At 48.7% G+C, this 71,533-nt stretch overlaps 1 protein-coding gene across 1 annotated transcript; it reads left to right on the forward strand.

The window, feature by feature from the left end:
- Nucleotides 1-16,778: 16,778 nt before the first annotated feature.
- On the forward strand, nucleotides 16,779-23,435 carry MAF (MAF bZIP transcription factor). The gene is given in 3 exon segments (XM_040982330.1): nucleotides 16,779-18,837; nucleotides 23,140-23,186; nucleotides 23,189-23,435. Coding segments are annotated over 3 exon segments (1,221 nt in total). The 5' UTR covers nucleotides 16,779-17,707; the 3' UTR covers nucleotides 23,233-23,435.
- Nucleotides 23,436-71,533: the final 48,098 nt, after the last annotated feature.

Here is a 71,533-nt window from a genome sequence, read left to right on the forward strand (position 1 = left end):
GCGGAGACCCCAGGACATCTTACTAGCGATTATAACCAACAGTACAAGATTCTGTCTCTAAGCACTTTCTGCTTTAAACTGCAGATTGCTGCAGCACAGACTCTGCAGACTGCCCAGCTCCCTTCCCACTGTGGGAGCCGAGAGCAGGTGAACACCATCATGGATTCCTATTAGAAGGTATGAGGTGATCTGCTCTTACAGGCTCTGATGTTTCCCAACCAGATAGTCAACCAACATCATCGCATTGTTACATCAACTGCTCTGATACCTGAAAAATAACCAGGGTCCCCAAGAGCAATAGAACAAAAGTGGCCTCTAGTATCTTGGCGAATTCACAAAATTCCCTGGCTTCCAGACCACCTCCAATGGGTTTTGATTGCAACGTCCTGAAAATGCTTCAGCATTGGGTTTTAATTAACCATTTAATATGCATCATGTAAATTTATCATTCTGCCAGGGGAGACAAGATGAATTTCATATGTGGACATTTGGTGTTGGTGATGCTGGAGGGGCAGAGAGAAGGGTATTCAGGAGTCTCCTGTCTCAACGGCCATCCCTCCCTCACTTCCTGGCCCTTGTCCAAGTGCAAAACACCCAGCAGGACTTGAGTAGCATCTTGATTCTTTAAAGTCACCAGTTGGATTGATAAAATGTTTATAGGATGTTGTCTCACCAGGTTAGACCAAACTTCCAACCTGTGAACCCTTCAGGAACAAATCACATCCAGTTCTAAACCATGGCACCATGGCGACCCTGAACTGGGGTGGGCCAGGGGTTGGGGAAGAGGGGAGAGGAACCAAAAATTTCTTGGAGGCCGTGACTCCTTCAGGACAAGACTTTTCCAACTGCCTGGTCCAGACCAGTCAGAAATTGGGTGAAGTTGATGTTTGCTGACCAGATTCGGGTACAATAAAGAATCCAGTCAAATAAATACTCTTACTTACTGCAATTTGATCATGAAACCCTTTTGAGATCCAAATTTATAATTAAGATTTGTTTTAAATTTGTATCAGTCTCATTTCCTGCCTTATTAAAGGGGAAAGTAAATGAACACACCCCCACCCCCTTTGTGAATAAGGACTGGAAAGTGCCCTTGGCAATTCTCTGCACAAATGTTCTTGAACAGGGCATTGGAGCAGTCCTCAGCTGGACAGTGCTGTCCCCCGGGGGACACATGACAGACTCGGCGCACATTTTTTGCAGCTGGAGTAAGGAATGGTTACTGACATCCAGTGGGTGGAGGCCGGGGCTGCTGTCCAAAGCCCTATAGGGCACATGGGAGGGCCCCCTCTGTGGAGACTGAGTAGTCCCAAATGTCAACAGTGCTAAAGGTAGAAAACCCCAAAGCAGAGGTGAAAGGGGGTCTTTCACCTCTAGCAGATCATCTGCTAGACAGGGAGATTCAAAACAAAGGAAGCTTTCATAGGAGAATCTGGTGGGGACTCTGCCATCAACCAGCTGTGTGGCCTTGAGCAAGTTAATATATTGAATAAATTGAGTTTAATTTATTCACTCATTCACTTGGCCTGCATTGTGAAAAACTGGAATATTCTAACCTAGGCAGAGGAAAGAAAATAAACAATGCATGCAAAGGCTCAGTGTGGGCAACAGGCGGTGTCCGGGGAAGAGCGGATGGCTAGGAAAGTTCTCTAGACTCCAGATCTCAGCAAGCAGCTGCACTCTGTTCTTTCCTTCTCCTCCATACACGTCCTGGAGCAGTCTGTTGGACAAAGAGACTTTGATCCTTTCCGACCAGGAGAAGACAGCATGGCAGCAAAGCAGATGAGGGACCATTGCATAATTCCTAAAGACCAAGAGGGGAAAGATAGCAAGCAGCTTGGCTGTTCCTCAAAAAATGACTGAATGTAGTGTTTTCCTATAATGCAGCAAGTGCAGTCTTAATTCTGTTCATGGCTGAAGGACATGAAGCCAGGTCTATATCAAAGCACGTACAAGAATATTCACAGAAGCATTATCCAAAACAGTCATAGGGTGGAGACAGCCCGAATGCCTCTCATTGGGAATGGGATGTTGTTCATCCATGTAAAAGGCATGGGTTCCTGGTACACACTACATCACAGATACATCTCCAAACAGTAGGCTGAGTGAAGAGGCGAATCACAAAGGACACGCAGTGTATGACTCCATCTGTGTGAAATGTCCAGAGCTGGCACATCCACGGGGGCAGAAAGTAGGCTTATGGTTGCCCCGGGGCCAGCGGGAGGGGGCCAGGGCACAGGCAGCAACGGCCGCTGAGTAGGGGGATTTGGGCGAGGGATGAAAATGCTCGGGGTTTAGGTCATGGTGAAAATGCACAACCTTGAGAATATATTCATAAAGCACCGCATTGTGCACTTTAAATGAGTGAGTTTGTTGTGAGTAAAGCAGTTCCTAAAGAAAAGTGGTGAGTGCACAAGCCGGTCGGGCATGGACTAAGGACAGACCTGGACAGCGAGGGGCGTGGGTGGCGAGGCAGAGAACAGGGGAGACTGCCTGCCTGCTCTCTCAGCCAACGTTGCCATCCCTGCCATTGATGACTCGGCTCTGAACCACCCTCATGCATGGTGCTTCCTCTTTCAGTTGGAGTATGAGGAAGTTGGATTATTGTTGAGAAACTTTTAATACTTTCCTTGGTGGTCTTTTTATGCTTCATTGCCAACACACTGTATGAATTTGGCCCCATGGATGTTGATCTATAAAATGTTGAAAGTTTGTTTTTTTTTTTTTTTCCCATGGAAAGGATGTGGTACATATTCAGGCAAATGGCTTCCCCGGGCCATCCTCAGCGTGTGGAGAGAGAAACGTGGTGTTTCCTTTTCTTAGCAATGTAGCTTTTCATGCACACATATGTGTGACTTCTGATAAAATCAAAAACAAAAAGAGTATGCTGATGAGAAATGTAGATAGAAAACAAAAGGCCCTGGAATATATAATGCACCAGCCGTAGATGTCAAATCTCTCTGTGTCACTTGGGGGTGCGGGAAGAGTCTAGGCTGCCTTAAACAGGGCCAGCCAAGAGTACACCTGCTTTTATCCTCACAAGAATTCTCAAGGCTGAGCCCAAGTTGGCCTTCCTTAGTGGATCTTAAAACAAGGACATCCACCCCACAGCCCCAGGAAACAGACTTTCTGATATTCACAGAAACATCTAGCTTCCAAAGTTATGGACTCCATTTGTTCATCCATTTGTTCACGCAGTAAACTGTTTGGCATCCTACTCGTTTGGGGATGTGAAGATAAAATGGCCAGCCCTTCCCCCGGAGAGCTCACAGAAATGTGGTGAGCAACACATTGCGTTGTCAGTGATTAACTCGGTACACAGGAAATATTTGGTGGCTTCTCTGTAGGCGACATATGAGTTAGAATGCTCCTGGTTGCAAGAGAACAAGCAGGTGACACATGTCGCAGTGTGAAGGCAGCCACCTGCAGGTGAGAGATGCCGCATCTGATGTCCTGGCTGCACTGACCTTACAGATCCATCTGTGACACGCAGGCTGTCATCTTTGTTCTTGGGAGGTTGCTGTGGAACCCCAGCCAGGCTCACTACTAACTGCATTTGTTGAGATGCGAACGGCCTCAGGTGCCTATAGAAAGCGTGTATAGGAGGTGCTGGAAGTCAAAGAAACAACTGGGTCCTTATGCCCTTTGGCGCGTCTTCCAACACCATCTAAAGGCTGCACTAAACTTCAACGACCTGGCGCTGCCCTTTTCAGAGTTTTGCAAGCTTTAGGCTGCCCCCAGTTCTCATCATTCAAAAACCAAATGTTTTTGGTGGCCATGGGCCCTCAACCAGACCCTTGCCCTGGCCCCAGCTTCCTTCCCATCAGGGGGGCACAGGGAAGAGGCGGGTTTTGTTTTCCAAGACTGCGCCACCACCCTCACGCTGCGCAGTCATATTGGCTCCTGGGTGTGGGAGGATGCTCGCCACAAGCTGGTCTCAGCTCCAGGCTGCTCTCCCCACAAACACTCCTCCACAGTCCTCTCAAACCGAGGTGCCTGGGTGGGGGAGGGCATCCTGACTGCCCGTCGCCTTGCACATGCACGCCTGTCCCTGGCCCTCTCATACTCCCCTCCTTGGCAGGTGGACACTGTGATCGCCCAAAGGGGGTGGTCAGTGATTTGTGTCTCTCCACTGGGGCAAAGGCAAAATGGGGGCATCAAAAACAAACTCCAAGCCATGGTCCCTCTGGCCGTGCTGGGGCCTCTCCCAACTTTCTGGCTGCTGGCTGGAGACCACAGCTGCACTTCCAGGCCCAGAAGGAGCTGACTGCCAAACCAGCCCATCTGAAACACCAACTTGTGACCAGTAAACTCCACAAATTTAACGCAGACATCTCCGAGGGGGACTAACTGCAGACCATGCCGTCTTCACAGAGCAACTTTCCCCATTGCTTTCAGACTTCAACCCAATTAGGACCTGGCTAATTAGCTTTGTCCGCTGCACAACAGTGGGGGAAAAAGGTCACTTTGATAGATGATTTTCTTTCTCTCTGAGCCACAGAACTTCCTCCAAGGAGGAAGCACTAACCTCAGGCTCTCAGAAGCAAAGCAGGCAAGTCACACAATTATATGAATCTGCTCAATAAGCCAATGATGAGTAAGAATAACGGTCATTGTATCTGTTTATTGAGTGCAGGTGCCAAAGTCTTTGCAGACCTGACCTGTAATGGAGCTCCCCTGAGATGCCAAGAGCCACTTTCATGAACAGTAAACCACGTCTCGCTGAAGCTGAAGGATGGGAGAGCACGCCATGAATCCTGGAAAGGGCAGAGGCTTGAAGTCTGCCGGGCCGGGGTCGCGTCCAGCTCCCTTCCAGCCCCACTGCAACATGAGTAAGATTTTATTTTTCTTTCCTAGAGCAAATTCCAAAACATTGTTCGAGTTAGCAACTCTGATAATAAGATATTTGATATGTGTTGGTGGATGATTTCATTAAAATTTAGTGTTTCTACAACTCCCACAGGCGTGGCCTCCCAAGATGGAGATAGGAAGAAACCAGGCATCCCAGCATAGCTATCTTGGACAGGAGCTAGGTAAGTTTCCGAGCTGTGGAAAGCTTTAACACAGAATCACGAGGACAAAAGGAATAGGAAGATTGCTGAGGGTTGCACGCACATCTTTCTGAAGGATGTGGGCTGCGTCTTGACTATGAAGATCACAGGAATTCTAAATTCCTGTTGATATGAAGTGGTAAGACCACATGGCAGGAAACATGCTTATACAGGCACACGCACAGACACACCAGCGAAGGTTCCATGTACGGTAGGTGGATCAAAGCAATGCCGATTTCCTGCTTGTGCTATTGTATTGTTATGCAATGAGAGAGGCTGGGTGCAGGGTGTGCAGGAGCTGTCTCTGTTACCCTCTATATGTGCATATGGATGTACAAACTTTGAAAAAACTGGAAGCAGGTTTAATTGCAATGCACGGTCACGGATGCTGTATCATCAGGGGTCCCTCTGAACACAAAATGGAGCCTCACCACCCTCCTGGACTAGCGGGAGGCAGGCAAAGGTAGGGGATTCCAGAGGTAAATAAAGCTCACCAGACCAAAAAAGCGGGGAACACTAAGTGAAAAGGATGGGGCTGCAGCAGCTTAGAGTGCCCTGGAGCCACCGACCACACACCTGGGTGACGGTGTGGCCGTAGGAAGTGCTGTACCCAGATTTTGAGAACCCCAGAAATCACCAGGAGTCTGAAGAAGCTAGAACATTGTTTTAGAGAATGCCTCAAATTCTGGATTGGAACCCTGTTTTGTCATCTGATCTGCATCATTTCCCTCACCCACGTGTTTCCATTCCCTGCAAAATAGTGGCATTACCCCTACCTAGCACTGCCACATCGACACATTACTCTGGACTCATTCCAGTGCTACTGAAATGAGAACGAAGGCAAGCAGATGCGAGCTTCTGCAGGTCTAAGTCCTCCATCACACAACTTCAGACCAAACCTTTTCTCCCTGTGACAGAGGGAGCGGGCAGCAGCATCATGTTGGAGCTTGAGTTGGAAAAGTGATTCCAGTACAAAGGAAGGGACACAGACTTGTGTGGTGGCCAAGAGGCACTGGCACGGTGGCAGCCTCCCGCCTAGGGAGTTCTGGGAAACAGACTATCCCAAGGTAGATTCCAATAAAGCCGGTGGATGTTGTACCAGTGAGTAGACTCTTAGTCACCTCAAGGGAACTGAAATCACACCAAGATTACACCAGGATGGCAGAGGGAGGGAGATGTTAGCAATTCTGATTACTGATGGGAACGTAATTTCAGGGGTGTGGTTTTCTTTCTTTTTTAAAAAAATTTAAACAATTGCTATGCAGTGGTGATTAAATGCTTCCCACAGCCCTGAGCTTCAAGCTGGGAAACGCTAAGGTGTCTTCCTTTGTATCTGTGTCTTGAGAGGCAGAGGTGGGCATGGGCCTCATCATTAAGTAAAAGCCCGAGCCCTTGGTTTCTCAGCTCATCCTGTGCACTGGCAGATGTGCAAACAGCCCAAGGCATACCATGTGCAGCAAACTCCCGGACAAGAGTAGCTGTGAAAATTCCCAAAGACATCCAGCACGCTCTGTAATAGGAGCAGAAGGGCGAGATCAAGTGTAAAGGCTTCTTGTAATTTGCATTTGCCACCTAACTTTATTTCTACCTGTGTGGAACAGATGTCCACAGAGCTGTCTGAGAAGGCTGTCCGAGGAAGGTGTTCTCAGGGTGTACCTCCTGGCGTGCTGAAGTTCCCACTGGCCCTGGCAGCTACATTCACACGCCTACGAAGTGCAGCTCACCTGCCCTTTCCCCAGCTCCCTCCTTGAAGCATCTGCTTTTCTGAGTTAAATGAACACATAACCATGTCACCGTGGCAGGAACAAGACTGCAGGATTCAAGGAGCCACACCGTGCATGTGCAACGGGTCACTCGGTCAGCTGGTCAGCAGGCGCCTTCCTGAGCCACACCTGTGGGAGATGGTGCTGGGATGGAGACGGAGAACGCGAGAACTCGAGAAAACACTTGCCAGCCAGCTGGTTGCAATGTGACGCCGCCCGACACTATGTGTTTTACTGTGATACCATCTCCTAGAACGCACAGTACTTCCAGACACCTGTGCAAAACAGAATTTCAAGTTGAGTTTATCTTGCCTTTGAAGTCCATTGCATGGATTTACATAATACCCGTGATCCATGAACTTTTGAAGGCCTTTGGTGTGCATCTAAAATGTTGATACGTGCGTAAACTCTTGATTCTGATTGCCAATAGCTTTTCAAAGTACCTTCTGTTGTATGAGACACATTATACCTCATGACAGGATATGTTTTGCTTGTCCATTTCTTGACAGATGAGAAAGGAAACGAGCGACGAGCACAGACTTCGGAGCTGGATTTATACCCTGCACACTCACCAGCCATGTGACCCAGGGAAGCCCCCCTAAGGGAAGCTAAGGGGGCGCCTTTGGAGGAAACTTAACAGCTGGAAGTGACCGCAGCACACAGCTGTGACCACCCAGTGAGTTGAGACGGAGCGATCCGTTGACTCCTAGCATAGCATAATTGTGTGACAGCCTCCACAGTGTCACCACAGAGGCAACTCCTGAATAACATCCAAGGATTCCCGACGCCCCTCTCCGGCCTCATTTCTGAGTTCAGATACTCCAGATATTGACTGAGCATCTAATGTAAGCCAAGCTCTGTGGTACCTAGAGGCGACACAGAGATGACAGCTGCCACCTTCCGCGTCAAGATACCCACGGCTGAGTAGGAAGGCAGCACGCTAGCGACTCTGATATGTGTGGAATGGAGGCAAGACAGGAGGCAAGCAGACACAGGTAAGGCTTCTGAGAGGAAACCCAGAACCTGAAAAAGAACCCATGTTAGCCAGGACAGGCAGCTGGAAAGAGTGTGGAATTCTGAGTGAACAAAAGCATACACAGCCTCAGGAGACGGGAAAGAAAGAGGCCAGGTAGAGGGAACTTGAAGGCAGGAGAAAGAAACACGAGAGAGGAGAAACACTGTTGTTGGCACACGCTGACCACATTCTGCAAAGCACCCCACAGCCACGACGGGACAGGCCTGTCATATCTGTACGCTCCATCAGCACAGAAACCAGGGGCCAGTGTTGTGGCTCCATGGACCAGTAGTTCTTCACCTGCATACGTGGGCTTCCCATATGCCTGCTGGTTCAGGTCCCGGCTGTTCTACTTCCCATCCAGCTCTCTACTTGTGGCCTGGGTGGGCAACAGAGAGTGGTCTGGGTCCTTGTGACCCTGCCCCCAGGTGAGAGACCGGGGGTGAGGAGAGTGGCAGGGCGAGGAATGATGATGGGGAGCTGGCTCCTGGCTTCAGATCAGCTCAGCTCCGGCCATTGTGGCCACTTGGGGAGTGAACCAGTGGATGGAGGATCTTTGTCTCTCCTCTCTGGAAATGTGCCTTCCCAATAAAAAGAAATAAATCTTTAAAAAACACAAACATGGGAACTCATTGGCCAAGAAAGAAACTGAGGCCCCGCAAGCTCGAGAAATTTAGAAGCAGTCTCAAATCCGGAACGCAGCAGGGTTCACAGCCTTGTTGGCACCTGCCAGGTACATGTCCCCACCCAAGGCTGTGAGCAGAACCGTGCTCCAACAGCAGTCCTCCAGCCTGACACTCCAACATGAGAGATTCCAGCTTTATTCTCATGACCTGTCATCACCCACAGCGACCCAGAGCTCAGCTGTCACCCGTGTCTGTGGCTGTCTGGTCCCTCCCTGTTCACATGTATTCGGCTTCAAATAGCCGAGACAATCCCTGCGTGCGGCCCAGGAGTGAGTATGTTTGTTTGAATGTCTTCGGGCAGTTCAGGCCATGTGCAGCCTTGACGGGGGCCCGTTTCCTGGCCCTTCCTTCAGTCTGCCACAGCCAAGCACGCATCTCGGTGACACGGCAGAGCTTGCTCCCTGATCAGCAGCTCCTCCCCCAGCTGCTAGTCAACAGTCAGCCATGCCTGTTGGGGGTCCCTGGGGGGGTCCTCATCTCTGTCTGATGGGCTGGAGCTGCTGAACCAGCCAGAGACAAGCCCTCGCTCTCTCTTACTCTCTCTCTGTGTCACACGCACAGGCCATAAATAACTCATAGGCTGCTCCCTGCCCTCGCTCCCAGGTTTGTCTGAAAAGGGGAAAGGAGCCTCACATGGAAGATTGTGCAAAAGCCCGCACATTCAGGCCATCCGGGGTCCAGGCTGCAGCTCAAAGGCACACACTGCAGACTCTGAACTCCTCTGTGCCGGAAAATGCCTCTGAGCCACTGGCTTCAGAACGGGCAGTGGGCATCGGCAGGGGAGTGGGTGATCCAAGTGAGTGAGCAGCCGGAGAGGAACGAGCTGAGCTGACACTCTCAGACACACACAGGCCACTTCTGCTGAGTTTTACCCGGTTTTATCTATTTTTTATGGGCCTCTGCGGTCCCTACTTTGGACAACTGCTATACATTTTGACAGAGCAAAGGTTTACAGAGACAGGTGTGAAATGGGAAACAATGACTCAGTAATCTAGTCTCTTCCAGGGAGACTTTTGCCTAAACCTGAAAAACAAAAAGTAAAGTTATTCGAGAATGGATTTCAAGGAAATGTAAGGGCGTGTTTAAAAGTTTGGGGGAGCGGGGCGGGGAGACTGAAATTTAAGTTTATGTTGGTACAAAAAGTGTTTGAGACCCATGCATAGTTTGGGCAATAAAACACATTTTTCATGAACATTTTTGAGGTTTTAAATACTTAGGAGTTTTCAAAGACTATTCCACCAAAATAAGCTTGTCTTTTGAGTCCATTTTTCAATGATCTTTTTGAATTGCTGTCCTTTATAGAATGTCCAGATGGGGTGAGTTTGTTTAAGATCTCCCCAGTGACCAGACAGGCTAGTTTGAAATGTCCATTAGAGGCACTTCAGTGATGCATAGGTCACTACAAGTTATCGTGGGGATGAGGAGAGACTGTCTCCACCAGGAAGCCACAGGGCTTTGTCCCTCCGGCTGCCTTACTCAGCAGCCCTGGGCATAATGGGAAGAGCAGAGGGGTACGGCGCGTGGCACTCCACTGCGGCCACCACATCTATAGGACACTCCCGAGGCCTAATCCCTGACCTGCCTGCATCTCACTTGGCAGCCGAGCAACCAAAACACATCAAGTTCATCTGGCACGAAGCGATTGAAACAAACAGACAACAGATTGGATGGAAGACGACACAGCACACCGGGGACGGTTGGACACGTCTGTGCTTGGATTCCAACACAGAGGCACACCAATGTAAGAGAAATGCCAGAAGAAAAGGCCCGAGGCTTGAGTCCAGCGCGTGCACACACGGTGAGTCACCGCGGCTGCGTGTCTGCTCATGACATAACGCTCGGGGGGAGGGGACAGAGGGCTGCAGCTCAGAGGGCAGGCCGGGAGCTCGCTTGACGGTGAGAGGCTCCCCCTTGGGCTTTAGGGTGGCTGCTGGGACTTGAACCCTCAAAGGACAGCAGTACCCAGCTCAGTCCACGTTGGAGTGAGCAAGCAGGAGACCGGGGCACTTGGCACCGTGGCACACATGGAACCAGGTTTAGGTCCTTACAAAATCAAAGGGAAAGCAGGCTGTGCATGTGGGCTCTCGGCACCTGCCAAAGCCGCGGTGGCAGAGGCGGGTCTCCTGGGTATGCACAGTCAGGACTGATGTGTGAGAGACGGGAGCGTGCTTAAAAACGGTGGGAAGACAGATGAGCAGGGTGGTAGGTAAAAGTGTTTGATAGTGAGGCACCCGTCGCTGGAGGGGATCAAGTACTTGCTATCAAAACTGAATATGGCCCAGGTGCTTTGGCTTCCGTGAACCCGTTCTTCCGTAAAAACACGTACTTTTACATATGTAATTGGGTTTTATCACGGTTTGATGACAGACACCATCCAGGCTAGCGCATCCTCCTTTCTTTGATACTGAGCTCATGAAATGTGGGCCTTTGGTACCGGTGTGTGCTGGCCCTGATGGAGAGGTTGGCTCCGCGCGCGGCTGGGTCGCCTGCCAGGGAGTGGAAAGCAGAGTCTGATGGCCCACACCGTACAAGGCTGGCAAGATCAGCTCTCTGGCGTTCCCCTAGCCAAAGAGTCCATTAGGTGACCATCCGAGAACATAGAAAGTGCCCAAAAGTATTTTTCTGAGATTGTAGAAGTGAGGTGTCGGGGCGGGGGGCGGGGAGGTGAGGGGGATGTTGCAAAGGGTGTTAAAGAAAAAACTGTGCACCTCGTGTAAGTGCGGTCCGTAACGAGCGTGAGGCGTCCCTGCTGCCGATGGCAAGGGCTGACCCCGAAGCCAGACAGCGGGGGCGAAGACGAGGACGAGGAGTCCCAGTCCTTTTGTTTGACATCATGTTATTTCTTTGCTTACCAGAGTGCAGTTACCTCTGTAAGAAAGTCAATAAATAAAAATAATACCAACAGAAGGTCTATGCCATCCCTTCAGCTTTTTAATTGTGGGTGATAAAGGTGTTATCCCCGTGTTCAGTGCATAGATCAATACACAGGAGGCTTGGCCACGCCCGCAGAGACCCCCACAGGGCCCCTCCTCGGGCCACAGCCGCGGCAGTGGGGAAGCTCCGAGCTGGCCTCTCCTCCCGCTCATCAGAGCTCATCAGACGTTTCAATTTGTTCTCCATCTGCCCCGGGGGCTGCTCGATGCCCAGACAACAGCAGCCGGGGGACCCCGGGCACCGGGGGACACACAGCCTCACAGGAGACCGGGTCCATGAGCCCGTCCTCTTGTTCACATGCATGAAAAGCAGCCTACACTGAAGCCACTCTCTCACCAGGGCCCTTTCTCTAATCTGGGATTGTTTTTTTTTTTTTTTTTCTTAAAAAACAAAAGCATAGTATCAGTTTTGAACTTACCACAAGTAAAAGTCCCTGAAGGGATGAATGCTGTGGAGAGGAACTCCTCAGCAGTCGGGGTTGCAGGGATGGCTGAAAGGGATGCCAATGACGGGGTGCGTGGCGAAGGAACAACCTGGCCAGGCAACTCTGCCCCGAGAAGGAAAAGAGGAAACAAACAAACAAACAACACAGAGATCTGGTGACGTGCGATGGCAAGACAGGGACCCCCGCCCCATTATTACACTTGTGTGTCTGCGGCCTCAACCTCAAACAGATCCTGCCTTTTAACACTCACCAGGCTCCCAGGTGCCTCCCCCCCCGTCTGCCAGATGACTGCGGGAGTCTCTGTGGGATCCAGAAGTGGGAGAGAGTGGACCTAACGTGGCCCACCTTCCCAGGGGTCCTCACTGGTCTGGGAGGCGTGCTAAGAGAGAGGACACTGCAGACACCCAGGCCAACGACACAAGAGCCAGATGAAAAAATCAACAAGACCCCAACCCCCCCGTGTGCCGAGGCTATTGACTGCCCGTCCCTAGGGGAAAGACCACTGATGACAGGTTTTTCCAGAAGCCACGATTCTTGTTGAGATCACCCCAAAACAGAATCCAGGCAGCATGTGGGAGCCCAGAACCTTCTCCTCTCCTGTTCCCCAACCCCGCCCAGGCTCACACCCCCACATGCCCTTAGAAAGAAACCCACAAGCCCTCCGCTGTCTCTGTTTTCCTTTCTTCTCTCCATGCCTCCCAGAGCTTCCCGGGACGCGAATGTTAGCTGTTCTCTTAACTGCACGGGAAAATCAGAATTTATTGTACATATGTTTGTGTTCCACTTAATAAAAAAACCTATATTTTAAGATAAACTTTGTTAGTAATTCATGAGGTAAGTGACTATTTATGCTAATCAGGCAGAAATATATTCTCAAGCATAATGCATTACATAAATTTGAATGCAAAATGTTCAATTATGAAGTAAATACAGGTAATGTAAATAATAAATTACCTCTAATAAAAATTATAAAAGATGTGTCTTCCAAGAGAGAGAGGGAGCGGCTTTAACTTACAACTGTGAATTGCTTAAAGAGAAAAGAATTAATAAATGCTGAATTACTCCGGCGATTATTTAATGCATAATTCCCCCATTCCCGACGAGTGCTGGTAATCAGGCCGCTGTTTGGTGTCCTCCAGCGTGAGGCAGGACTGTTTCCTCAGCAGTTCTGCCCTTATCAGATTATCTCATCTGATTCTATTAATTTTCTTCCATGAATCTGCTAACAGTGATCTGTGATTTACTCGGCCCGCTAACTGAAGATTGTTAAAAGGATTTATCTAACGCTGGGCTGCCTGATCGTTCAGTCCCTCCCAAGAACCCCTTCTCAGATCAATTCAGGTGGCTTCCCAGTGGAAGGTGGCCACTGCCCAGCGCTCCACTGCCCAGATCGTCTCCCAGATAAACAGAGAGTTGGGCCTCCGTGCAGAATGCACACGGCCGGCTTCAGCGTGACACACTCACGGGGGAAACTGGTCCCCTGCCGCTTCTCATCTCGGTAATCTGTGCGCGAGGGTTTTCTTTTCATCTTGCGTGAAGTTGTTGCGTGTGGCCTGACACGGAAACTACGATTGTGTTTGGATTTGACTCTTTCGCAATCTTTGACGTGATGCGACCCATGCACTCCTCCTCCGCAAACATCTTCTATAAATATTCATTGCTTTCAGAGACTTGACAGCCACTGGTTTGAATTGGTCAATGATGACAAACGCATGGTTTCTAAATTACTGTATATTGTTCTGTAGAGACTGCTGGAGTATATATAGCAAGGGGGTATTAAGTTGTAGCAAAACACAGTTCATATTGTATTTGGATTAGATTGGCTTGGAGGGAACTGAAAGTTAGCAAAGAAATCTAAAAAGATTCGGCTTGCTGTAATTGCAGAGAGAGAGAGACCTGAATAGTACTAATTAAAATGAGAGAGCCCGATTGTCACAGAAGACATGCGGCTAAACAGGGAAGTGTAAATGTTTAGACACCCCTGTGAGTCATGAAATCACAAAGCAAAAGGGACGGCAGAGCCTGTGGGCACCGCTGCTCCGCATCTCACAGACAGCCCTGGCCTGGCCCTCGCTCTCCCCTGCCTTCGCTGAGGACCTGGGAGGCCCGAAAAGACGCCTCAGTGAGAGAAGCACAAACAGCGGAGCAGCACAGCAGTGCACGAAAAGAAACCGCTCACAAAGTGCAGAGAATAGCACAGGCAGGCTCCAAGCACGGCCATTTCACTTCTTGCAGAGATGTGCAATTGCAGCCGTGAGGTAGGCGGCCGTCAATCTATAGGGCATGACCTTCCTCCCTAGCCAATTAAAAAAAAAAAAAGTTGTTCAAGTGTAAAAGTTCCAATGTTCCCAGCCAACACTGGGTTGTTTATTTATATAGATATTTTTTGAAAAGCAAGGCTATAACCAAAATGTGGTGCAAAAGGATTTTTTAAAAATTATCTTAAATACCCCCAGAAGAATTATTCCTAATGTATACAACAATTTTATGCTGGAAAAAAAAAAAAACTAAAGACATTTGACATCTAATTTAAAAAAATGGAAACTTAAAAAAACGATAGCTCAGGACAACGCGAAATGACAAGAATGTTTGTGTAATTTAAGCAAAGGACTTTGTGCGCGGATGTACACCATAAGCCCTAACTTCATTGCTAAAGAGGAGATCCTGCTAGGTTGCGAGTTTGTCCAGCCCCAACAGCCCAAGCTCCCCCCTCTAAACCTCCGCGGTGAGAGCTGGGGATGGAAGAGAGAAGAGCGGGGGGCTGCTGGGATCCCCGCGTCCCTGCGAAGCCTGCGGGGACTCTTCCAGGCGGGATTCCCGGGTTCGCCAGGATCCGGGAAGCCAGGGCAGGTCAGACCCGGTGCCTGCAGCCCAGAGCGCTAGGCCTCGTTATAAATAGCAAAGTATGCGGCTGCTTAGGGCCTCGGCGGGAGGATGAGGTGGCTCTCAAGTGCAATGTTCAAGAAGCAGGCTTAATATATGACTAAGTGTCAGAAGTCAGGTTTTCTGAGAATTACTTTTCAGATAAACAACTTTATAGCACTGCACTTCATCTTACTAGAGACATCTAATTTATCACGGAATTACAAGTAACTTTACTTCTATTGATATTGCCATAAAGCGCGCTGAGGATCCACTGCTAACACTTTGTAAGGGGTTTTTTGGGGGGGGGGAAGGGAAGAGGAGTGGATGAAGCTAGACGGAGAAGGGGGGGTGCTGGAACTTGGGGTCCCGCCTGCACAGGGCTAGGCCAGAGCAGGGTTTCTGGCAGGGCTTTCTGGGCCGGCAGCGCAGGGGGCTGCACCTGCCAGGCTCCTGCAGGGCCAGGTCCTCGCTGCGCCTCTGCTGTCCACCCACCCCGGGAAGGCCGCTTCTCTCCCCGACGCGGACCTGGACGCGGATCAATGTCCACTGACCTTTGCCGAAAGGTGGCGCTGTTGAGGCACAAACCAACTCGCTCCAACAATAGTTTTCACTCTTCCATCCTTCTGCGGGCTTTTCAGAATTTTTTTTTTAAATGCACCCTCCTAGCGTCTCTTCTTCTTGCATAAAGTAAAATAAAAACGGTGAGCACCGCACGCACTTCACTAATTGGAGAGATCGGCAGCCTCCCCCACTTCCAAGGAGGCGTCCTGCCCCCCACCAAACCTCGGCTCCCGCCGTCTCCCTCTAACCCTATATAAATCTCGGCTTCTGCGACTTGCGTATCGCTTTAAAATCTTAGAAACAGACTTGTCGGTTTCTCTCTCTTTTTTTTTCTTCATTAAGCTTTAAAAGAATCGATCTAGAAAAACTGAACGGGTTATTAGCATTTGCAAAGGGGAAAGGAGTAAAACTGGGGGGGGGGAAGGACACCCCACCCCCCACACTCTGGATTTCTTGGCTCCTCCAAGAAAAAAAGTGGCTTAAAATTTAACCCTTCGAGGGCAGCCCAGGGAGGACTGGGGTCTGGTGTTCCCCCGTGCCACGGAGGACAAGTCTGGAATCCTTAAGCGAAACGTACCCAGACCCTCTCGGAGGACGGCGGAGTCGGCCGTGGGTCGGGGGCGTGAGGCTCAGGGGCAGCGCCCAGGCCAGAGCGCAGCGCCCTGGGCCCGGCTCCACTTCCCGGGAATGCTCCGGGCCGCGGACACGCCACCTCCCCCCAGGGCGCGCGCCTGCAGCTACAGGACAGACCCCAACGCACCCCTCCTACACACACACACCCCATTTCATCCACCTCCGTGCGAGAGACTGCCCCAGGGCCGCTCCCTCCCGTGCACCCCCAGCTCCCCACACCCCAAGCCCGGCAGGCGCGGCGGAGCTTCGTTCCCCTGCGCAGCCCCGACTCCCGCAGAGCGCGCGTTACCCCGCGCAGTGGCAGCGCCGAGAGAGGGGCAGAGTTGGAGCCAAGTTTCAGCTTGGGGCACAGCCGGGCCCAGGGAGGCAGGATCTTCCCGCCGACACCTGGGTACCAAAGGTGCAGGTAGAAGAGAATAGCTGCGAGCCCAAGGCGGCCGTCTCGGGAGTGGGGGGCGGGGGTGCAGAACGGGCTGGGGGAGCCGAGCCGGTGCCAGCGCCAGGAGCCGAGCTAGGAGAGTGAGCAGGGGCCCCGGTCGCGCTTGAAAGAATGAAAACAATCAGTCCCCACCACCACCACCCCCACCCCCACCCAGAGCCCGCTTAGGCTCTTGTCGCCCCTTCTGGAAACCCCTTTTCCTCTCTGGCACCAAACTTTGCGCGGGGCCACGCTCGCTCCGGGGGAGCGCAGCGCAGGAAGGGTTAAACCAGCCCGTCCCAGCTGACAGTCAGCTGATTGGGCCCTGATTGACAGCTCCAAAAAGTTTCCTTGTTTCTATACTATTATGCTAATCGCGCCGCGCTCACAGCCTGCCATTGGCCCAGAGTGCCAGTCAATTTCCCATTTGGGCCTGACGTCACAAGCGCTATAAAACTCAGCAATTGCTTTAAACTCTTCTTGCTGGATCAGAGGCTTTAAAATCTTTTTTCATCTTCGCGCTGTACCTCGGGCTGCTCGTCCGCTCGGCCTAACCCCCCTTACTCTCCTGCCTTGCCTTTCCCCAGGACTTTGCAATTTTGCTTTTTAGAAGAGAGAGAGAGAGAGGAGGGGGGAAAAGGCAAGAAGGAACTGAACTCCCCACTCCCTTCCCTCCAGCCGGGCTCGCACCTCTGCCTTGCACTTTGCACAGAGGGAACGAGAGCGAGGGAGACAGAGACAGAAACAGAAAGAGGAGAAAGAGAGAGAATTCAAAAGAGCCAGGAGACGCGGAGGCGAGAAGCATGAAGTGTTAACTCCCCCGTGCCAAGGCCCGCGCCGCCCGGACAGCGCCCGCCGCGCCTGCAGCCCCGAGCGGCCGCCGTGCGCGCCCCGCCTGCAGCCGGGCCGGCGAGCCGAGCCCTCCTTATGCAAAGGGCGCAGCGGAGCGGCGAGCGGGGGACGCCACGCACCCGGCCGGGCTCCTCCGGCTTCGCCGCCGCAGCTCGCCGAGGACCTTCTCCAGCCTGAAGCCGGCGGCCCGGCGCGCACAGAGGCGAGCAGGCGAGGAGGGGCCGGGGCGAGCGAGCGAGCGAGCCAGCGAGCGAGCGAGTCCCTTGGCGTGAGCAGGCGGGGAGGGAGGGCGGGCGCGGGGGGCGCGGGCAGGGCGGGAGGGGGGGCGTGTGCGCGCTCGGAGGTTCCGGGCCAGCCGCCGGCGCGCGAGCTAGAAGCGCCCCAGCCCGGCAAGCTGGCTCACCCGCTCGCCGCCCAGCACAGCCCGCTGGCCCCTCTCCTGCAGCCCATCTGGCGGAGCGGCGGCGGCGGCGGCGGCAGGAGGATGGCATCAGAACTGGCGATGAGCAACTCCGACCTGCCCACCAGTCCCCTGGCCATGGAATATGTTAATGACTTCGATCTGATGAAGTTTGAAGTGAAAAAGGAGCCGGTAGAGACCGACCGCATCATCAGCCAGTGCGGCCGTCTCATCGCCGGGGGCTCGCTGTCCTCCACCCCCATGAGCACGCCGTGCAGCTCGGTGCCCCCTTCGCCCAGCTTCTCGGCGCCCAGCCCGGGCTCGGGCAGCGAGCAGAAGGCGCACCTGGAAGACTACTACTGGATGACCGGCTACCCGCAGCAGCTCAACCCCGAGGCGCTGGGCTTCAGCCCCGAGGACGCGGTCGAGGCGCTCATCAGCAACAGCCACCAGCTCCAGGGCGGCTTCGATGGCTACGCGCGCGGGGCGCAGCAGCTGGCCGCGGCCGGCGCCGGCGCCTCGCTGGGTGGCAGCGGCGAGGAGATGGGCCCCGCCGCCGCCGTGGTGTCCGCCGTGATCGCCGCGGCCGCGGCGCAGAGCGGCGCGGGCCCGCACTACCACCACCACCACCACCACGCCGCGGGCCACCACCACCACCCGACGGCCGGCGCGCCCGGCGCCGCGGGCAGCGCGTCCGCCTCGGCCGGGGGCGCGGGCGGCACAGGCGGCGGGGGCCCGGCCAGCGCCGGGGGCGGCGGCGGCGGAGGAGGAGGAGGAGGAGGAGGAGGCAGCGGCGGCGGCGGCGGGGGCGCGGCGGGGGCGGGGGGCGCCCTGCACCCGCACCACGCGGCGGGCGGCCTGCACTTCGACGACCGCTTCTCGGACGAGCAGCTGGTGACCATGTCGGTGCGCGAGCTGAACCGGCAGCTGCGCGGGGTCAGCAAGGAGGAGGTGATCCGGCTCAAGCAGAAGAGGCGGACCCTGAAAAACCGCGGCTATGCCCAGTCCTGCCGCTTCAAGAGGGTGCAGCAGAGGCACGTCCTGGAGTCCGAGAAGAACCAGCTGCTGCAGCAGGTCGACCACCTCAAGCAAGAGATCTCCCGGCTGGTGCGCGAGAGGGACGCGTACAAGGAGAAGTACGAGAAGTTGGTGAGCAGCGGCTTCCGAGAAAACGGCTCGAGCAGCGACAACCCGTCCTCTCCCGAGTTTTTCATGTGAGTGTGACATGCGGCCCCAGCTGTAGCCACCCTGCTAGGCGCTCCGCGGGGACCCGGCCCGGGCCTGTGTGGGCTTCGGCTCGCCCCAACGCCGCGCTCGCCACCACCGCGCCCCCTCCCCAAGCCGAGCCCGGCCCCTGGTGCCCGCGCGCGCGCACACACACATCCATGCACACACACACACACACACACACACACGCACGCACGCACCCCACTCCCCGGTGTTGCTGCTGCTGGTGGTGGTGGTGGCGGCGGTGGCGACAGCTGCGGCGGAGGCTGTTTTAAGTTGGGGAGGGAAGGGGTTTCCGGCCCCGTGGATTGCCGATCTCAAAGTCTCCATAACCTGCTAGCTTGTTGGGTTTTTCTTTTTCTTTTCTTTTTTTTTTACAACACGTCCCCCCCGCCCCGTCCCCCCAAGACTTGCACAATGTTCAAAGATCTCCACAGAACTCTTCAAGCGAAACATTGCTCACCCTTGAAGCCTGTATCATTCACCACTCCACCTTCAGTTCATGAGCTGGTGTTCATCTTTCTCTGTGTGTGTTTTACTTTTGTTGTTGTTGTTGTTTGAATTTTATTTTTAATTTTACTTTTTTGGAGCTTGCTGTGTTGGCCAACTTCCACCCTCACTCCCTCTCCACTCATCTCCGAGATAAAAGAAAAAAAAAGTGAAGTTTTTTTTTTTTCTCTTCCTCCTGAGTTCTTCAAGTGAGATTGAGCTTGCAAAGGAAAAAAAAAATGTGAAATGCTATAGACTTGCTCCGTGCTGAGTTCCACCGGGTTTTTTCTTTGAGCATTGTTATGCTAAACTAGAGAAAAAACTCCTCCTGAACCTGCCACAATCAAGCTTGCATCCACCTCCTGGGTCTGACCTGTGAGTCTGGGCCCTGGGATGCCAAACCTGAGAGTTCAGTCTGCCATTTAAAAAAAAAAAAAAAAGAAACTCATTCTCATCTCGTGCATTATTATGCTTGCTACTTTGTCTTAGCAACAATGAACTTTAACTGTTTCAAAGACTTTATGGAAAAGAGACATTATATTAATAAAAAAAAATAAAAGCCTGCATGCTGGACATGTACGGTATAATTATTTTTTTCTTTTTTCTTTTTTTTTTCCTTCTGGCTTGGAAATGGACGTTCGAAGAGCATGGCATTTGTACTTTTGTTTTATTGCCTCATGACTTTTTAGAGTTGAGAACAAAAAAAAAGTGCAACCCTAGAACCTTCTTCCCATGAAAGTTTGCAAACTGCTTTGAGTTACCCAGGACGGAGTCGCACTGTAAATGCACTGAAGGTATTCCTTGTCAAAGATGCCAGAAGGGGTTACACATTTAACATGGCAAATACGAAAGAACTCCACATGTTTTCTTTTTCATGATGCCCCACTTTGGGGACTAAAATCCAGCTGTTGCCAGAGAGCAGGCTAAAATTTATTTTAAAAAAGAAAAGAAACCTGCCCCATTATTTTTTTGGTTTGTTTTATTTTATTTTATTATATATATATATTTTTTTTCTTTTGGATTTTGGTCATTGTCAAATGTGGAATGCTCTGGGTTTCTAGTATATAATTTAATTCTAGTTTTTATAATCTGTTAGCCCAGTTAAAATGTATGCTACAGATAAAGGAATGTTATAGATAAATTTGGAGGAGTTAGGTCTGTTTAGCTGTAGATTTTTTAAAAGATTGATGCACTAAATTGTTTACTGTTGTGATGTTAAGGGGGGTAGCGTTTGCAAGGGGACTGTTTAAAACAAAAGTAGCGTATCAGCATGTGCTTGCAACTTCCAGCTAAGTTGGGTATGTGTAGTCTTTGCTATACCACACTGACTGTATGGAAAACCAAAGTATTACAAGGGGAAACGCCCCCGTTTATATCTGTAGGGGTATTATTTTACATTCAAAATGTATGGTTTTTTTTTTCAAAAATTAAAGTATTTGGGACTGAATTGCACTAAGATATAACCTGCAAGCATATAATACAACAAAATTTGCAAAACTGTTTAGAACGCTAATAAAATTTATGCAGTTAAAAAAAATGGCATTACTGCACAGTTTTAAGATGATGCAGATTTTTTTACAGTTGTATTATGGTGCAGAACTGGATTTTCTGTAACTTAAAAAAAAATCCACAGTTTTGAAGGCAATAATCAGTAAATGTTATTTTCAGGGACTGACATCCTATCTTTAAAACAATGAAAAGTAAATCTTAAAACAATAAATATAAAAAAATCTTGTCAGTTACTTTTCTTTTACATATTTTGCTGTGCAAAATTGTTTTATATCTTGAGTTACTAACTAACCATGCGTGCGGTTCCTATGTGCTTTCCTTTCATTTTCAATTCTGGTTATATCAAGAGAAAGAATAATCTACAATAATAAACTGCATTTTTTTTTTGATTCTGTACTCCATTTCTTAGTGTACAGTTTAACTGGGCCCAACATCTGCATGAGAGTTGTGCTGCCGTGCATTCTTGTTCTGCTGTGGAAGCGTTCCTGGAGGCGCAGGGAGGCGGACTGTCCTAGCAGTGGCTCACGCTGGCCCCCTGTGGGAATGAGTGATTTTCAGTACAGATGTGTATTCTGTTCTCTTGCTTTTTTCTGCTTCCCGAAGTTTTCAGTTTTCAGATAAGTTGAGTTATCGTTATTCCCTTTTCGTGAAGAATAAACAACAACAACAACAACAAAAATTGTCCATGGAGCTGGGCTTTCCGAACAGGGCCCTGAACTTGGGAGCCAGGCACAAACTTGTCCCGGACAGGGAGGCAGCGAGTGCGGCCCTGGGAGGCGGCTTGGGCCCGTATGCATTGCACGGCACACATGGACAGTTCTTGGCCTTTTGGCTAAAGCTGGTTATTTTTGCTTCTTCTCTTACACACAGTGGTTTTCTTGTTAGGAAGGCCTGACAAGAAGGAATATAAACACTTGGGGATAAATCAAAGCTGTTTGTTTTGCTTTTGCTTTTTTTTTTTTCTTCTATAACTTTGAAGGTCATTTGTCTTAAATAGGAAAAAGAAAGTCCACCCCTTACTTACATAACTGCCAGTACATATCAGATATAAACTGTGGTTATCAAATCATATTTCGCTGGGAATATTGGTGGAGTGCTTCTCCCCTAAGACAGGCTGGTAATGATTTCAGATCACATTAGCCCGAGGAATATAAGCAGAAAATAATGCCTTTGCGAAATCAAGGTTGTGCTGTGATTGATACTCAGTGCCGTGCAGACTGCGTGGGGAAGGAGTGGGGCCATCCCTGCTAGGAGCTGGACTCCCAGCACTGACCCATTCTAATGGGCACACGTTGGTGCGACTGATGTTACAAATTCTTGCAGTTTGCACTCTTACCCCAACTTCCCTTAGGATCTTGGAAGAATGTCAGACAAAGCCCAGCGCTCTTTTGAAAACACAGCCAGACACTTTTGTTTTCTATTCTTAAAATTTTTAAAAGAGATAATATTGCAACTCTGAACGAAGCCCTGGTTTGAGAGAACGCAGGTTGCACGTGGTGCTGAGTTCTGACCTCCCTGCCTCTTTGGCACAGAACAGGAGGACAGTGTTTACCGGTGCATTTGACCTTGGCTCGCGTGCCCGTTCTGATACGGCTCCCGATTCACACTCCATTTTGCTGAACCAAAGTCTTAATAGTAAAGCTTCTCCCATTTGCTGGAAGTTAGCTGGTCTCATTTGCAAAGAATTTTTTCTCCTCCGCTCACAGCGAGCTGACACACAGTGGCAAGTCCTCCATCCTCCCTCCTTTGGAGTTAGAACTGCAGAGACTGGTTTTACAGACCACTTAGCATGGCATGAAACATTTTAGGCAAACATTCCCCCAAATAAGGCTGACACTGGAGTGCAGTTGCTGCGTGTGGTACCTCACAGCGACGGGGACCTAGATTGGGTAAAAATATATTTATGCAACAGTTAGGCACTCGGATAGGAAACTGCAAGGCGGTTCAAGATCATCAGCCAGTTTTTGCCTCAGAACATCAGAAAAGGAAGTGGAAGGCACTGGTCGGAATGGGGCGTGGGTGGTTGGTTTCACCAAGAGCTGAACTGGGCGGCAAGGGCCCGGTTTTAGCAATAACAATTACTACAAATTTCAGAATACAGCAAGAGTGGTACACACGCATCCATACTTCTTTTTTATAGACAGCTGCTAAATCCTCACGTAGGTGCCGTTCATGCCTCCAGTCTCCAAATTTAAAAAAAGAAAAGAAAAAAAAATATCTAACTTTCCCCTTGACACTGCATTGGAGTCTTTGTCTAAATAGTGTTAAAATTCCGTTCATTCCAGTTACAGAAGGGACCCCACTCGGAAGTTGGCGCCCTCAGTGAAATATGCCACGTTTAGAAGCCCCAGCAAAGTGGACTTTCCTGGGTGTTCACAAGGTGAAATTTGTGGAATGTGTTGTGTATTAATATATATATATGTATGTATTCTTCGGAATTACTATTATTTGCAATCTTGAACGAACCCTACCTTACTTCTGCTTAGTTTCCCTTTTTTTTTTTTAAAGTCATGATAATTGTGTGGGAGAAGAGCTACTGAATGCATAACCCCCATGCTAATTGGCTACTTCCACGCAGTCCCGGAGTCTTCAATTTCATCCCAAGGATGCCACATGCCAGCTTCTCCCCCTCTCCCACGCACACAGCCACTGAGGTGCCTTTGTTGCCAACTTGTGCTAACAGTGTATAAAATGCACTGAAACCGCAGACACCTCGCACTGCCGTTCAGAAGGAGGCGAGGTTTGCTAGAAGGGGACATTGGGAACGGCCAGCATTGCAAACAATGCGCCGGCCTAGCTACCACTTTGTCACACTTCATCCTTTTCTCCGGCAAATCATTGCACCAAGAAGGGCAAATGATCTGTTCCCCCACTGCAAACAGACCTCACTGGCAGAAGCACTGAGCAGAACCAAGCTCCCCCCACTTTGCTGCCAGGCCCCGGACAGTGTTGTGTGTGTGTGTGCACGGTCGTCACCATGTTCCTTTGTCAGCCACAACTGTGGACAAAAGCAACGTGTGGCGAAATGCAAAGGTAGACAAATGTCCCCCACCTCGCCATGTGCTTCCCCGCTCCCTTCAACATTCCCTGGAAAACACAGAAATTAGCCTTCAGTGTCCCAGCTTTCTGCATGTTTCTTTTCTCAAAAAGCCATGCCATAATTTTTTTCCAGTGTATCTGACACATTCATATATTGACATCTACTGCTCATCTGTCCTACCCTTGCCCCACAGACAAATCTGCTCTAAACGTCATTTCCTCCCCGTGTCGGCGCCATCACCACCTGGGCCCCCTCTCCAGGCAGGCCGCCCAGTGGGGAATAACTCTATTCATCACCCATCGCAGTGTGTTCACGCTCTGCTCGTCCCTCCCGCACACCTTCACCCCAGTCGTTTTTATTTAGTAACATCCATTCTAGATACTTCTTCAGTTGGACTTGCCTTTGCCAAACCACAAACTGGACCTCACAGAGCAGCCAGCACGCGACACATGGTGGCCGCCCTCACCAACGCGGCACGCGGCTCTCTTGGTAGCAGCATTCCCAGCAATGCCCAGTCTTGATGACTGAAGTTGCCAGTGGCACACCCTGAGGACAGTGCCCTTGGAAGCTGCCACGTGGTGCCATGGCTTCAGCTTAAGACATTCCACTTCCATCTTGGCATACACTAGGAAACCTAGGCCAGTCCTCTTTAAATTTTTGACTTTCACATCAATCCACCTTTCTTTTCTTCCTTCCTTCCTTTCTTTATTTCTTTTCTTTCTTTTTTCTTTTTTTCCTGCCTGCCTAAAGTTAAAAACTGTAAGCGTGGGAGAGTAAATGAATGCATGAGTGACAGCAAACACACAACCAGCAAACATACAGAAGTGGTCCTGGTGCCATGGCCATCCCGCGACACCACAGTGACGGGCCACCCTTCCTGGGTGTGCAGGCTTCCCCGGTGACCCACTTTCATCTGAGTTTTTAATAATGATGCCCCTTCCCTTTGAACACATGTCTTAGCTGTTTTTGTGTATTTATTTTCATTTTGGTGGGTTTTTCTTAATTTTTTTTTTTTTGGAAGGAGGCTTTGTCTGCATGGAGAGGCCATACTTTTGACCATTTCTGATCGCTCATCAAGATGCTCAACTAACAATTTCATGCCTTCCTTGCCATTTGGAGGAAAACGAGAACATTTCTGGTTCCTGTTCACTCTGAACCTGTTGGAAAATACGAGCTGTCTCCAGGTCCCAGCCAGGGCAGGGAGTAGCCACCATAAGGGAGGTGACCAAGGCCCAGTCTCATGGATCAGGATTTGTTTGTTTTTGCATTTGTTTAGAAAATAGTGTAAAAGTCTTACCCCTACCTCCCTGTAACACTGCTTTTGAGATAATCTTCAAAATCCAGACAGCGAACAAACACCAGAAAAAGGGAATTTCTCTCCGGGCTTTGCTCTGCCCCAGCTCCCAGAACAAACCCAGCTCTGTGTTGGGTTTTCCCGGGAGCGGGGGCAGAGGACAGGGTGAGAGAATTTCAGTCCCCCTGCCTGTCTCATGATTGTCGGGGCATAAAGAAGTACAGTCCTGCCACAAAGTGGGACATCGTTACCCTGTAGAGAGGAACAAAACAAAACAAACCCAATGGCTCTGGCCAAGGCCGAGCCAGCCCCCAGGCTTCCTGCTCCCGGGACCATCTGTAGGAGGTGAGAAATGAGAGCCAGGAGGACTTGGAAAGAAGAGTGCAGGTCATTGAGTGGCCAGTTAATCAGGTGCAAGGAAGGTTGGCTGGGCGAGCCGTTTCCTTCAGAATCCTCCCTGAAACAGTCTTAGGCAGCAAATCCAAAGGGGAGGCATCCATGTCTCCGTTGGGGGGGCGTTTTTACATAAATGCATCAATCTGTGGTTGAGTGGTGGTCACTTTTTGCATCGGGCAGTTGTGCCAGTATTTATAGTCACTGCCCCGGGTTGTGGATGGTCCAGGCGTTTCTGAGAGCTTACTGGGAGGCCCTTTGTGTGTCTTCTGTAAATCTGTCCCCCATAGAACAAGGCTGAGGGAGAAAGCACCTCAACAAAACACGGAAATCAAATCTTGGAATCCATATGAGAGCTGGATAGTTTTGAGAAAGTCATGGAACACAGTTTTGGACAGGGAGGCTCTGACTGGAGTGCAGGGTCGCCTCCCGTGGCACAGGCACATCTCACTCCCTTCCTTTCCCTTAAATCGCCATTTTCCCTTTAATGAGGACTGGATTGCAACACCACATTCCTCCCTTCTGCATGGATTCCTCTCCGATCTTGCATTATGATTAGAAAGGGGCGCCGATTCCAAAAGAAAGCACTGGCGGGGGTGGGTGGGTGGGGGTGTCTGCAAGGTTTCCAAAGAGAGGTAGAGCAGAGGCAAGCAGTCCTGCTGCCTTGGCCCCCGCCCGGCCATCCCTGCCCCCTGCTCACTGCCAGCCCAGCCTGGGCCAGGGCTGTAAAGCAGGGTTTGGAGCTCAGACTTTCCCTAGCCAAAGCAACCTCATTAGCACCCTTGCCTATTTCCAGCATAAGATTCGTTTTGTTGTTTTGTTTCTGGTTCTCTGGGTTAGGGGCAGGAGATGGCTGGAAGTCTTGTGGTCAAGTGGGGAGCAGTGAGGACCCCATCAGGGCTGCCTGAAAAGGGAGCCTGACCTGAAGCACTGGGTCAGTGGCCGAGGTCCCTGCCTGCAGTCAATATTTGCTCTGATTCTATGTGACCTTGTGCACTTCAGGAGGGCCGTGGAAGTGGGTGTCTGACCTCCTCCGGGACATTCTCCAGTGGGAAACAGGCCGGCTCACCCCATGCCCACAGAAGCACTGGAAAGGAAGGGGCCAACCTTGGCTCATGACCTTCAGTCGTCAGGGGTCAGCTTCAGGTCCCCAGCTCCCACCAGGGAGGATCTGTTTGTAGAGGGAGCTACAGGCCTCTGACATGCCCTGAGCCCTGCACAGATTCCTAACGCAATCATGAGGTTCTTGTTCCAGACTTGCAGGCCCCATACCACACCTCCTGGCCCCTTCTGGCCAGAGCCTCAGAGGGCAGTGCTGGGGCCAAGGAACAGTCGACCCCGTGTGTCTTCCCCAGCCCCGGTTGAAGTGCCTCAACCGATCAAAGCAAGGATAGAGAAAAGGGCTGGAGTGTTCCTGAATCTGGCACTTTCTCATCTCCAAGCCCCATGAAGGAGATGAAGGCAGGGAGGTCAGAGTTTGCCTCCCAGTCTGTATACGCCCCCTACACACACCCCTACTGGCCCCAGTCCTTTCGGATACCTGCTCATTGTGGCACAACCGTCCCTAGCGTCGCTGCTGCCCTGGACTCGGTTAGCTGGAACTGAGTGGGACCCCGCGGCGCTTCTTACCGCTGGGGTCCACTCGCGCGGAAGGTGCGCAGAGTGGAGACCGGTGACTGGAGCCAGGAGGCAGGGACAGGTCCCAGCTACTGCGTGAAGCCAGATCGCATCCCGAGGCCCGCAGCCCAGCCTGGGGAAGCCGGTGCGCTCCTGGACCATCACTACTCAGAGTCCCTCCTTTATGTCCAAAACGCGGCAGGCGGCGGCTACCGCCAGTGACACTTGGCACCTCCCGGGTCCCGTGTCCACCCAGGCACCCTCGCTGTAGCCAGGGGCTCGGGTTTGTATTGGAGTTTAGTGTTGGTTTTCCAGGAGAAGTGCGAAGGCGGCGGGAGATGGGGTCTGGTTGGGAAGGGGTCCTGAGTTTGGGAAGGGGTATTCCAGGGGCGGAGAGCCTGGGCAGGCGCACCGAGGGAGGGAGCCGAAGCCCGCAGTCCAAGGCTCCGCCCTTCACCTTGGCGCCCCAGCCCACCGCCGAGCGCCAAGATTATTCCCCGGCGGAAACTCAGCCGCGACTCCAGATTGCCTGATTTTGCTGTCTTTCACCCTCCTCCCCACCTTAAAAAAAAAAAAAAAAAAAAAAAAAAAAAAAACAACTTTCCTGCTTTGGTTAGCAACAGAAAGCAAAAGAGCAAAGAAGGAAATCCAGAGAGCATGTTTCACAATCTTTATTGGAGCTCGGTTCTGGTTGGGGTTTCCGCGGCGAAGTTGGATGCACCTTGCAAACCAAAGCCCCAAAGCCGGGCCGCACACTTGATCCGAATTCTCCCACATGGCGCTGGTGACTCCAGACAGACCCCAGGCACTGTCTCCCGGTGACAGACTTTAAAATGAATTTTACACAGGATCCCTTGCTTGCAAGATCCCTCTGTCTGGGAGAAGAGTTAAATTAGGAAATGAATTACGTCTCAGCTTTTCTCTTTCCCTTTGCTCCAGGGAAGAATTTATTAGGGTGCAGTTAAATACCTTGAAACTGAAAAATGGCCAGAGCGTTGTCACGTTGTCAGATTCTGAAGAATCTGTTTTGATAGAAAAGGGATCAGAAGGGGATCAAGAACCCTGGAGTGCCACACTAAGACTCAATCTACTACAAGATGCTGTTTACCTCTTTCCTATTTTCAGACAATGACTTCGACGTAGTTTTTTATTTGCCATTTATTTTGATTTTACTTTGTCTTTTTATTTACTTATTTTTGGAGGGAACCTTTTTGTAGCCATCACGCGGGGAAGGCTGCTGATAGAGTGTAGTTACCGTTCTACGGAATAAAATGGATTGCAGGTGCACAGTTAGCCAGGCCCCTGGTGGGTATGGGCAGAGCCTGGCCTGCGGAACCTGCCGTACAAGGGCAGTTCCTGTAAAGGCGGGCTAACTCCCTTTACCAGACTTCCCGTGAGCCATGGCAGTGTGAGGACACAGGCTCCCTGCCTGTGTCATGCTCACAGGTGCACTGGCCATGCTCGTGGTCCTGTACAGGTACTGAGTCCTTTTTCCGTCTTTCTCGGGGTACTGGTGGGTGGCTCTTCCTGTGTTGCTCCAGAACACTCTTAAGTGGTCAGGTAGACAAATACAAGTTCAGACTTGCTATCCACTTAAAAATCTCTCTCCCATGTAGCCCCAGTGTGTCTCCCATCCCCCCGTTGCTCCCCTCCCATCCCCAATGACCGGTCTTCACACTAGGCAATGTGGACATAGAATTCACACCGGCTTTTGGGCTTCTGTTCGGGTGTGCAAGCATCCTCCCTCCCAACCACCCTCTGACAGTCACCGCACTGATAACAGGATGGGTGCCCCCAGGTAGACAGGACGTAGAGCTGGTCCAGAGAAGGACACCAAGGGGCTACAAAGGACATGGACTTTTGAGATTTCAGGCAAGGCGCCAAATATCGCATTTATCGAGGCCTGATTCCTTTTCTCCAAAAATAACATAGACTCTCAAGGATGCAGTTAGGACGGCAAAGGAGACATTTTGCAAAGCCTAGCTCCAATTATTGCTTTGTAATATTTTTCTAAAATTGAAAAATGCCTCCCAAGTATATGATCTCATATTAATACTCCTGTCTGAAGTTAGACTTGTTTGCAACAGCCCAAAGGAATTCCAAAAATATTCTCTCCCAATGTCTTAAGCTTATATACTCTGTTTGCACTTCTAGAAGAATCTGTTGTTTGTAAGCATCGTAAAAAATCTTAAATGGGAAGTTTTTTTATGATTATTATTCTGGGGAGATTGACCACCTGAACCTCAACAATGGAGAATGACGTATTATTGATCTAGTTCCTGCTTTTCTTGTTTCCATCTAGTTCTTGTTTCTTGTGTATGTCTTTTTTCTCTGGCATACACATGATGTATTTATTTGACATGTAACAACACATGAAGAAGCACAGTTTGTCTCTTTGGCTTCCAAAGCATTTGTGACACGAAAGAGGAAGGCATGTGAGATGTATTGGGGCGGCTCCGACAACCACAGAGTCCTCCTTCGCCCCCACTATTCAAAGTCAAGTCTTGCTATTTAGATAAAGGGTATTGGAAAAAAAATGGCAGTTACAGTGGATACAAAATTAAGTCAGATGTTTGTGTTTACTTACAGGCTCAGTGTAGGTATAGTCTGTGTGGAGCATAATCCAGAGAAAACACCAAGGGACTAAAGAGAAGCAACTGAATATTCATGTTGGGAAAAAAAAATTAGATTGATTTCCTGGTTTATTGCAGTCATTGTACACAGATTTGCTATGGCCGTGTTGAAGTTTTTAAATTAGATTTTAAATATATTTTGACAGTCTGAACTGGTATAGTGTGACTAACTATAGAAGGAAATGACAAATCTGCTTTGTTATTAAACTGCTGTCGAGAAAATATTGGACTCTGTACAGTAAATGATAATTATTTTGCCACTTACATTAGTACAGCTAATAGCAGTAAGGGTTTTTTGAACCATAGAAAGCTAACTACTTTGAATTACTCTGCTTTGTTCTTCACTGTGAAGCAAAAAGACTTAAAAACAACCTCATTTTCATATCATCATTCTAAGTACTCCTTGCTACTAATTTAGACAGAGAAGAAGTTAATAAATAAAGTGGTGGTATCTAAATGGTTCTATTTGTTAAAACGACTTTTGCAGTTAAGGTCCCAGTGCTGGCTTGAATAGATCAGAGTAACAGGGGAGGAAGTGGAGGCTGGAAGAGAACTGCCTGCAAAGCCAGGCCGGGCCGCTGGCTGCTCTGAGCAAGATTTCATGAAAAGAGCCTTAGAAATGATTTGGGTCTGCCCCCAATATTAACCAGAAATCCCTTGCAGTCCAGGGCAGCTTCAAAGCTGATCCAGTGCAACAGGCTCCGGGGGAACAACAGCTAGAAGGGACAACCTTTCCTTGCCGGCCGTCCCTTCCACGCCACCCTCTCCCCTGGCCTTCGAGGCTAAAGCCACCACGCCAAAGCTAGCAGAATGAAATCGCTTCTCTCTCAGGCCAACTCTGCCCTTTGCGTAGCTAGGTAGGCTGCCTTTAACATACTGTCTGCAAAATGTTTTTCATGGTTATTAATTACCCTTTGTTTATTTTAATATATTTATTGAATCAGGTACCCAAGGGAATCCTCCACATCAGTGATGTGAAACGCCCAGTCGCCTGGAGTCAAAGAGGTACATCTTGCTGTTTGATCTGCATGTGCCTGTTGAGTGAGTTTTCTGAGAAGGGGAAGTAAGCAGAGAGGAACACTGCTGCTACGGCTTTCCGGGGACAAAATCGCTGTGTCCGTAGTTTGAGTAGCGGGGAAGGGACACCAGCCCAGCCTGTGCGAGCAGTGTGCATGTCGTTGCGTAGACGTGGCCCCGGGAGTGGCTGACCTGGTTTTGAGTAGATCTCCCTTCTTTAGCACTTATCCTACCAGCATCTCCCGCCATGCCAAGAGTCAGTCCCTTGCAATCCAGTCCATCCTCGTGTTTGGAAAAGTTAGCAGAAATTCAAAGCCCACGCTGTTCAGCTTTCTGTGCCCACAGGACTGTCGCCTACTGCCATTGTGCACGGAGGGAGGAAGGAGGGGCCGGGTGGGACAGCAATGGGAGGTTTATCTACCGAGGATGAAATTGAACAGCTGAAATGGGCTTTCAATGACAAGTGTCCCCGTGTGAATTTAATTGCGAACCCGCTTCTTTTGAAGAGCCAAGCCAATATTCTCACATGAATAATTATTTTTGTGTCGTAGTTCTATGTGTCTTTATTACCTCTTATTGGCTAGTAGAACAATGTAGGTCTTTTTTATTTATTATTATTAAAAGTTTGCTTGCTGAGAAATTTGCATGAAATACAATTTTGGTTTTCTAAAGCAACTGAGGGGCAAAAGTCACACTGTCAAATTGCTACTCTGCAGAAGAGGCATTTTAAGGACTCAGTGAATTGAGAGCATGGGGGGAGGGGAGTCAGCTTACTTACCTGTCTACACGGCTATGGAGAGAGCCTTACTCTGGATAACCGGATTGTGAATATCTCGTATGACTTCTTTGCTAACATTATGCAAAATTAACATTTTCTTTACTAGTTCCTCTGCATAGACTTTAACTCGGTTGATGGTTGAATTGTGTGTGCATGCCGTTTCTCGCCTGTATAATTACAACATGAAAGCCACGTATTAAATAGAATGATCTAGGTCCTTTGGCAGGACTTGTGACACTGGAGCCATGCGTTTTGAGCAAGGAGGTCACAGACTTTAAAGGCCAGTTCCACATTCGTTGATTCCCCTGCTGCCACCTGGCAGTCTTTCCTGTAAGGTTTACTGGTGGGAGAGAAATCAAATTTCACCCGTGAACATGACTGACAGGCGAGAGCCAGGGAGAAAAAGGTACTTGGTCAGATGGTGAGTTTGGGGAGGCAGCTGATTCCTTGACGTCACTCTGTGATGTTAGGTGTTATGAGGTGGTACATGGACAGTTCCGTATTTGGTACTCTGTAGAGAGTTACTTTGTTTATTTTCAGGAGTCTCTTCGGCTGAGGGATTCCAGCCAAAAACGGTGAACCACTAGTTTTTCTGCTCTCTTGCTAATTTCAACCATGTATGACCTCGTGGCTTATTTTTGGCAATTTTCTAGGCCAGGGCATGAAAATTACATCACGAGCCATTTGGGGAGTCATTTCCTTTCATGTATTCCCAGAGTCACAGTCTGTGTTATATCAGGGTTCTCAAGTATATTAGAAAGTATTCATCCCACGTGGTAGCACAGAAAGATTAAATTCTCTGTTGCAACAGCACCGCTCTCTCTCAACTAACCTTTTCCGCTAGCACATGGGCTAGCCTAACATATGCAAATCAGCTGAAATGCATGGTTTTTCAAGACTGTGCTTTCTCAAGAAAGATCTTCCGGTGTGAAGATGGACGTAGACTACGTCCACTCTGCCTGCTGGCCCCTCACCCACTGACTGTGTGATGTGAATTGTTCCATGATAGCACAGTTGACAGCGGAGTGGCCATTGCCGTGGAAACACATCTTGATGCTACTTGACCCTCAAAGGAAGGGGGGCTTTTGCTTGAGCCTCTGAGGCTGAAATCCACACGAGGACACTATCCTGCAGCTCACCGTTCGCACCAAGGTGGAAAGCAAGACCTTCATAACACCCTCTTAGATCCCATGCCTGGGAAACACAGACTGTATGGGCGGCCACCTCTCCCAGCCCGCATGCGTCTGTGCTTTGCCCAGTTCACATGTTCCTGAGACTGGTTAAGGCCCAACTGGGTGCACCCAGGCCTTATGGAGCTGCCTGGGGCCAGGGCAGGTGGGAGGTGCAGAGGAGAGGCCCATTGGCAGCTTCCCCGTCACCCATGGGAACCACTGTGGGGATTGACGAGCAGTGCTTCCCAATTCCAAGGACCCCGTACTCTTTTTTTTTTTCCTGCTGATTTTACAACTGGCAAAGTAAGTAAGGTTTGCTTCCCTGCGGTACTTATGCTGATGTTATGAATTCAAAAAGTTTGCAAATGTATATATATATATATTTTAAAACCCCTTAGTTTACAAAACAAAACAAAAAGGACTCAGAAATCTTGTTTCTGTGTGGCATACCCGTCCTGCCATGTTGTGCAGACTTTCCCCTCGCCCGGTGTCAGGGTGGGCACGAGTGGCACAGGTGTGTACAGCTGTTTAGTTCGGGCGTAAACGTAAAGATACCATCTCCTGGTTTCCTTTGCACAGTTGAACCAAGCGCTTCCACTGTGCTGGTGAGCCCCACATCCTCGCAGTGAGAACAAACAGAAGCACAGACCCCGAGTTCTGGTTTCTGGGTGGGAGGCCCCGGTGGCCACTCCGGACCCTGTCTTCAGTGCAAGCCCCTGCGGGCTTCACTGCCCCCCCCACGGGCCAAGGAGGAGGTTGCCGTGTTGCTTGTGAATTTGGAGCAGAGGGGCTTGGAGTTGGGAGAGCCCAACCCTCCCAAGTTCCAGAAATCTGTCTCAAGTCAACTGTGTTGATGTAGCTGCTGGCATTGAGAGAATCTGGAAAAGCAAGTCCATGCCAAGGGTTGGATTCTTCACTGCCCAAAGTGTTGTTTCTGTCATTAGTTTATTTGGATTCTGGGTCTCCCCCACTCCCTGTCTGGAGGGGTGGGATGTCTGTCTGTCTGTCTGTGGGCATTGGCTGAACTGATTGACCCCATTAATTAGAACAGAGCCGGTGTGCAGCTATAAACCTAATGATGCCACAGAAGCAGGAATTATCTGGTCAACACTGGGGGACTGTGGAAGGGTTTGACTTCCAGGAAGAAACTGACACAATTAGAAAAGAAAAAAAAAAAAACAAAAAAACGTAGAAGGCAGCATTGTTGAGAGCAGAAAGCTGCTTCTGTAAGAGCCATCCTAGGAGCACACTTCCAGGCACCTGCCGACAGCTCAGAGGTACTGCTGCCCTCCCAGATGCCAACGCTTAAGCTCCCTTCACCTGTCTCTCGCTGAGTCTTTCATTTCCTCACTTGAAAAATTACTGTCAAGTTGATGCCTTGTGTCTGCACATTTTGCTTTTCCTGGCACCTCGTGAAATTATCAGCAATAAATGAGTTAAGCACCTGGATCACAGACTCTCATTTGTTTGTTTTCAGTCTCTCTCTCTCTCAGGGAAATGCACCTCTCTCTGAGCATCCACAGCACCTTAGCACTGGCATCCTTGCAGACGAGGACAAATACCAGAGGACCCAATTTCAGGTGCTCGGGCGGGGGAGCCCATGCCGCCGGGGTGGCCGTGGCGATCGTTGTGCAGGAGCCTCGGTGCAAGGTGCTGGACAACACTAGCACCTGTCTAACAGTCTGGGGCGTATCCTACAACTTCGTCACTGGGGAACAAAGAATTCAGTGTCTGAAAAGGGAGGTTAAGCGAGATTTTGTTGTTGAGGTTTTCTCACTCTTCCCAGAGCAAGCATCGTCAAACTACGCCAGTCTCCTATAGTCAGTGTCATTTCCGGCTAGCGAAAGACAGTTTATTTGCTAGCAGGTGGGCAGTGGAGGTGAGAACGGAATTGATCTCAAATGCTCCGAGAAACTGACCCTTAGGTCACTCTTCCTTGATATCAGGTTCTGTGGGCAACCTTACTTCTTTCCTGGCTCCTGCCTGCTGGCAAGAGCAGAGCTGGTTTAGGGTCTGTAATTATTTAAAGGGATTCTCACATCGGGGTCGACTCCTCCTCCACCAAGTTAATCAAAATAGAGACCTTTTGCGGCTGGTAATAGTTAATTAAAGGGCTCGAGCCTAGGCTGCTGTTGCAGTGTCTCCAGCTTGTTTATTTTGTAAAATAAAGTTCATTCCTGATGTGCAGGAAACGGAGGAGAAAGCTAACTGGGCTGAACAGTTTGAATAGGAAGAGAGTTGTTAGGTTGTTTACTTTACTTCTTTGCCTTCTCCCACTGGCTTTAATGGAGCAAAGGGAATCCTCTCCACAGATCTCCACGTGCACACATGACAGTCGGAGCATCGAGTCCACCGGGTAGGGGGCTCGCTTCTCTCCTCTGAGCAGTGAGGCAGCCCACAGATCAGAATTCCAAGCCCCCTATGTTGACCCAAGCTAAGAACGGCTTCCTCTTTCCTCACTCCAGTGGCTAGCGCATACTTAAGGTTCTAACCCCATGCTCATATTTTGTTTATTTGTTAGTGGCTTTTCCCAGATATTTTCCTTTTGAGTTTCTTCCGCTGACCCATCTCAGAAGAGGTTCTCGCCAATGCCTGGAGGAATCCGAGTGTGAAGTCTGCAGACCAGTGCAGTATTTACCCTGTGTGTACCGAGGGAGAAGGCGTTGGTGATGGGATGGGATTTCTTTAAGCTCGGGTTCTCTTTGGTTGCCTAGCTCTGAGGGCGCCTCGCTCCTTTGTGTATCCGCTGTCTGATTCCACGCGCTTGCTGCTCTTCTGACACAGAGGGCCTGCAGAATCAGAACTGTGCTGCATGCACACTCCTTGTAGTGCGGGGCCCCAGCTTGCCAGGCGGCAGTAGAGTCGCTGGCCACTCCCTACACTGATGTCTCCCTGGGCAGTTTGGGGAACCTAGCTGTGCAGAAGGTTGCACCTGTTTGCTCTGATCTTTGCTTGATATCACCCTGGTAAAAAGGCTACAAGCCCGAAGTAGCACTTGAATCGTGCTGTAAACTGCCCCCTCCAGATGTGTGCACAAATAAGAGGCCCAGCTCTCGCATGGAGCTGGTGGGATTGGAATTGAAGAGTTTGAACTTTGGCCTTAGAAGAAATAGCACGAGGCTCCACTTGGGTCCAGCTGAGCAAGTGTGGGAGGTTTTACAGAGGCGGGGTGAAATGTCACCCTGTTCTCCAGAGGAAAAAAAAATAAGGAAGGATTTGTTTGTGTTTTTTCTTTCCCCTTCCTATTTTATGTGAGCCAGCAGATATGGGTAAGGGAAACCTCGCCAGTGCCTTTATGGAGATGGTTGTATTTTCCAAGGCTTTGGTGGGGAGATAGGATGGGGGGTGGGATTCCTGCCGTGCGTTTCTGCCTGTCTTCACTCAACACATCGCAGGACTCTCCCCTGCTGCCTACTCCAGCGCCCTGGCCTTCGCCCTGAGAAGGCAGCATCTTGTGTCTGCCATGGATTAACCCGTGAGATGAGATGGTTGGGTGTGATTTTCACTGGACATCCATCAAACGTGCACCTGCTCTAAGATGGTCCCCTTTGACTATTTCTCTTAAAGTGTAATTGGGAAAGGGGGGCTATGTGGTTTTGACTCCAAGGTTGCTTGATTTTTTTTTTTTCTTACTCTCCCCCAAAGCCCTCCTCTTTTTTCTTTTGCTATTGCAACCTGCAGTGAAGTGACTTGAAATTTATAATCAAGGTTTGATATCGTTAAACAAAACTATAAAAAAAAAACTTTGGGGTTTTGCTCATAAAATAAATATTTAGAAAATTATGGCAGTGCAGCCGACGTGGTGGAAACGAAGGCAGTTCATACAGACATGTCTGCCGCTGTGTATGCGTACATGTGTGTGCATGTTCTTGGTTCCAGAGACTGGCACAGCCGGTCCTGAAAAAGCAGCTTCCAAAACCTGTGACTTAAAAGAGACGTGCAAGAATGAGGAGTCATTGAAGAGGGTGTGAACACATTCTCCTTACCGTACTTCTAATCTGTTATTTAAACTCCATTCACAGTTCACATTCTTCCCCCCCCCATATTACTGTGGCACTAACGAGTCTGAGAGCGTGTGCTAGAATTCCCTGCCTGAGCCGGGGCGCCCCTTAGCTCGCAAGGCTTTTTTTTTTCCTTCCCCCTAACAAGGAAGCTCATTTAGAAAGAAATGTTTATGTGAAGTGCTTGTCAGCTGGCATTTTTACTGGTTTGCTAACCCAAAGGTAAAATATAAAATCCATGTCTTTTTCTCACTGGCTTGTTGTTACTGGAAGGGTCCTTCCCTTGTTAGCTTGATAAATAATTTTACTAGGGGGACTCTGCTGTATTTTTATGCTTGCTGTCTGTTTTCTGCTTGCCGCAAATAAATTTCTGTACTCAGAGGGCACTAAAACTCCAAACACATGGTTTTTTTCCCCCCATTTTGCTGCTGGTCGCCTGAAATTTTTATTCCATCTAGTCTTTTGTAAATTAATTTTAAAGAGCAAAATAACGTATGATTAATATCAAACAAAAATCATTCCTATATATTTTGGGTTGAGAATCACTGGGCTCGAACCTGGTCAGACAGTTTTATGAAAAGCCTTGCATGTCAAATCTTATGTAATATTTGTCAAACTGAAGACAAATGTCATTTATTGGGGGAATCCTGAAGTTTTCTCATTACGCGTATCTAAGGCAGCCTTTTCAACGTTAAGTATTAAGCTGTTAATCTGAGAAATGAAGAAGCCTATGGATTTCTACCTAGAGACAAGGCACTGCACAATAAAATCTTTACGTTTGAAAAATGATACATGGTGTGAAAGTGGAGCTGAAATGGACCGGCGGTCTCCGTATAAACATGAGCGTCGGGGCGCTCAGCCTGGGGATTCATTAAGAAGGAAGAGAACGCGGTGCGGTGCCGGGGTGCGACCGGGCCTCGGTGTTACCCTGCACAAACAGAGCTCAAAACAGTTCATTAAAATAAACTGTAAATCAATATACTCTACCCCTAGTAGGCACCATGAGCATAAGCCCGTTACAAGCACGTAATAAAACATTTCATGGAAGAATGAAATTTACACATGTCGGTAAAACATGCCGCCGTTTAAAAATGATGCCAGATCATCTCATTAATGAAAACATGATGTTCTTCAAAGCAGACATCCCGCTTCTGATTGACTCCATGCCTCGTGTTCAACGCCAGGGTTTGGCTCAGAGTTTGCCCAGATCACCAAGACCAAGAGGACAAAGTAGCAAAAGGCGTCTGTGAATGAGTGCTCAAATACGCCTGCAGATTCACCACGGGGCTTCCAGCACTTCTGCCTTGGCGTTCGCACCTGCACCGTGGAATCACTCAATTTCACTGCAGAGGCTGCTTTGTTTTCTGTAACTGCCATTCTAGAGACCGTAACGAGGATCGTTTGTTAAAGATTATTTAAAGGAGAGTAGTTCTCTATCTCTTCTTTCTGGTCGCTCAGGGGCCACACCAGTGTGTCAGGAGTTAGGGGAGACACCTGTGGTTTTGCCTCCCAGGAGGCTGCACCCAACCTTGGCCTTTTGGAGGTCATCCAGAACTTGTTGGGAAGTGGGCATCTCCCAGGAGGTGGAAGGTTAAAGTGGGAGCAGGGGAAGCGCCTGTGTCTGTTTTGGAGCCTAACAACTGGAGAGGCAGATGTTTTAATTGCCTTTGTAGAGCTGAAGAAGCTCAGGCAAGGAGCACCTCAGATGTCGTCCGACCCACCCAACAGCTGCAGATGTTTCTGAACAAACCCCATGGCTCCCTTGCCCTGTTGGCCCTGTTGCCCCAAGATGCCTGTGCAATCCAACAGGCCTCTCCTAACCCTCCTCCCATGCGGGGTAAGCCCCGGCTACATTTGCTGCTGGGTTAGCGCTTCCTGAGGGAGACCCAGAGGAAGAGACCTCTAATGCGATTAGTAGTGGCCAGACAAGAGCTCTGACTTCTGTGGTCTTGAACCTAAAGATGCATTCCAGTTTCAAAAAAACAAATGATTTTGTGGTTCGATTTGGGTAGGTGATGGAGCAGTCTTTTCCTACTCAAAGACTGTCATTTTGAGAGCATTTTAAACGTAATGGATGGCACGTTGCCTTAATACCCCGTCATGTGTAAAGCGTCAGGTGCACAATTGGCACTCAGGAAATTGTTGGATGGTGAAGATAAATCAGCCTTAAATCACTCCAATGAAAGCCCCATTTAATAGAAAGTTGTCAGCAAAACCTACAGTAGCACTAAAAGAATGCCCAGTCACCGCATGCGTGAGCTAGGAGCAGTGTCTCCAAGGCTTGTGGGAAGGATTTGACGTGATAATGTATGTTGGGCACCTGGAATTCATACGCTAATGTGTGTAAAGCACTAGAAGGGGTAAACACCCCTCCCTGCTCAGCTTGAACGGTGCTGTTGTGTAGGGGTGCACAGCTCGCCAGGGTCACCTTGCCGCCCTGGTTTGTGCACTTGTGTTTCCCACCTGGTTTCAAGTAATAGAATAGCAGTTTATGGCTATTATGAGCCGTCCTCTGAAAAATAAAGAAGCAAAAATGTCACCACTCCCGAGGGAAAAAAAAAAAATAGAAAAATAAAGTGTATTTAGGGAATTCTGTGTTAAAATAATTTAGGGAAGTTACAGATTAGATCAAAATTCAACATCTGTTGCTGCTATCACCCGTCTCAGCACCTTTATTTGCTAATGCGTGAAATTACCTACTCTACTATACCAACACCAGTGAGCCGCAGTGTCTTCCTGAACATGCTGTTTTGGGGGCTTGGGGGGCTTTTTGTTTTGTTTCTTTTTGTTTTCTGAGAGGCACAGACATAGAAACTCAGTTCAGGTCTTCCATGTGGCTAACCGGAGTCCAACTACTGGAGGCAAATATTTGCTGCCTCCAGCAGTCTACACTGTCAGGGAGCGGAGGCCAGGCACCCCAACCCGGCACCCCAGGACAGGATGAGGCCGTCTCACCCATCTCCTAATTGCTTAGCCAAACACAGGCCCTGGATCACTTTTTTTTAAACCAGTTTTGAAAAAAATGGCTATCTTAACGTATTGAAGTCATGACCTTGTGTGTGTGTGTGTGTGTGTGTGTGTGTGTGTGTGTGTGTGTGTGTGTGTAGAGACAGTGAGAGAGAGAATAGGTGATTTATTTATTTTTATTTGAAATGTAGACTTACAGAGAGAAGGAGAAACAGAAAGAGAGAGATCTCCTAAAGCCAGGAGCTTCTTCTGGGTCTCCCACGTGGGTACAAGGACCCAAGGACTTGAGCCATCCTGCTCTGCTTTCCCAGGCCACCAGCAGGCAGCTGGATCGGAAGTGGAGCAGTCAGGACACAAACTGACCTCATGTGGGAAGCCATTGCTACAGCAGGAAGGATTAGCTCCATAGCCACATAGCTGGCCCCAACCTTGTTTATATTTTTCAAACTCAAATCACCCTTTTATTAATTTCCACCCATAAAGTTAATTTCCTGAATAATTCATGTGTCTTTCTGTGTATTGATTCCATTCATTGGCTCAACAAGGGCAGCTGATTCTTACCATGGGAGTAACCCTATAATCTTTACAGTAATGGAAGTGGCTCACGGTGCCAGAATCGTTCTCACAGGCTCCTGTTAGCAGTTCAAGTCCCCGTGCTGGGATTCTCTGTGCTGGTAGAAATCTGGTTTAGCCATTTGTGCTTGGGTTGAAGTTGGTTGACTGTAAGAAGCACATTACTTTCCTTCAGCCAGACAGGGATTCCTTGGCTACAAAATCTCTCTGCCTTTGGGTTTCTCTTCGTTGTACTAGGGCCAAGGTGCCTCTGGTGAGACACAAACTGGCTTGGAGAGGAGCTGGGGCCGGAGCCTCCTTCACTCTGTCCCCCTTCCCTTTCTCATCTCTTCGCACATTTGTTTTGTTTTCCCTGCAAAATGCAGGCATGCCCCTCTGTTTCAAGTCCACAAGAGTCTCCCCTGAATCGCACCCTTTCATTTTAAATGCACAGCAGAATTTTATTGGAGAGTTTACATTTCTATTCTCACCAGAGGTGACAGCTTATTGGCGCTTGATGGGTCACGTGTCTACCTCTCATCCAATCAGCAATGACTGGGGTGGATCCTGTAGCCGGCTAATTTTCTGGGAGGAGACAATGGTCAAAATTGCCAACAGGCAGGCGAAACCATCCTCACCGCTTTCGGAGACGAGATGGGAAGGGTGGAGTGTGAGTAGGTGTCTGAACCTAGAGGTGGTATCTTCTATCTTGGTGCATCTGGGGAGCTTGAAGCAACATTGCTATGCTCTTAGGAGGAGTCCGATGAGTTAAATCAGCAATTCTAAGGGCCAGGGGGACACCGGTATCAGCATTGCCCCATCTTTCTAATGTCCACCCATGGTGGAAAATTCCTGGTAGAAGATTCCAAAGAACACGCTGTCCACAGAAACCCAGGAGGCAATGAAGCCACTGGTGAATTTCCCCATCTTACTGTGTGTCTAACAGCTCAGCATTCTCAAGAGCCGGCTTATAATAGAAAGAGAGGAACAATTGCTTCGTATTCTTCCCGCCTTTTGGCTTTCCTGGCTCTCTTATTAACACCAACTCTATTCTGGGCAAGGCGTGCTGAGGCCGTCAGATAAAGCACCGAGAGACAGCCGTGTGGAGTTGGGCAGCTGGTGTCTACACACTCTGTTTCAAATCTGGTTTGGCCACTAAACAACCACACGCATCATGTTCCCTGACTATATCTGCTTAGGCCTCATTCTTCTGTTTTGGAAATGGGTCCGTTGAGCTGACATAAGGGTCTGCAGCACCCACTAAGTGATTGGTTCATTACAGATCCAGCATGTCGATCGGGGGGAGTGTCTGGATTTGCAGCTCTCATAGTGTGGCTAATTTTAACAATGAACAACGTGTCTAGAAATTCTACAGAGAAGAGAGATTAGCCAACTTAGCTATCGCATTATATGGTAGAGATGTGACTGAACGACTCACCCACATGTTCGTATGTACCAACGAGATATTTATATTATTCGTCCTCATTATCCTCAGGCACTTACTTCGTGTGTGATTAGGGCAATCATAGAAACAGCGCTGAAGGGAAGTGGCTCAGGCACAGATTAACCAAGACATCTGATCACACGCCGTCAGACACATGGGTTCTCCACTACAGCACATATTAAGTCACACAAAAATGGCTGCTGGAAGACAATTATGCCTTCAACGTCTCATCTCTTCTCAGAGGCTGCACTCCTTGAGCGTGGAGTGCACACCTCATTTAGATTTGTATCCACTGTAGCTGAGTGGGTGAGGAGCATAGAGTAGCCCTCAGATCTACCCAGAGCATGGCAGTATCCCCCGAATATGCAGTTAGATGCACAAGCAAGCAAATTGACAGGTAATCAGAACTTAAGAGTTGGTGACATGGGGCCCAGCGTGGTAGCCTAGCGACCGGGGTCCTTACCTTGCACACGCAAGGATCCCATATTGGTGCTGATTCTAATCCCGATAGCCCTTCTTCCCTTCCAGCTCACTGTTCGTGGCCTGGGAAAGCAGTTGAGGACTGCCAAAAGCCTTGGGATTCTGTGCCTGCGTTGGAGACCCGGAAGAGGCTCCATGCTCCTGGTTTTAGATCAGCTCAGCTCCAGCAGTTGTGGCCACTTGGGGAGTGAATCAATGGACAGAAGATCTTCCTCTCTGTCTCTCCTCCTCTCTGTATATCTGACTTTCCAATAAAAATAAATAAATCTTTAACATCAAAGTTGGTGACATGACAAAGATGGCATTTTTGCCATCCATCAAAGTTCAAAGCTGTCCTCTGTATCCTCTTGAGGCTTTTGAAAGCCCCCTATCCCGACAGCTCCTTGTCAGTTTGGTGGGCTGACACTCCCTGCCTGGACGGCTTGTTAACTGCAGTCTGCTCCAGAGTTCTTTCTCCGTGTCACCCTTTGGAGACTTGTCAGAAAATACGTCCTTTTCCTCTGTCTGACTTGCGTCTAAGTTATCATCATGCTTTCATTATTTTAAGATATAACTTCGCAAACACTTCCTGTGTACTGCATCTCCACTAGAACATGGATTTGCTATTGACAGTGCCGAAACAAACAGGACACAGTTCTTGCACTCTCAATTTATGACTGATACAGATAGCTTTAAAAAACAAAAGAAAAGAAAAGAAAAAAAGAAGCAGCAGCACAAATGCTGGTCCTGTGTGAGCAGCCCTTTGCAGGGGACACAGGAGCTTGGGAGGTAAGTGACAGGGAAGAGGCACTTTGCAATTGCCATGTACGGAAGCCATAGTTATGGAAATATCAAAAGCAAGCCAGCTGGGGTTTTTAAGATTTTGCCATTTGTATTTGAAAGTAGATCTACAAAGGTGGGGTGGAGAGAGAGAAGAGAGGGAAATGAGAGATCTTTCATTCACTGGTTCACTTAGTAAGTTCACTTAGCTGGAGCTAGGCCAGTGTTTATACCGTACGACACAGAACGTTCACACACATCCTTTGAACCACCTTCTGTGTCTGAGGACTTTGATTCCGTGCTGTTCTTTGGATAGAGCCAGCGTACGCAGTGCGCTGAGGAGCGCAGATCGCTGGGAACCTGGGCCAACAGCGGTCAGGCAGAGGAAATTGAAAGGCAGGAAGGCCTGGGCAGCCCAGGGCTACAAAACAGAAGAGGAACAAACAAGAGGTGGTTGGTGTTTTGCCATTTTGCATGCTTCCAGACTCTGGCTACAGTTGATTTTTCTAGTGTGAAACCATACAGGTAGACCCGTTAACCCAAATGTACTCAGCTCTCTCCACCAGATAAAAGATATTTCCGCGTGTTAATTGAATTAAGGCTGGTATTGTTCATGGAGCTGTAGCAGCTGGCTCCTCGGAGTGCTTAGCCCTATCATCTGCATTGTCACAGCCCCAACTAGTGGGGACAAGAGAAGGAGGGGCGCTTTGCAAAGCCCTACGCAGGGATTTGGTCACGTGTCTGCCATTAACATCAATGGCAGACACAGGACTAAAATGCCTTGCACGTTCTGACTCACACCTCTTTGAAAAACGTCTCCTCTGGTGTTGCTACCAGACACCCCTCCTCTCCAACACGATTTGGGGGCTTTGAAGTCGGTTGTGCAAATTTCAGTGCTTTCTTTGACTCCAGCAAATTGCTCCAAAATGCTACAAATGTAAAAAAGACTGAGAAAGCTTTAGCCACAGCTTAGAGGTGGAATCCCCTTAAGCCATTGACAGAAAAATGTGTTTCTTCTTTCAGGTTTTAATTTGTGAGTTATATCTTAAAATGCAGCAGTGCAGTCCTGGTCTCCCTCTTGGGAGGAGAAAAAGGAAGCATGAGATGGGCGAGGGGAGGGCAGGGAAGAGGCTGGCTGGGGTCTGGGAGCCCGGCGTTTTCAGCATTGCTGCATGGGGGGGGCAGTCCCTGGGAGGGAGTCCCTGCACTGCACAAGAATTAGGAAAGATGGTGTTTTGTGTCCCGCGAGGGAGTGGCACTGGCAGCCTGACTTCCAGTGCCAGCGTGGATAACACTAGATATGGAGCCAGCTTGGCCATGCCAGGGCTAGAGGCCCAGGAGGCCCCGGAGGCCCAACCTGCAGGGACCCAGGAAGGAACAGGGCGGGGGAGACCCTAACCCACTGCAGTTCCTGGCGTGCTTAAAAATTTGCCTTAGCGGGTTTCTGGTTTATTGTGTTTTTACTTTTTTTGGTTGTTGTTGTTTGCTGGGGGGAGGGACCGGAGAGCCAGGAGTAGAGGAATTGACTTTTGCTGCCTTTTCCGAAAATCCTCCCCCCTCCTCCCCCTCACCCCCCTATTTGCTTTATTCTAGTGGCTCGTTCGCACCACATCAAGTCGAATAGAAGTCTGGAGGGGTGGAAATGACTGCTAGACGCTCCCTGGGCTTCATAAATTTAAGGACTTGGCAAGAATCTGAGGCTTTCAAACCAATTTTATTTCATTTTGTTCAGCAGAGGAACCATTTGCAAAATGAAGGTTTATGAGAGATCGTTGCCTAAAAGACCAAGTTGCCGAGGGCGGAGTCTGCCCTCCGAGGTCTGGGGCTGCTCTCCGGGGGACCCCCTCAACTGCCCCAGGGCGGTGGGCGGTGGGCGGTGCGCACTGCGCAGCCTAATTTGCATGTAGAAAAGCCGGACAGCCTTTACGCTGCAAAGGAGCTCCCTGCCGCAGAACACTTGGGCGGTGGAGCAACGTGGCCAGACCTTTCCCAGATTTGTGACTTTGGGGAAGTCACTTTCTCTCTACAAATGCTTTTTTTTTTTTTTTCATCTTTCCAAATGGGAGGAGTGGAACCAGCGTTAAGTGGGATCCCTGAGCAGGTGAAATGAGCCAGCCCAAGATGTCTGGGCACTATCCAGGTGGCGGCGGAAGTGGCAGGGAGAAAGACCCTTGACAGCAGGAACCTTGGACCGAGGAGGAAGGGATAGGATGCTTCAGGCAGGTAGAGGAGGCAGGCAGAGGAGGAGGATGACTTTGGGATCTGAAAGGCTGGGAGGTAGGGGAGGAGAAATGTTTGCCAAAGAAGGATAGGTGTGGAGCAGCGCTATTGGGAAAAGGGAGGGCTGCCTGAAGGGCTAAGGCTGAGCTTGAAGGCGGCAGGCACAGGTATTGGTAGGGAAAGGTTGATGCCATTGCCACGACCCCGGGCTGGGCTTCCTTTATCTTTCCGGCCTGTCCAGTGCAATGAAAAATATCCCCTCCTTCACCTCTTCAGCTGGCAGAAAGTCTAACTAAACAGCTTCCAACAAAACAAAACCTTTAGAAAGTTAGGTAAATCAATGGAGGAGGATCCAAAAAAGGAACAATGGAGGAGCTGGGCTTTTGTGGTTTGTGGCCGACAGCAAAGGGAACCGCGACACACACTGTTCTTGAGCCACTGCCCGAGCTCCCAGCTGGCGGGTCACGGGACCAGCCTCCACCTTCCATTTAGAAGTCACTCGCTGGACTTGGACCAGCGCCTCCCACAGAACCAACCACGGGCAGCTCCTTCCAGGTGGCTGATCTCAATGCTGGCCTCTGCAAGAATCCTCTGGAACATCTCAAACCCCCATCGCTTATATCCCAGCCTGGACTGATTAAATAAGAATTCCCTGGGCAGTACGTGAGCATCAGTATTTTTTTTCCCCAGGCTCCCCGGGGAATGTTAACGGACAGTTAGGGCTCAGAAACTCTTAACTGCTGTAAGGTGTGGCTCATAATTATTGGGAAGGTCTGTGAGGACCATAGGCTGAGCCTCCTTCCAGAGTTTTTGATTCAGGCCCAGGAGAGGTTGGGCCCCAGAACTGACATTTCTAAACAGTTCCCAGGGACTGCCAGTGTTAGAATACTGGCGAATTATTCCCCTAAAAAACTCTTCTAGAGACTTCCTTCGGGGAGTCAGGTGGAGCAGGTGTGGGTCCCAGCTCTATAGCTTTCACCTGTCTGTTGAATGCGCTGGCCTGGGGCAGTAACGCTCTGCAGGGTGCATTTGGTAGTGTTTGAAGACCGCTCTCGCGGGAAGAAGCGTTATTGGGCTGTAGCGGAGGTCACAATGCTCTCGAAGTCCTAGGCTGCCCAAGGACGGACTCCATCATGAAGCATGATCCATCCTTCAAGGTCAGTGTCACAGGCGCTTCTATTACCTTCGAGCTCAAGTAAGAGACTTGCACGATCTTCCTTACTAAAGCTTTATCCATATTCAGTTGTCTTTTGGTGGTTGGCGGGCTATTTTATGGCCCCTGGAGGGAGTACGAGAGAAGGACCCAGGAGAGGTGGTGGTCTTCTGGGCATGGGTGGGATTAGAGCGGTGCTGGGCTCTCTCTTAGACCGGAGCTCAGAGTGCCCGACACCCGGTCTCATTCCTCAACTAGCCAGTTGAGAGCAATTGGCCTGCTCAACTGAGCCCCTTCTCTCGTATCTCCATCTTGTTTCACGTACCTTATGAACTGGCCCTAGTGCACGAACAAGTCCTGACAAGCCTCTTCGTACTGCTCCTTTCTCTGAGTTATGCTGTATTACATCGTATTAGCTAATGTGTCACACATTTCACATACAGGTTGAATATTATGCTAGTTAATAATCCAGACATTTCACTTTTTGAGGGGATGGCTATCTACAAAGATACTTGTGAATAAGTTTTGTTATTCTGCTCATAGCAGTCTCGATGTGATGGGGAAACTCTTGTTGAGGAAGTCTTTGGGGTTGTCTGGTTTCATGCGTAGGAACCCCTGTGATGCTATGGTGGTCCTGGAGGCACAAGGCTCAGCAGAGGGTGCTAGCTCTTCATTCTGCAGTCGAGTCGCTTAGTGAGGCGAACGTGGGAGTAAGAGCTTGTTTCTCATCTGTGAAATGGACGTCATGGTACAGCCGGGTACTCTGAAGAGCATGGCCTGTGTAAATCCTGGACCCGTGCTCAGTAAACATTTACCTGTTGATGCTGGTTTCTCTTCACCCTCTACACACACCTTGATTCTGAAGGCAGATGTAGCTTTCCTCAGTTTGCAGGCTAGCGTGTTGGTTCCTGGTTGGCAGCCCTGGGAGAAGCAGCAGCCTTAGGGTGGTGTATCGGCATGCTGGGCCCCCCTGACTCAGACGATGTGCACCTGCACACGGCTGAGCAGAACACCGCCTGTTGACTCTTGGCTCACGTGTTTCGAATCCTAGTGCACGCAGGGCTGTTTTCCCGAGAATGGGGCAGTGGTGAGATCCTGCTCCCGTAGAGGTGGCTTCAGGCAGTGAGGGAGGTGTGGGAAGAGCCGGGATCTGGATGCAGACCCTTATGCTTCCAACGCCTGGTTGCATGACCAACTTGGGGTTCACTCTGCGGCTTACGGGGGTGCCGAGCAGCACACAGCAGGCCCAGGTGGGGAGCGTCTCTGGACACCTGGCTCTCCCAGCTTCCTTTGCTGAGCTCCCAGCACCCGGTGAATGTGGCCCCAGAGGAGAAACGTCTTTTCTCTCAGCTGCGCACAAAATGGATTTTAGCAGCTGGATTTTATTGAGAATCTGACTGCTTCTACCCCCACCCCCGATATTCGAAAACATATTGTCTTCTTTACTGTAGTTCATTTTGCTTTCTGAGGTGATTAATGAATTAAAGATGCAGTGTATTTATTCTTTTGCCTGATTACCATTCTGTAATAAATCTAAGCTCTGGAGTCTGTCGATACGAGAAGGCCAACCTGCCTCTTCGGAGGGAAAAAAAAAGAAAAGGTTTGTGCATTAACGTCCAGATCTCTGGTGCTGGGCAAAATTCCCCTTCAGAGCCTTATAAAAGTAAGGGGGAACTGAAAGGAACCATTGGTGGGGGGGAAGAAGATTCTGATTCTGGGGACAAGATGGCACATAGCACACCCCCCCAGGGCGTGGGAAGGCCTGGCACCCGACTGGTGGCTTTGTTGATCAGAAATGAAGAAAACGGAGTTATGGGGCTGGTGGAGATGACACATACCTCTGGTCATGTTCATAATGCTAATCTGCCTGAGCAGGCCAGCACAAGGCTGCTGACTTCCCATGTTCCCCTTGGCTGGAGAGCGCGTACCGGAAGTGCCGGGGCTATGGCCATCCCAGGGCAAAAGTACTGGTACAGTGGTCAGGAGCTCCACTGCTGGTCTTGCACCCAGCCCAGCCAGCGGCCGCCTGGCCACCAGGTGTGTGGCCTCCCAATCCTTTCCAGGGGCTGCCAGGGCCAGCGTGGCTGCCCATGCAGCGCCAGGGGCAGAGGGTATGTGATGTACGCCCTCTGAGGAGCCTACCCAGACATCCCTCTCTACATTCATGGCAGGGCTAAAAGAGCAGAGAAACAAATGAAACTAGGCTGCTAAATGTCATTGGTTATTTTCCTGCTATTTTTTTTTTAAGGACATCCTTGTTTTATTTTTGAAAAAGAAAAAGAAGCAACAATAAGCAAAGAAACGAAAACCAAACTTGCTCTGTGGTCTATAGTTCCATCTCACTGGCATCAACTGGACAGAGTCTATCAATCTATCAATCAACTCCTCTAAATACCCACCTACAAATCTACTGTCCATCCATGCTTAGAGAGAGAGGCTCAATGTATTCATCCCAGACATCCCAAGGATTATGCTCAAGGATTCCATCTGCTCTTCTAAGAGGTATTCATGATTATAGTTCACCTGTTTTCCTGGAAGGAGGATCTCTGTGTGTATGACAATTTCAGAGGGCACAAAAGCCAGGCTGAGAGAGAGAGAGAGAGAAACAGAGAGAGAGAATGAATCAGAGAGTCTAGGAGGCGAACCCTAGAACCTACAGGGTCTTTGATCCCAGGACAGGCTCCCACTTGCTTGGATCGGTGGGCAGGTTCAGGCCGGAGGGTTTTTCTGCACAGGGACTCAGGCTTGCTGGAGGCCCCAGCAGGGTTCCGTCCGTGGACACTGGGCTTCACCTTGACCTCAGTCTCCTCTCTTCCACCATTAGCCCTGATGGGTGGCTGTGACGCTCCCCAGGCCTGCTGCTTCCGTGAAGCACCACCAGATCCCTCTGCTGAGTGTTGGAGTTTGAGGCCATGCGTTGTAGTGCCTGCCCCTTGCTTGGCAGTCCCTTCTGACCGGCCCACCCCCTCCAACATTCACAGCCTTCTATTTCTGTCTACCTGTTTTGGGGAGTCACTGGCAATCTTGCTCACACACTGCTCTGAAAGCTTCCTAGGGTATCTTTTTTTTTTTGGTGGGAGATGGTGTCACTGCATCTCTACCACTTGGCAGAGTATTGCCACTGAATGGGCCTGGATTGACATTCCTTATTGCAACACATCACCCGAGGCAGGCTGCTTCAGACAGAAAAAGAGGGTTATCTGGGCTCATGGTTCTGGAGGGGCAAGCTCCCAACAGCAGGATCCGGTCTCTGCCAAGCCGCTCTCAGCTGCACCCCGTCATGGCGGAAGAGCATGCGTTTCTCCATTGGTGTGTGGGTCACTCTTTCCATATGAAGCTGCCAGGATTCAGTCATAAGGGTCCCATTTCAATGACCTAATTTTAATCCAGTTGTTTCCCAAGGGCCTCACCTTTAAATTTCTTGGTCCTATTAAGTTCCCACCCTCTAATTATGTATTAGCACCTAACTTTGGGTATTCTACGGCATCATGGGGGAAGAGTATGTTCAAACCACAGCACAGTTCCCATAAATACAGCGATCTGCATGTGCACCCTATCAAAACACACTCAACAGAAGCATCTTCTAGTGAGATACCTTCCTAGTCGTCTGCTTGCATGCCAAAGCTTTGATACTTGATGGGTATCTCAGTTTGGGTATTCAGTGCGGCAAATGTAACGCAGAAACAACAAAAGTATGTGTGACAGGAAAAATTCTGCCACTTTAGTTTTTTGCTAAGATTAATTTATGCACTTATTTAAAATGGAGAGGGAGAAGAGGAGAGAGAGGGAGAGAGAGAGAATGTTTCTATCTACTGGTTTAGTCTTAAGATGACTAAAATAGCAAACAGGAAGAAGGGCTGGACTAGGTAGAAGTCCTGTCTGGGTCTCTCACATAAGTGGCAGTTGACCAAGCCCGTGGGTCATCCTCTGCCTCCCCGGGTACATGAGCAGGAAGCTGCTGAAGCATGAGTACAGAGCAGTCAGGACTGCAGCTGATGCTGACGTTGTAAGCAGCAGCTTAACCCATTGCACTATACTACGAAAGCCCCTGCTTTCGTTTTTTAAATTTAAATCTAAAATAGTGATCATCAAATAACATGAATGAGTCCCTCAGCATCTTGCACACATTTCAAATACTCTGTGCCCACACATGATCCACGGCTACCATGGTAGACTTGTATTGAACTCTGGAGTTTGAGTTACCTGGTGGAAAAGCTCCGCGTTCCAGTTTGAGAGTGAATGTTGCTGCCTGGCACATCTACTGCTGTACGGATGATGCCTTCAGCCTGTGTAAAATGCACCCAAGGGGAAGCCTCACTCTGGCTAAGCAGTAGAAACACCTAGCATGAGACCCACCCTAATACTGACTCAATATTCGCTGAGTGGATGAAAGGAAAGGAAGAGGGACAAATGGAGAACTTCCCCTCTGGTAGATACAAGCCACCTTCAAACAAGAGCCTGGAGGGCCTTTGTGCCCTGTTTTTGTTTTTTTGCTCGCTTGATTTGGATCTGAAAGAGCAGGGAGCCTCTGCTGTACTTGGTGGAGCCGAGGAGTGGGTGGATCCAGGGGCAAGTTTCGGGTCTTGCCCAACCAGTCCCACATCCTGGGTGGGATGAAGCTTCCTCTTCCACCTCTACACATTCTCCTGGGAATAGGGATAGGGTGAGAGCCCTGGGTAGCAGCTTTGTGGTGAGGGAGATGGCAGGCATGTCCCCCAAACACAGAAGTTTATGTGGTGGGGGGCTCGGCAGTGCAGCCTGGAGTTCAGGGCTACACGTATAGAGACGTGGTCTTTTAGGTCTATGCCTGGGGACAAGGTCGAGACGTATACTGTAGTACATCCAGGTTTGCAACATACAAAAATGTGATGTGCTTTGGTTAGACAATGAATCTTTAAGCTTATAATTTTTTTTTCAGAGCTAAAAACCAAGTTTTTTAGTTTTGAGTCTCAGAACATGGTGAGCAAGGCCACTCACTCGTCCTTCCCTTCGTTGCTTTGTTCATTGGACACATCACCTGTGATTGTGCAAGGCGGTGAGATGCTGGAACAAGACAAGTCTTGTCTCTGCTCACCCGGAGCTTCAACATCCACTGGTATAGATGGGCTTTAAGAACAATAATTCATTGCCATTGTGCCATTGTGACCAGACCTGGGCTAGATAACAGGAGATGCGGTATTGGGGTGAAGTATTGAAGGATGAGTAAGATCATGCTTTGGGGAAAAAAAGGGGGAGATTGGGAAAGGAGATGTTTCCCAGTAGAGCAATGAGTGTGTTACAAGGCTGAAGGCACAGAGGAACTATAAGCTGGCTGGGGCAGTTGAGAGCTTGGGGACAAATGGCTCACACTGGGGCCCGAGATACAATTATGTCCCGCAGTGGCTCACAGGTTCCCAAGCTGGTGCCTAGCACACCACAGGCACAAGACAAATATTTCTTGAACAAATGAAGCAAATCGTTAACCTAATGAGTCTTAGCTTCGCAGGCCACACTTTCCAAGCATTTAAACATACCACCTCCTCTATCCTCAACCCATTGGCTTTCATAGTGACTCGCACGTCCCATTGTTCTTTCTTTGACTCCAGTGTACATTTTCTGTCCATTTTCCTCAGACATCTCCACAGTTGCACATGTTTAGAGAACAATGAACAAAATGGTTCAGGTTGTTTTGATTCTTAGCTTAGTTTTTGTTTGTGTGTAGGTGTTTGTCCTTCAACACTTCATTAAGTTAATTTGAAATGCTCACTTACCCAGGCTTTCCTCTTGTCTCAACCCCTTCTGGTGTCTCCATTTCAGCCAGAATGATCTGCATAGCAAGATATGACTTCGGAATTTCAAGAATAGCATAGTGACAAAGGCATTGGCAGGAAGTGAAGAAAACAGAACAACACAAAAACAGTAATATGCCCAGAGAATTTTTATCTGATGTCTAAAGAAGAAACTGATTTGATAGAGAGGAAGGAAAAAATATTAGAGTGAAATACAGTACCATCAGCATTTTTCATTTCCGTTGGCTCCTCCAATTTAAAAATGGAATCATGTTTAACATCTTAATTAGGGATGGTAATGTACAATCGTTTTTTTTTTTTATGAACATCTAGTAATTTACTCTTGAAGTAAATTATAGTCAATTTATATGCAGTGTCGAGTCAATAGAATGGTGGAAGTTTCAAGCTTTCCAGTCACTTGATACCTGGTTCCTGGTTTTACCACTGAGTGATACAGCAACAGGTAAGCGTGTGTGTTGTTGAAAGCCTGTCTGTGGCTTTTGAAATGAGACTTCAAGGGGCCCTGGCTAACTTTTAGCAGATGACACAACTTTAGAATTTGCATAGTAATTTAAATAACAGGGTAAAAAATGTCTCCTCCCTCCCCAGTTTATGTGAGTGGTCAGGGCAATTCAACTGGTAAATTGAACCTCCTTCCGCCTTGAGTGGTGGATGGGGGTCTAAGCAGAGGAGTGTTGCAGGTGTGTACAGAGCGCTGGTGGTCAGGATCCAGGGCTTTCCATGGCATCTTCCTGGTGGTGTGAGCTTAGTGACTAGCTAAGCCCACTCAAACCATGGCTGGGATCTTCCATCTCCACACTGTGTTCTGCGAGTTATGCTGTGGTTTCAGAAACATGCGTTAGATCAAAGTCAACAGCCCCCAAACATCCAATCCAGGCAAGATGGCAAGGCACGTCCTGAGGAGGGGCTTCTGTGGTCTCTGATGGTTCAGAGATGTGTGCATGTGTCAAGAGCAACTGAATTCTGCTAGGTTTCAGAGAGGGGATACATCTCAGCTTCCTGATGATCATCTCTCAGAATTGAACAGCTTGCCAGGACACAGGGCCATTATCCCAGATGTGTGAGCCAGTGGCCAATTTTAGAACCACAGGATATATTGGTCTCTTAGTTTCCCAGGGAAAGTTGTGGTACTCTTGAGTTGAACCTCACTGAATTGGTAAGGATTTGCTGACTCGATATGGTCTAGTTCAAGCATAAAGGCATATATTTCTCTTTCATATTATTTTTGGCTATTTCGAACAGCCACTGTGCTATGAAAATGGCCCGCAGCAGAGCAAACAATGCAAGACATGGGCTCCCCAGTTGTCAGGTCTCTTTGCTTGTGAGAGTCTCCTGCTGGCTTGCTCAGGTTCCAGGGCAGGTGCACATTCTGAGCGATGTGTGGGGTGAGAGAAGTCAGTGCTTCCGCTGGACCATTCCCATCATGTCTGCACTGGACCTGCCTGCTCTTCCTTGAAGCCAGCATGTCACCCCTCTCTGCCTTCTCTTCCCATCTGGCTGGCCTTTCTGACCATGGAACACACACATATAATCTTGCCCCTCATACGGATCCTAGGCATTCCACCATCCTAGTGGAATAAGTGAGAAACAATATATGACTCCCATTCCAGGAGTTTACCAAGCCTGGTTAAGGAGGACTACATTCTGTGATGTCCAAAGAGTTGGGCTAGTATTGTTTCTGCTTTGCAGAGGAAGAAACTTGAGTTTTAGGGGCTCAGACATGCTCAAGGTCACATCAGTAGTCGATGTCAGAACTGGGGTAAAAGCTTAGGCTGCAGAACCTTCCCACACCATGATGGTTGTGGTCTCTTTGTGTGCTGTGTTTGGGCTGATTCTACTGCTGGACCTAGTTCTTCTTGTTCGTAGTCAGGGAAGTTTTTGCTCTCCCTGTATTCCTGGGAGCCTGGAAAATTCTGTGACAAGATCATTGGCAAAGAGAAGCTCATTTTCTCCTCCTCCACCCTCAAACTGCTGATCTTGGCCATTGTCTAATTTTCTCCTCCAAAAATGGAAACTTTGGGAAATTACTTTGGCACAGAAATCCTTCTTAGCTCTCTCCTAGCATCCCAAGTATCGATACAGCTGGCACTAGCTGTGGAGCTGAATTATAAGAACAGAAAGGATCAACCAAGTCCTGGCATGATGTGCTTCTGGAGAGGCTGTCTAAAGAACTGGTATATGTGCAAGGATTGTGACAATAACAACAAGTAACAAACAATCTGACATTACTAGTGCCTGTTGACGGCTTGCTTTGTGCAAGACACTGTTCGTAGAGAGTTATATGCTTATAAAGTCCTCACAACAACCAGATGGTATGGTTCTTAGTTTCATTTGAGTAAGTTGAGATGTAAAAAGATGACCTAACTTGAATAAGTAGGTAAAAGATGAAGGCATTAATTATACCTGACTTGAGATTAAGAATTAATAGAGATTCTTTTGCAAAGGTTGCTCAAGGGTCTATTCTCCCTGCTCATACTTCACTCTATAACTTCTGATGTGTGGTTTAATTGGTCACAGAATGTCGCTCATTCTTCTGCTTCAATCCATTTAAATTTCTCAATGGAGAATCTTTTAGCTTAAATTCCTCCAAAGGGTTGTTGTTGTAAGTTCAGGCAGTGATGGTCAGGGGCCATTGGAAGAAGGAACCCAACATAACTCTCCATCTAAAATCAATAGGTGCTGAGCTAGATGATGGAAAATTTGCCAATACTCGATAATCCTGGGCGAGGGAGTTTTAAGTTGAGTGGTAATGACTGGGGGCCCAACAGGAGGTGAGAATGCTCCTATGAAGGTGAAATGTCACGATCAAAGTGGTGAGGTTGAAGATTGTGTTTGGTGTTCTCTAGATGGTATGTTAAGCCTACAGACAGCGGTGCGCCAAAGTCGGCTTGTATGGTTTGTGCAATGTGCTTGTCAGTTATATTGCAAGCCAATTATTAAATAGCCATAACTTAAACTGAAATGACAAGACATGCCACATTATAATAAATAAATAAAAGAATCACTTCCTATTTATTTTATTACATTTTCTGTTTGTGCCCTTAAAGCCATTTATACCTCTGACATCTCATTGAAATCCTGCATATATCACACATTTTCCTCCAACTCTGCAGTTGCTAATGCTACATTATCATATAGCTTGAAAATTAGCCTTTTGGGGAGTTCTTCATCACAGAAACCAGCAAGCACTCAAAATCAAAGTTCCCCCCACTCCACAGAGCTGTACTGAATTTCCTATCTCACACTGCTCTGAGGTAAGAAAGACCCAGCAGCAAAAGAAGACTTTGAATGCTTTGCAGCGACCTCAGACTGTAACCTCTAGAGTATTGGTTCTCGTAATGGCTCTGGTTTCTTAAAGGCCAGGGCCTGAGGCAAGCTGCAAGCACCTCCTCTTTCTGGGCAGTGCAATACCAGGGGAAGGGAACAGGGACGTAGAGTAGAGCCGATGGGGAGCAAGCATAAGGTGAGGTACGACCAGGATGGTGACTGGTCACTGCTCACTGCAGAGTGTGGTATGTGAAGTTGTTGCCTGTGATGCCAGCATCCCATGTGGGCACCAGGAGTCCAGGATGTACCACTTCTGGTCTAATTCCCTGCTTACAGCCTGGGGAAAGCACTGGAAACATGGCTCAAAAGTGTCTGGGTTCCTGACAGCCACATGGGATATCTGGAAGAAGCTCTTGGCTCCTGGCTTCAGCCTGGTCCAACCCCTGGCCAATGTGGCCCATGTGGGGGAGTAAACCAGCAGCTGCAAGATTTCTCTCTCTCTCCCCCTCCCTCCCTCTGTCTCTTCCTCTTTCTCTGTAGTTCTGTCTTTCAAATAAAAAACTAGAAATAAAATAAACTTTTTTTTTTTTTTAAAAAAAGTAGGCCCAGCCTGCTCTTCACTTCCAGTCTTAAAATAGCCCGACAGAGGACAGCTGCTTGGGGCTGGGGTGGGGACGATGCGGTAGCTGCAGCTCCTTCTAATCCCATCCCTACTGACCAAAGACCTAACTCACCCGCATTTGTGGGTCACAGCCTCTGGGAAAGACAGGTCCCAGCCCATCCCACCTTGCAGAGGCTACTTCCTTTGACTCAGGAAGTGGTGGGAGGAGCCAAGACTCTGGTGCGTGACACGAGAAGGACCACTCTGGCTTTGGTCCCATCCCAGAGAGACGTGCAGTAGAGAGGTAGTGAGAAAACCGAGGGCGCATCTATGAAGGCCTCCACAGTTTCCAACCTTGAGGACAGAGGCTTCTCACCTGGAGAAACTTGTGCAGCTTTCAGGGCCCAGCTGGAGCATTTCTAGTCTTTTGAGCTGAAGCTGGGCTCAGGGCTTACCCTATCCAAGGAGCATCCTCGGAGACTGCCCTGGGTTCATCTGGAGGACGCCAGGGCGACCACGCATCTTGTCCTCCAGTGGTCTGTCTTGTAACATGCGCTTGCTGAAATGGAATTCATGTCCCTGGGATTCTGATCAGTTACTAACCACGGGAAGCTTTTCCTGTTGGCCCTCAAGTGCCCTCATCCAGTCTTCCCCTTTGTCTCAGCATCTTGGATCTGGCTCAGGTTTGCAGACTCTCTCAATGAGTGAGGAGGCAATCGGGAGGCTAGAGCCTCCAGTGTCCTGCACATGTGGATTTAGGGTGCTTGACTGGGCCACTTGCTTGGCCTCCTCATACGTACAGGGAGGTGGTTAGGATCATCTTATGCTGTGGGATACGAGAGGTCATGCCAGACAATCTAGGATGTGTTAAGGAGTCTTATTAACCGAAGACCTGTGTTCCAGCTTCCCCAGCAATATAAACTATCCTAAAAGAAGTGCAACAAACAACCTGGACACACTTATACAGCTGCAAACGCTCACCTTTCCCGGATTTCTCTGTCCACATTCCATCACTGCTAGGCCTCACCTCTCCTGGAACTCTTAAAAGTACACAAAATAGAAATACAAAGCATCTTAGCATTTGCATTTTCCCCTACTTGCCCAAGCAGTGAACAGAGGGTGAGGGATATAGACACACAGGGGCCATGTTCAGGGGATAACTCTGTCCTCGGAGTCCGTCCTCTGGAAGTCGGAAAACAAGCTGGTACTGGGGAGGTGGATCATGGGCCTTTATGGGGACCTGAGAGGGGAGTGGCTGCGCAACAACGCGGTCCGGCCCCGCTTGGGTTCCAGGAGATGATGGGAGGGTGGTGTCTGACTCCCAGGTGAGCAGAAAAGACCTTATAAATGGGAGAGGTGTGGCTTCCAAGACCGTAACCCTGAACTATCTGCTTAAGATCGCAAGGCTTGGGACATCCTACTGCAGTTAGTGCAATTCCTGGCATTTGCTTAGTGAGCAGTCTTTAGGCTGCTACCTCAGTTGGAGTTGTTACTATCAGGCAGCAGTGAGAGCACCAGGGAATGGAGATGAGGGGCCCAAAAAGTCATGGGCAGAGGCATCCTGTGATACAACTATGCATGCATGCTTTCAGGTATTGGCACCAAATTTAACCGATCTCTCAATTCTATTTCCCCCAGCCTTCACTGAGTGAAATCCCCCTTCTAACCGGGGTGTTTCCCCGTGTGCTTTGCAAGATGCCCCGTGACTGGGTGGGAGGCTGTGGCACTGTGGGGAGCAGGATGGAGCCTGGCAGCTTCCTGACTGGGCTGGGCTCAGCCGTGCCACGCACAGGCTCAGGGTAGGAGGCAGGTCGTGCTGCAAGGACAGTCAGCCAAGGCGTCCCTGAGCCAGGTGCCGGAGCACAGGCTGCCTCCCCACTGGCTAGCTGGCTAAGCTGCCTCTGGAGTCAGGCTTCCATCTGTACCAGCCATGCTGACTCCCTGAGCTGATGCTCAGCTAGCGTGTGCCGTAATGTAGCCAGAGGGTGACTGTGTGAGTGAGTGAGGGGTAAGATCTCCCAGACTTGATTAGCAGGACGAGGAAAAGCCTGGGCATGAAGCGGTGGAGCAGCCACTGACTCCCAGTCTGAAGGAAGCTGTGATCCACATGCAAGACCTCTTTTCTCCTCAATCTACATGCAAGGGTGGCTGTCCCCTCGGCGTTCCTCCCCAGCTCTTCCTGCCATTCTCCACCACCACTTCCCTTTCTCTCCTTTTCTCCCAGCCCAGCGTTTGTTTGATCAGAAGGAGAGAGTTCATTTTCACGCATACTTCACCATCCAAGGAACGTGCGTGTTTGTGAAAGCCCCAGACCAGACAGAGTCCCAGGGCTCTGCAGGCATGGAGGTGGATGTGAACTCTCTGTGCTGGTGGGGTTCCAGGCATCGTTGGGTGTGGCGTACATCCTGGGAGAAACCCATGTGGCTAAAGGAGAGAGATGGAGATGGGACAGCAGGGACAGCAGGGACAGCGGGGACAGCAGGGAAGTGCCATGTGTAGGAATGCGGCTGACATGCAGGTCAAGCTCTTGAAACGCAGTCACATGGGAACCTGCTCTTCAGTGGCTTTGGAGGGTCCTGCCTGGTGGATGGGTCAGTGGCGTCATACAAGGTGCTGGCGTGGGAATGCTGTTTCACGCACAGATCCACGAACGGAGGGGTTGTGCATAGTCGTTCACCCTCCAGGTTGGTGTAATCAGAGCTGCTCAGAGCCAATGACTTGGCTTGCCTCTTCCAGCCAGAGCTCTGCTTTTTTGCAAGTGCTGCAAGATGACCCATGTTGGTGTTAGGCTTCAAACAGACAGCATGGATCCAGGGGGGATCATGTTCAGAGGAGGGCCAACCTGAGAGGGAGGGTTCCTCACTAGGGCGGTGGCCAGTGAAATCCTAGCTGGGCATCACGGGCCGTGCGGAGGGCCAGGCAGAGAATCAATTAGGTCCAGTCCTCTCTGAAACCACACAGGATCCTCGCCTTGAATTTGACATCAGTGACCTGTGGTTGCTGAGTAACCTACAGCTCCAGCACACTTTGCAAACAGAATTTCCTGGCTTTTCAGGGACAGAAAGGGTTGCTGCAGAGCAGCCTAGCCTAGTCTGCAATGGAGCTGGTGTCGCCATTCTGAGTTTGCCTCGGTTTACCCATTTGCGTGCCCTGGGAGTGCTCAGTAAATACCAGCTGTCATGCTCATTTGTCCTTCCTGTTCATCACTGTCACCCTTTGATCATAGCAGCTGCCACCTTCTGAGCCCTGGGCTTGGCCCTCTGCGTACACTAGCTGATTTAATCCTTGCACAACCACTTTCCAGAATGGGTAACATTCTGATGGGGAAAGACTTGGAATAGCTAGGAGAATATTGACTTCCTTTCTTAAAAAACTCCACGCCATGCAGGAAGTGTTCTGCAGTAAATGGTCAAAGAACACCCATCTTCTCCAGGGAGGCCTCAGGAGCACCGACTCTGGCTTTTAGACTCTCAGCTGTAGACTTGCCACTCTGCCATGGCACTTTCTTGGGTGCAAGCCATCCTCCCCAGGGCACATGGCATCCCAGGGTTCTGCTGTGCTGGCTGGCAGGTGCCTGGGGCCATCACTTCTTCCTGGAAGTCTGCAGAGAAGTGGCGAGAGAGAGAGAACAGAGCCCTGTGGATCCATTGCCGTGAAACAGTGTTGCAGAGCGAGTCCATCCGTAAGGTCATGAACAGAGCCATGGACTAGTGAGTGCCCACGGCAGATGACCTGTGGGCTTGTTCTGTGACAGATCTCTAAGTCCAGGGATTCCAGGCCAGTGACCACCATTCCTCGCCCATCCCCCCACCTTCCGTGCACAAGCTGTTTCCACCTCGCTCCCTTTTCAGCTTCTTTTCTGAGTCTGAGAGAGGAGTAATTCATTACACAATTGGACTTCGTGTTTGCTTATGCTGATTCTGATTACAGAATGGATGACTCCCTGGGGTTTCAAAAGAAAAACTAATGAAAAAAACAGGCATCAATCAAGAACATTTATGAATAAAGACGCTAAACATCCATACTTAGGAAATATATATGATATTTAGAAATAGATCTGAAAAGACTTATGTAATGTGTTTTAATCAAATCTTGTAGAGAAATTGGCCAATAAATCAAATCTTGAAAAGAAATTGACCAATAAATCAAATTTGGAAAGCAAGTGACAGATAAATCAAGTCTAAAAAAGGAAACAACCACTATATCAAAACATGATATGTTTATTAAAGCAACTGATCTCAATTTCTTTTGCCAACCTGTTTCTTTGCTGAGTCTAAGCATTAGGAATGCATGTAAGAAGCAAAACACATATATGTGCTGCTCTTGTGTTTCTCCTGTCCCTCCATCTCTCTCTCACACACAAGCACATAGAAATACAATTTCTTAGCCACCTCCCTGCTAGAAGTGCACACTGGGAACTATGGGCGAGCCTCTTTGTTATCTGAAGAGGCACACGGAGCACAGGCAAGAGGAGAGAGGAGATGGAGGGGAAAAAAGAAAACCCATGACTTTTAGGCAAACAACCCAAGGCTGATCTCACTTATTATGTGGTTTCTGGGTGGAGGTTGTACAGATGGCTGGGGGAGAAAGCGCGCTCCCAACATGGTCCTGTGCAACTTAACTGCTTGGGCTCTAAAGGAGACCTGAGGAATCTACACTGTCTTTGATGGGGCACCAGGTTGTGTAAACTCCAGACAGTACCGGGTAGTTCGGTATAATAGGTACGCATTGTATAGGTAAGTGAATGTGTGTACAGGTGCATGTGCATGTAAGTGTGTGCAGGGACACGTGTGTACAGGAGTGATTCTGTTCCACTAGCTCTGTCTGTTCCTTCTTTCTGATCACCTAAGTGTGCTGAATGCTCTCAGAGCTTTTCCAAGTAAGAACTTGAGAGTGTTACTCACGTCCTGTGACGTCAGCAGCCTCGTGCCTGCGCTTCCCCGCATAGGCGTGGATTACAGTTCTCGGTCTCATCCCCTTCTAAACACGTCCTTGCGGTCGTCCAGCAGTGTGTCCTGGTGGATTTCACTTGGAAGACCGAGCTTGCTGTGCTTAAGTTCCTCTTTACGTAGTTTCTATTTCAGAAATACGGCTCACCGTCCGTCTCGTGCAGTCCTCTGTAGCGGCCGTGTGTGTAACCCACCGAGCATCACGTTGACTTCCTGGGACAGGTTCTTCCGGTGCCCTTCCTCTCCGGTCCTCACATATGCAGGCGTGCCAGTCTTCCTTCCCCCGCCGTTCACAGCAGGAAACCAAGGCAGAGAGAGTAACTTGTCCCAGGTCCCACCGATGTTGAACATTGCAAACAGGGTCTGTCACCCTTCCCGTGTGTGACAGTGCTCATTCTATTATCCAGTGTAGCAGCTTCCTGTAGACCAGAGAGTGCTGTGCCTGAGACCAGCGGCAACGTGAAGCAAGTGTGTGCAGTCAACACTTGCTTCCTCTAAGAATTAGCCTGTCCTGACAGAGACCAGGCGCTGCTTCTAACATCCCCGATTATGTGGACTGCAACAGGCTGATTTGTCAGAAGTGTGCACAAGGCAGACACACACTGAGTGTTAAAAGTGACCCTACCGAGTCCTGCACTTTCCAACCTGCTCAAGCTTCCCAGGTTTCCCCACTCCCAATTCACACCACTGCTCGGCGAACTGGCAATGACCAGGGTCAACACTTGGGAACTTTGCTCTCTGACGAGAAAACCCGATTCTGCACTCATAAGAACTTGGGTAATGAGCAATAACCTTCCACATAAGAGGACCCGGATGGCTTTACAAGGTGGCCAGCTGCCTCTGATCACAAAGGACTTTTAGTTTTGAAATCCTTTAACCAATGATACATTTCAGAGTCCATCCAATCGCTTTTAACTCTGGTGATGTTGGTAGCATTTTTGCCAAATTGTATTATTTTTTTTTCCAATTGAATAGATTTCTTTTTGTTTTAATTGATAAAAAATGTATATTCTTGCAGCATATATTTTTGAAATATGTTTGCATGATGAAATAACTAAATTAATTAATGCATTCCTTTTCTCACATACAACTTTCTTTGCATGTGGCAAGCACACTTAGATCTCTCCTTCAGGCAGTTTTCAAGTATACAGCGCGCTGTTAATCACAGTCGCCATGTTGTGCAACAGACGCCTTGAACTCTCTCCCCCTCTGTAGTTTTACGTCCCTTGACATCTGCCGACATCCTTCCCTCTGCTTGCATGAGCATATCAAACTTTAAGAGAAGTTACATAACAATGTTTCAGATTTAAATTTGAGGGGCCTTCCCAAAGCTCTCGGAAAAGCGTGTGTTAGGAAAAAATATGCATGGATTTCAGTAAGATTTTTTGCACTAAAATTTGAACTTGTCTATCTTTCGGCTCAGTTTTGCCACACAGTTTGTGGCGTATACTCACATTTAGATCAAAGATAGAGCAAGCAGCAGGATTCTTTCAGGGGTTTGCCATGGGGTTTAAGCAAGAGTTACTTTTTCTGGGGCATTTGTGACGAATCAGCATTCTGTGTCAGACGTGCGACACGTGCAGTGTGTAGACTCCACAGTTTGTCTCCTGCTGTGCTGTCCTCTTCTCGAAATTCTTGGTTATTTTTTCCTATTTATTTATTTATTTATTATATTTATTATTATTTTTTTTTTTTTAGTTTTATGGTACAATTCAATCCGGTCTGGGATTTCCCACTTAAATAACAGACTAATGGGATCATGACTCCTTAGGAAGGAGTATACTGTTGTGATAATGTGGGGAAAATCAATCGAGGATGGGAGTTTGGGGGGGGAGGGTGGGAATCCTAGACCCTCTTGGTCATTTTTGAGTCAGGTCTTGCGTTGTCATGGTGCTCGGGGCCTCTCAGAGTTGCCACTGATGCAGCTCAGCAGTCTAAGCTTCTAACCACACTTCTTGCTGCTCTCTTGAGGTGGGAACTGTTGGCAGTTGAGATCTAAAGCGCTCCCAGGGTTTTGTTTTTTTTATCACACTGTATCATGTCTTTTCTGTTCTGTTTTCTACCAGGCTTACTTCTTCCTCACCCCTAGGCCCCTATATTCATTATTTAAGGGGGAAATTTCAGACCGTGGCAGGGATGACTCAAAGTCTACCTATTTCATCGACTAGGAGTTAAGAAAGTGTGGTGTCAGTGCCTGCCAGATGGGCTGTTGGGCAGGCAGGGTCCCTGGCCAAGGGTGTTTGAGGTATTTACAGAACAATCTTGGTGCTTTCTGATGCGTGCTTGACCATGACCAAACATGAAAAGGACTGCAAGAGGGATTCTGCAATTTCAGGTTTCTATTTTTGAGTAATGATAATATAATAATATTAATAAATTTACAAAAAAAGAATGCAACTAATACACATTATTGATACATAAAATCTTGTGATTTTTTTTCCCTGTTTGCTAATACTTAAGCATTTGAAAGGAACAATAATGTTGGAATATCATTTAGGAAAATGAAATTTCAAAGTCGTTCAGAATCCCTTCATCTTTGGATCAGTGCTGTCCGTAGCTCTTCCTCTGATGATGAGGAGGCTTAGTTCTATGCTGTCCACTGCAGTAGCCTCTTCACACACGTGACTCCTGAGCACTTGAAAGGAGTCTAGGGGCTGGTTGTGGCGCTGTGAGTTAGGCCCCTACTTGTGGTGCCCGCTTCCCATACTGGAGTATCTAATTCAGGTCCTGGTTTTCCACTTCCAATCAGCTTCCTCCTAAGGCACCTGTGGGTGGCAGAGGATGGTTCGGGTGCTTGGGTTCTTGATACCCACACGGGAGACCACATGGTCTTTTCCATTCTTTTTTTCTTTCTTTTCTTTCCTTTTCTTTCTTCTTCTTTTTGCTTTCTTTTTTTTTTTAAGAAATAAAGTTAGTGTGGTAGAGGAACTAGATATTTAATTGAGTTGGATTTAAATTCACAAATATGAATAGTCACACATGACTAGTTCCTGCTGTCTTGCACAATTCTACACAAATATCTTTCTTATTCTTGAGTCTGCTCTTCTTTCCCATAGTCCAGCTCTTGTTTCTTGCACAGCTGACCACATTTTGTCATCTGGGAGTGCAAGAATTGGTGGGGCTCTCTGGGTACATGTGTCTACATATGAGTGTAAAAAAGGACATGGAGATTGCTTAGCTTGACAGCCACCATGGAAACTTTGTCACCCTGAGCGCTGTTGTATTCATCTGGAAAAGGGGGCTTAGGACAAAGGAACATGACTTCAGCAACTGCACTGTTCCCCAAATGGAGTGAACCAGTGGATGGAAGATTTCTCTCTTTGTCCTTCTTTAATAAAAAATAAATCCTTATAACTACAAAACTGTGAAATAGAAAAGAATAGTAATTTAAAAGTCACAAACACACGTTCTATTTTAGAGTTTTATTTGTTTATTTGAAAGAGAGAGGAGAGAGAGAGGAGAGAGGGGAGAGAGAGTAGAGAGGGAAGAGAAAGGAGAGAGAGAGAGAATCTTTCATTCTTAATTCAATCCCCAAGTGCAAGCCTGGAGACTTTATTCAGTTCTTCCAGGTGGGTACCAAGGCCCAAGCACTTAGGCCATTTTCTTTTGCTTTTCTGTTGCATTAGCAGGGAGCTGGAGTCAAAGCAGAGTAGCCATGAGTCCAGCTGGAGCCCACAGGAGAGGCTGACGCTGCAGGTCCCAGCTTAACCCAACATGCTGTAGACCCAACAATCCCTTGTTAAGGTCACCAGGGCCTTCTTGTGGAGGTCATGCAGTTAGCCCAGGCCATGCAGTTTTGTGAATTGCTGCAGGGTTGAGGTAGGAGTCCCAAAGGGGAAGGAAGCGCATCCCTCCCGGCCCAGGAAGCCCCCTTTCCCCTCCAGAGCACAGGCAGCAGAAAGCCCAAGCTTGCAGTTCTGCAGCCAGGAGTGGACGCTTTGCTGAGGTCATCAGATCCGGCCGCTGTGTGTGCAGCCTGCTGAGTTCGAGCTGGAGGGGAAGGAAGACCAGTTCCCCCTTTCTCTCCTTGCTTCCTTCTTAGGCACAGGCTGTGGAGAGGTCTGGGTGGGGGACAGCCAGGGATGGGGAGGGGGTGACCTGATGTTGGAACTCTGCCATTGCTGTTGGCTTCATCCCCGGGGGGGGGGGGGGGCACTGACCCATATGGCTTGGGAGGCACCAGTCTGGAAACTGGCCTTGACTCTATCTAATCCAACGGGCACTTACATGTCACGTGGCCTGTCCAAAAATAACACACACCAGGGGAGCCTTGGGGACACCAGACCCAGCCAGCAGGAGGCCCCTCCGGCCCCAGAACCACGTTCTTATTTGTAGTTGGCCCCAAACGCTGGCCCAGTGTTTCCTGGACCTTTTGGGCTTCCTCCGCATTCCCATCGCTCCCGTCCTCAGCTGCCTCCCTCCTCAGACTGGCCAGTGCACAAAGCTGCCGGCTCCCTTGCTGTGTGAGTTCTCCTTCCTAAGCAGAGCAAGCGGAGGGCTGTGACGCAGCAGCTCGGCAGCTTTTTCCAAAACCGGTCTTTTGGCCTGAGGAAACACAGCCCATGCCAGGGCTCAAACCTCTTTTTCAATTATTTTAAAACCCTGGTAGCTTAGCCGGTAGTAAGAGTCCTATTAGAACTTGGCTCTCAACGAGGGCCCTGCCTGCCCCTCGCTTGCTCGGCAAATTTGGGCATATCTCTCCTCCCTCCCAGCCTGTCGTCTTTATCCCTCAAAGTAGAGCAAGTAACGTCAGGCAGCACTTCTGGGGAGGCCGGTGTGGGGCAGGAGGAACAACGCTGCGCGGAGTCCCTGCCAAGAGCGGACTCAGCGTGGACTGAGCGCTGCTCAGCGTGGATGCGTCACTGAGCCGGGATTTAGGTTACATACCCGATACCTTCTGTATCGACAGGTGCAGTTCCGCATTCATGACTGAGAAAGAGTCCAAATCAAGATTCTCTCCCCTGATTCTGTAGCTGTAAATGCACAGGAGCTGCTTGGGGCAACAATGACACCAGCAGCAGGTGTCGTAAGCTAGCCAGAAGAATAGGGATAATAACAGCTGTGACGATGGTAGCCTCGGTTCCAGCAACCTAGCGGCAGCAGCACTAGCAATGATAGTAACAGTAGCAGCAGTAGTAGCAGTGCTGATAGCAGCAGTGGCTACAAAGGAACAGCAGCAGTGGCGAGCGGCAGGAGGAACCAGGAGGAACTCCTCAGCAGTAGACGTTGTTTTACTTCTTCCAGGCCCTCCTCCTTTACTTCTCCCAGCATCCCTAAAATAGCTGCTGCTCCTGCTAGGCCACTCTGGAGGGGGGATCTGGATGCCTTTACTATAGTGCACAGTTGTTTAATTCCAGCCAGCACTAGGAAAAAGTCTACCTGCATCATTTGCACACAAGGTCTTCTCCAAGTCACGCTGCCCTTTGCATGGAACACAAAGGGATGCAGCTTGCATTTTCCCACCTAGCACTGAGCTGTGTGCAGCTAACACTGACCAAAAACTATGTTTAAAAGGCTGTTGTCACGCCTAGCACAGTAGCCTAGTGGCTAAACTCTTCACCTTGTACATGCTGGGATCCCATATGGACATCAATTCTGATTCTGGCAGCCCCACTTCCCATCCAGCTCCCTGTTTGTGGTCTGGGAAAGCAGTCAAGGACGGCCCAAAGCCTTGGGATCCTGCACCTGCCTGGGAGGCCCAGAAGAGGCTCCTGGGTTCTGGCTTCAGATTAGCACAGCTCCACCTTTGTGGCCACTTGAGGAGTGAATTGATGGTTGGAAGATCTTCCTCTCTGTCTCTCCTCTCTGCATATATGGTTTTCCAATAAAAATAAAATAAATCTTTGAAGAAAAAAAAGGCTGCTGTCTCCATTTTTTCTGTTATAGATAAGACCATGCTGAACATTTTTACATAAGGAATTGCAAAAAGTTAGAGGAGGAATGAAATTAGAAAATAACTTTTCGTGGAAAAAAAAATCTATGCAGTTTAAAATTTTACAGATATAATGCACTTCTCCCAGGAACTTATTCAAGGTTTCCTGTAGGTGAATCTTTAAATCGGATCATTTCTGTAGTATCAATTCTAATAAATATAATGATCTGCTAAAGTGTGATTTTAAAACTCAACACATAACATTGCTTTTCAGAAAGATTAAATCAGCTTCTATGGCCACAGATAATATAAAGAACATTACTTACACTGTAACTGTCTTACTAGAATTATCTGTTTTATAGAATTTTCTCTGAGAGGCTCACATGTGCATATACCCCTTTCAACTATATAAACTATATTGAAAAGAAAATTTTAAAAATTTGCTAGATAGCACATGATCTTCATAGTCGAGTTTTGTCTTTGTCTCTTTGCTAACCCTTGGACGTTTTGACTTCTGAACATTTTCATTCCTCCTTCAATGGGGTCTGTCTTCTCTCCCTTCTTGAAATTGTTCTTCATCTCACAAGGGCTGGCGCTTTCCCTGGTGACTCCTCTTAGTTGTGAATTGTGTGTTATCCCTTTATCATACTTGCAACAAATTTCTTCCATGCTTACCACTGAGTCTTTGATTGTAGTTCTGTCTTTACACGTGTAATATTTAGAAGTCAACTGTGGTCCAGGTGAAGATGCTCTGTTAGGAAGATTTCCCCCTCTAGTCCATATTTTCCTCATTTTGATGGATTTTGTGTTTTGCTTCCGAATCCTCAATGCTCCAAGGACTTTTCCTGGGGTTCCGAATGGGACACCGACGTGACTTCTCTCACGAGCACCTGCTTTGCCAGCCTGTGCCAGAGTAGCCTCTGCTTTCCCCAGAGATTTTGCATCGTCACCTTTATGCTTCAACTTCACACGCACACAGAGCTCTTCAAGGATGTTTGATTTCATTGACCTATTTATTTGTTGATCTCAACAGGGCGGGACTCCATCATAGTTTTATGATAAGTTTTGAATTCACTGAGTAATCATCCTTCTTGTTCTCCTTTTTCAAAAGTATCATTGAACTTAACAAGAGGAGAAATGTCTATTTTCTTATCTTAGTGCTTCACGTACGATAGAATTCATATTTGGCTGTCAGCTGATTAAAGACTCAAATTATGACTTTTTAAGACCACTAACTGTAAAACAAGTTACTTTATCTGCCCTAGCTTCATTTTGGTCATCTGTGAAATGGGATAAAACAGTCTTCTTGGCACATGGGTACTGTGGGAACCTACAGCTAGCCAGGCATCCAGGGCCTGAGCCAAGAAGGGACTCGATTGATGGTGACTGGAAACCTGAGGTTCAGAGGTTTCACATTCCATCTCTGACCTCATCCAGGAGGTAGAATTGATGCCAGCTGTCTCCCTGGCACCCAGAGTCCCTGGGTTTGAATTCTGCTGCTTTGGCATTTCGAGGTGGCAAGAGCTCATTGCATCCTGAGAATTTCCAAGAACGATGTGTTCTCATGTCCATGGGTGGCAAACAGCAAGCTAATCCTGGTTGGAAAAGACAGGTGCATTCAAGGAGCTACCGAGCAAAATCTAAGCCAGAGTGATGTCTTCTGTGCCAGGTTTGCTCTGGGACCTAGGGTTGAGGCATTGGCCTTCAAGGCTATCCTCATCCTCTTATTGTTGTGTGATGTAGACCTAGCCCCTTCAGCTTTTGGAATCTCAGTTTCCTTACTTACAGAGTGGACCTTGCAGTGCATTGCTTAATCTTGAGGCAAGTCAGCATGATTTGACATATACAGCATTCATCAAAATGCCTGGTGCAATAAATTCTCAGGGATGAATGCAGAGTTGTGCTAACAATGCCACGATCAGATATCAGTGTGCGTGTGGACATAGCCGTTAGTTTAACTTCACAGAAGAAAGCCAGGCCACTCTGCAGCTGAAGCAGCGCTTCCAAGTGTGACTGTGCTGTCTCAGTAGCAGACCAGAGCCGAGACTAGATTCACCAAACGACGCACTTTACCCATCAGTAGGATGTGCTGATTGGGCAAGCTGGGAGTACTGTCATCTGGGGACCTTACAAATATGCAGACATGGTGATCTGCTGTGTGCACATGTAGGCTCACGCACACACACACGCACGTACAGATGCCTGGAACATATATCTGAGTCTGTTGCGCACGCAGGATATCCCTCTACTGATACCACGGTGAGATACGTGCTTTTTATTGAGGCTGTTGTTGACGGTCAGAAATTGGCAGCAGATTTGCTGGCCTAAAACTTCATTGGCTTTTCCTGGGCCAAAGTTTTATAAGAAGTGCGTTGGCTGTTTGAGATAGGGTTGGCACAAGCTGTGCTACATCTCTATTGTGTGGAGCACAGCTCCAGGATCGTGAACTCTGAGTGCTAAAAGCATTCTTTTTATTTATCTATTCTATCCATCCACCTGTCGTCCATCATGTATTGTCTGCAATCTGTCTGTCTGTGCACCTGTTATCTAGCCACACATCCTGTGTCATCTCTCTAGTGTGTGTCATCTATTGATTGGTCCATCCATCCATTATCCATCTCGCTGTCTGTCAGGTGTTCACTGAGCACCCACCACCTAGCTTGTATAAAGAAGGAAAAGTGCGCTGGGGACAATTCTGATTCTGTAAATACTGTCAAAAGTTGGAGAGACACATATAAGCAGAAAGTGAATTTACAACTCTGTGTTTGCCCTAGCAGAGATCTTACCTAGGGCTACAGAAGAAAATCTCTTATTTAATGTTGTCTCCGATCTTTCATGGGTAATGAATATGAAAGTGCTTCAACAAGTTCACGGGAAGTGAAATTAAAAGGTGTGTCCATTTTGCTGCAAAAAATAGCTTGAAATCCAGGGGGATGAAAGGTCTTTCAGAAGTTCATAGAAGTTACACATGAATTTCATGGTTTTTTTTTGCATCAAAATATGCTTATCATTTAATTCCATTTTTTTCCACGGAGGTTTTGAAGTGCCCATGTATATAAATGTGTGATAAATAGTATTACTATTCCCTGATTTTTGCAGGTGCCATTGGAAGTCCCCGAATGCTTCTTGACAACTAATCATGGCCATGTATCTTGTTGTGATCAATAAACACTAGCAGATGTAGTGAGTATTATTCAAGGGGAAGGATTTAAGAGAGAGAGCAGGAGTGTCCAGGCTTCCTTCCCCTGCTCTGTCAAAGCTGGAAGCCACACGTTAAGACGGTGGTATGAGCCACTGAGTCAGGGTCTGAGAAAATGTGCAATGTAGGACACAACTTCATACCCACCTTTGCAGATCTGTGTTAGAAATTTAGTGTAAACAACAAGCAAACATTTGATGGCAAAAGCCACAGAGATTTGGGAATCGTTCATTGACATGGAAAACCCTCCTGGTTCCTGACTGATTCCAAAAGTTCAATTAGAGAAATCACTCAGTACAGGAGCGTCAAGGGAGGTTTCACCAAAGTGGGTCTGAATCTTTGAGCAGGAGTTGAAGAAACGAGGGACCTACCCAGCAAGCTGATGGAGGAGGTGGCACTTCTGCCATTGTTTCTGTCATCACCACCAGTAAATCAGAATATTAAACCTGAGTGACGTGTATGGCAGCAGTCACTGCTCAGGGAAGTACTGGGACTCAGTGTTGGGTGTTTCTTGCTAAATCTTAACGTTCCCTCAGACCTAGGCGCCTTACAGACAATACCCTGAAAAGGAAGTGGTTGATGACCTGATCCATCTCTAGTCTTGGTGGCAGGTGCTGTTGGCATTATCCTGCAAATTACAGGTTGGTGTGGGTGGAGGAGCATGGGAGGCGGGGATTAGGGGCATTGAGAGTGGGAGTGAGTGGGTGGAGATACTGCATCAACATGTGTGTGTGTGTGTGTGTGTGGTTAATTAGTTTTGTGGCATTGCATTGTATTCCAGGAAAGCTTTGTGTCATATTTCCAGAGTGATAATCGATCTTTTAAATACAGGTGCTCAACTGGCCTAACTTCTTTTATTTTGAACTTATTTGTTTATTTATTTGAAAGACAGGATTTCAGAGAGATGTCGATGAGGGTAGGTGGGTCAATCAGCTGATCATTCAATCTGCATCTATTGGTTCACTGTCCAGATAGCTGTAACAGCCAGGACTGGTAGAATCCAGGAACTCCGTTCAGGTCTCCAACGTGGGGGATAGGGCTCAAGTTCTTGGGCCACATTCTGTTACTTTCCTTGGAGCATCAACAGGGAGCTGGGTCGGAAACAGAATGGGTGGGAATCAGACAGATACCCAATAACCTGGGATGCCGCTATCCCAAGTGGTGGCTTAGCTTGTAGAGCCACAATGCTGGTTCTTCACTTTGCTTTGTTGTTTTCAAGAGCAATACCACATGAGGTGAGATGAAGAGGACACGTGGAGAGGGAATCAGAGTTTGTGTAAAATCTGATCGCTCAACTAGGAGAAAACACTGAGATTTAAAGTTTAAATTCCGTTTTCATTGGAAAGAGTAAGACGCACTCACACTTCACTCAAAATTAGGAGTCCAATCTGATTACTTGCTTCCACAGCATGCCTCTGAGTAGAGAACTTTGGCTCGGGCACCTCACCTGTCCAAAGGCATCCTGCTCTGTTGAAGGTACCCGGATCA

Source organism: Ochotona curzoniae, unplaced genomic scaffold (genome assembly GCF_017591425.1).
Source record: "Ochotona curzoniae isolate NIBS_2020 unplaced genomic scaffold, NIBS_Ocur_1.0 contig_3622, whole genome shotgun sequence".
Classification (NCBI taxonomy): Eukaryota; Metazoa; Chordata; class Mammalia; order Lagomorpha; family Ochotonidae; genus Ochotona; species Ochotona curzoniae.